A 72,089-nucleotide genomic window follows, 5' to 3' on the forward strand; every position below is an offset into this window, starting at 1 on the left:
CAAGTTTAAGATGCAGTGTCATCAAATTTGCATCACTTCAAGTGCAATGGAGTTGTGAATTGTCAGAGAAAAGTGAAATTTTTGAAGTGCTTGAGTTTGAGGTCAAAATAAGTCCAAACTTCACAAAACTTGGGGGATAGACTTGTATGGGCACAGGGAACAAGACTATGCAAAAACAAACAAAAAATTGAGTTCCTATTGCTCACTGCCTGGTCTATCGCGATAGACTGGTGAAGGTGGTGTTTGTCTAGCAACAAGCAAAAGACCCTTACACCACAAGCTTAACACATCAATACAAGGGTACTCACAAAAATTGAGTGCATTTGAACACCAATTTTGACCCCAAAATTTCAAAACTGGTGTTTGGAGTCTGGATTCAGAGACAAGGGCAAGAAGTTTTGACCAGATGTCCAAACAGTGCCAAAATTGGTCAATGCACTACACAAGGGGAGACTAAACTAACTGTGGGGAAAAATTTGGAAAAAAAGCTGAAAATGAAGAAAGAGCTCAGTCTATCGCGATAGACCAAGGAACTTTCTGTTGGGGAACTTTTCTTTCAAATTTTCCCTAGGGAGAGCTTTATCAGGGCCTAAATAGCAGACACACCAAAATTCAAGGCATTTAGATCACTAAAGGTCAATCTGAGGGTCAGATAGAGAATCAAGCTCTGACTGAAATACTAAAAGGGGACCAAAACCCAACCCAAGTGTCCAAACTTCACAAAACTTGAGGGATAGGCTATAGAGGGTAACTGGAACCCAAGGGTAAAGTCACAATTTTGAACCGACTTGTGCTGAGCAAATTGTCAGTCTATCGCGATAGACTAAGGAAGTAGTGAGTCAGACATTTTTTGCATTTTGTGACTATACTACTAGAACATACTCTCTATATAGATCCCAGCCATCATTTCATCATTGAAATTGGACCACCAGAAGACTGACTAAGTGGTTGTTGTATATACTTGAAAGATTTTTTGGTAATTCAGGGAAAACACTTGTGAACAGACTAACCATCCTTGTGTAGATCCCAGAAGGAGGTCATCACAAAGCTATACAAGAAGAAGGAGTCCAGGTAAGCTTTAAGTTTGCAACAAAACTTTCATTCTTATGTATTTGAGGTCAGGAGCCTTTGTTAAGTCGGGAGCTAAAAGTGTCAAAAGTCAAGTTAGCACCACGTCCACAGAAGAGAGTGTAACTCAGACGAGACTAGACCCATCGGCACCAATCATTGAAGAGGGAAGTGATACTGACACTTCGTCAGAAAAGTCCTTCTTCATGATGGGGAGTCAACAGCCAGTAGGTTTCAACGGTGAAGGACCAATGCCAGGGGGGAGCACCTCCCTACATCCTTTAAACGAAACCAAGTTCACTATAATCTTCTTGGAAGGAACTAACTCGAGGGGAGCCCTAGTCTATTCTGACTATTAGGGACGCAAGCGTATCTGTATTGAAGAAAGACCGGCTCAGAGACTAGAGATAATTCGAGTCTATGATGATGGAGACAGATTCAGAGACGAAAAGGGAAACCACTATCTGATAGTAAGTAACCCTGAGGATTACAACAGATATGAGGATAACGTGGCCAAAGGGAAAATGGTTTCAGAAACCCAAGAACCGCCTCCTAACATTGATCGACCTGGAGCGCTTTTTATGTATGATAAGAAAGCAACCAGAGTCCCAACCTATAATGAGAATGTAGGGATTTACAAGCATGAAAGCGAAGGAATAGTCTCTTACTTTCAATGCAAGGAACCCTACCCGAATGAATTAAGCAAAGACAAGGTTCTTTACTTATTTTCTTATGAAACTGCTATGGGGAAGGATATTGTTTTTGTTGACAGATACGGGCAAGAATACAAACGTATTCTCCCAGAAGAGGTTGAAAAGGCAATAGTTCCGAGAGCATCGACCTATGGCCCCGACGAGGTACCAAGAGCCACCTACTCCCCTAGCAAGTCGACTAATCCCTTTTCAGAAGAGTATGATGCTACCTCGCATTCTACCTGACCACCGACGACCAACTACCAGGACCAACCAGCTACTCAGCCATCACTACAGGCATGGCTTCGACAGAGTGCTACATTAGAACAAGACCGAACCCGAGAGGGTTATCAAACCACACGAGGGTTAAGGGATTTACAAGAACCACCACTCTATGCACAGTATTAAGGAGAGAGTAAGCCAACGACTCAGGGATCAACTGAGCTTGGAAGAACACCCCGAGAACGAGTTCGGAGAGATGAACCATCTCTCCCGAGAGCTGTTAGAAATTATGGATTAGGAGCACCATTGGGAGAAGAACCTGGCCACTACAAAAGACAAGAGGAGGTATATCGACTAGGACGGGGAGATCCCATGATGAGATTTGGAGACCATCATAGAATTAGACCTTCTCAAGTGCAAAAATGGGTAAACAAGAAACATACGGGAAGCAAAGATCCAAGAGATCATGTAGCAGCCTTTGTGCGTGTAATTAGAGCTGAAGAGGTGCTAGACTTTCCTACCCAATTTGCAGGATTCGGTTTAACCTTAGAGGATGATGGGGCTACATGGTTTGACTCGGTGGAGCGAAGAGACTTTGAGTCTATGGAGGAAGTGTTTGACGAGTTTATCGAGGAATTCTCACAAAGGGGGATAGCTCATAATACCGTCTCGCAAATCCATAAATTCAAACAGAAAGATGGAGAGTCCGTGTGAAAGGCCGTCCTCCGATTTAAAAGATATGTTAAGTTCTATCCTGTGGAAGAACTGCCAACTCAGTCAAGACTTATGCTTATATTTATACAAGGACTAAGGAATGCAGATCTTCAAAACGACTTACATATGAAAAGGAGCACTACGTTGAATGATTTGACCAAGGAAGCGCTATACCTTGTGGACAATTGTGCGGTCTACAAAGAGGGTGAGTTCAAGGATCTTGACGATGATTCTTTCTCACAACAAAGCGTGAACAAGTCTGCTAAGACAACACTAAAGGGGGAAGTAGCGGTAAGCCAAGAGCAGCTTGTAGAGGAAGTGCTTAAAAAGATTAACTTGTATTCCAAACCACAAGCTAAACAACCAAAATGGTGTGCGATTGAACAAAAATGGACAAACCATGGAACGGAGGAGTGTTATTATAACAAGGGATATGTGAGAGAACGACCATATGCTCCACAAGCTCAGGCGACATCTCCTCAAGTCCAACCGATGCCTAGATATCAGACTGGCAACCTACCAGGACCTGTAGGTGCAGAAAAACCACAACCAGTGCTAGGACAACAACCACCCCTACCAGGATTACGACCAGTCGGCATAAGATACGCACCCACAGTAACTGAGTCGGATGAGAAGGCTTTGGTACCTATGCATGCATACTACGACAAGCCTAATGGATATGCGGCAAACTCTGTCTATTATCCATAGGACAAACCCTCTACACCAGAACCATGGAGCATGATAGGAAATACAGGACCACCAACTGCTGCACAGGCAGCGGGAGAAGGACGATATAGCCTGGATGAAAGAACATTGTTGTTCATAGCCAACGGAGGCATGAGCGGGCAAATAATTGCGCACCAACAAAGAGGAGCTCCAGGAGCACCTCAACAGCCTAAAGGACCATGCTACAAGTGTGGAGGAGACCATTGGCTGAGGGATTTCCCTCATGACGAAATCATTAGGGTCAACACATATTGCACGGAGTGTGGAATTACTCACTTGATCCCTGATTGCCCTAAAAACCCGAGCAAAGGAGCAAAAACTACCTTGAATATGCTGGGAGCGGTACCGTCCAATGGAGGGTCAGAAAACGAAACTCCGATTCCTGTTAAGGTCTTGACGAGAGCCCAAGCAAGGAAAAATGACAATCAGCCCAAGAGTAACGATGAAAATCAAGAAGAAATCAAGACTGAAAAGTCTAGTGTCAGTCGTGATAATCCTTGGAAAGAACGAAGAGCGAAAATGAAAGCTAGACGTGAGCGAAAACAAAACGATGTAGAACCTGAGCTAACGATAGCTCAAGAACAACTTAAACAGCAAAGAGAGTCCGACTCTCTAAAATCAACGGAAGGACCAAAGAGTGCAAGCTCAGGAGGGTCGGTATTTGTAGATAAGATCCATGAACCCTTAGATGCAATCTTGCAAGCATATGAAGCAAGATTGAAGAACATACAGACCCTAGAGCAAAGGTGGATGACATATCCATATCCAGAGATAGAAAAATAGAGATTAGAGATGTGCAAACAGCTAATTGAAACTGCACAAGCTTTACTGGAGCCTCCACCTATGGAAGCGGGAGATAGAGTAATCAAACCACCAAACCATGAAACACCTCACAAAACCGAACAAAGGATACCCGACAAGATAGAAAACACTAAATCCTTGCCGGATGTAGAGGATGCAAAAGATGTACCTAATAGCACTGATGAATCACTGAAAGATTTTCCACCTTATTCGCCTATTGTGAAGGAAAATTGGCATGAAGAGCTATGGGAAACGGTGCGAAAAGCTCAAGAAAAATATGAGACAAAAACAGTCGAGTCAGCGCCTTTCTCGGAGCTGAACTTGAATAAGACTCCATGGGATTTGGACGTTAAATCATTTCAAGGGGATAATGGTTCAGTTGCATCCGAAGATAGCAGACCGCAATCTCTCAGAACTTTGCCATCATATATGGGGGACTATGAGGCAAGATCAGAAATTCGAAGAGTACCTTCTCAGAGAATAGGCGGTTCAAATCAATTGGACACTAAAATCCTAACAGACTTGTTGACCACTCCGGTCAAGTGTACAATCACATTGGCAGAATTGTTAAAAATTAGGCCAAGCATGTGGATGGAAGTGGGCAAATGTCTTGAAAAATTTGGCATAAGGACGCCTCTTAAGTTCGTCGAAACCGAGCTTAATGACACAGAACCGAAGAAAGTCAACACTAGACCAGTGCCACTCAACAAGGTAGGAGAGTATTGTGAGGGTGAAGACGGCAACACGACCCTACCAGTTGAGTATAATGGCATAGAAACTAAGGCAATACTTGATAGTGGAGCTGGCATTTCCATTGTGACCAAATTGCTATGGGAAAAATGGGGAAAACCAGCAATACGAACAACTAGAATGAAATTGCAACTGGCGGATGGGCACATAGAAAGGCCTATAGGATTGCTTGAGGCAATTGTGGTATCTTCCTATGGCATAGAGTACGAACATACCTTTGTCATAGTAGATTTCAGCAAGAAGAACAACTATGAAATTATCCTTGGTAGGCCGTTCATGAGGCAACTCAAAATGGTGCAGGACTGGGGGTATGATTATTTGTATCTAAGACATGCTGAAACTACTACACACGTAAACATGAAAAATCATAGCTACCATGATGTCACGAGAACCCCTATGGAAGAATTTGACTCAACCACCATTAGTGTATCAGAAGTCCCAACGTGGCTTTGTAAGAAAAAAGATATATGGATGTGTGGGGCATCTCAATGTAGTGAATTTGACCACGATGAAAGGACACTAGAGAGGGTCTTGGAAGACGATGCCTATATACGAGAACCTTTTCCTGAAGAGAAGCTCGAACCGCTAGAATGGTCTCAAATTTTAGCTACATTGGATGTATGCGTCAATGAAGTCACTCCCACCAAATTTTGTGATGAGAATGGCTACGATATCATACCATACTACATGTTGAGCAAAATTGTGGAGGAGGATGAGGACGAGGTAGATACTGAGAATACGAGGATCCATAAAACAGAAACGAAACTTGAGATTAAGATAGTGGGCTATGTGGACATCCCCTCTAAAGAAATCAAGCAGGAAGGAGAAGAATTTTATGATTCTTCTTATCAAAGTGAAAACAAGGATAACGCGGATGACAAGAAGTCGAAAAATACAGAGGGAGACGACAATCAAGATCAAGACAATGACGTCTTCTACAATTTCCCAAACCAAAATGAGAGACGTCAAAAAAGATACAAGCGTAAACGACACCACATCAGTACACCGACCAGGTTGAGACCCATGCCGGAGTTTGAGGGTAAGACACATTTCCTTATGAACATTCATGCTGTTGATTGTGCTAAGGATAAAGTGTCAGGAAGATTTCTTAAGGTTGCTAAAGACTCAGGATTTAAGTCCAGACTGTTGAAACCTAAGAAAACCAGCAAACCAAAAAAAAGAGTTCCAACAGAAAAACTGAATGTCTATGGTAGTCCAATTATGACGAAAATTGAACGAAAAACGAGATACAATGAGTGGAAACAAAAAATTAAAAATGTATGGACAACTAAAATGGAAAGTAGCGATGGAACGAACGCTAGTGATGGGAGTAAAAAGATAGATGTACCTCCTCACTATTGTAAGTACACCATTCAGGAAAGAAGATTGGTGGTTCAGCAACCAATGAGGGAGCCTAAATCAAACGAGTCCTACAACAGGCCAGAGAACACCAAGAAAATAGACTTAGCAGAGCCAGGAGAAAATCCTCGACTTGCTTACATTGCCACAGATCTAGGTCGAGAAGAGGAGGACTTACTGATCAAAACACTTAAGGAATGTCGAGATGTATTTGCCTGGTCGTATAGAGATTTGAAGGGAGTGGATCCTAACATTTGTGAACATTCAATCCCTCTGAAGTCTGATGCAAAGCCAAGCAAACAACATCCATACACGTACAATGAGACATTCGCCAAAAGGATAAAAGAGGAGATAGACAAACTTATGGAGGCTGAATTTATTTATGAGATAGAACACACGGACTGGGTGTCCCCGATAGTGGTGGTACCTAAGAAAAACGGGAAATTACGAGTGTGTGTAAATCTCAAGAAGGTAAACGCAGCAACTATAAGAGACAACTACCCTCTACCTATCACTAAACACGTCCTGGAACGAGTGGCTGGCAAGCAAGCCTATAGCTTTATGGACGGATTCTCTGGTTATAACCAATTGGGGGTCAAACTAGAAGATCAATACAAAACAGCATTTGCAACAGAATGGGGCATATATGCGTTTAGGGTAATGCCATTTGTCTTGACCAATGCTCCAGCCACATTTTAGAGATTAATGACACACTCTTTTAAAGAATACTTACGAAAATTCTTGGATATTTACATGGACGACTTGTGTGTCTATTCGCTATTGAGAGAAGACCATATAGATCATCTGAGAAAGGTATTCGAAAAATGCAGAACGTATAGGATTTGCCTCAACCCAGAAAAATGCGTATTCATGGTACGAAGGTAAAATCTTAGGCCACATAGTGTCAGCTAATGGAATTACCACTGATGAAGACAAGGTGAAGGTGATCATAGAATTGCCAAGACCAAACACTGTACGAGAGGTACAATCATTTATGGGACATTGTGGATACTATCGACGTTTTATCTACATGTACGCTGTAATAGAAAAACCCTTGTATAGTCTAATCACGCTCTTCATTTGGACAAATGAATGTGAGGAGTCATTCCATAAATTAAAAGATGCATTGGTATCTGCACCAATTCTAAAAGCACCAGATTGGTCAAAGATCTTCCATGTACATGTAGATGCTTCGGCATTTGCAATAGGCTGTATACTAGCACAACCAGATGAGGGAAACACGGATTTTCCAATCAGTTATGCTAGTAGACAACTCAACAGTGCAGAAAAGAATTATACTACCACTGAAAGAGAAGGATTGGGTATGATATATGCCGTAAAGAAATTTCGGCATTTTTACTCGCGAACAAATTCACATTCTTTGTGGATCATCAGGCACTCTTATACTTAGTAAACAAACCTTGCAACACGGGACGAATTGTAAGATGGTTCATTGTGTTGCTGGAGTTTGATTTTACGGTAGTGGTTAAGAAAGGAAAAACTCATCAAAGAGCAGACCACCTTTCTCGATTACTACATGGCGAAAAAGCTACCGGAGTAGATGATGATCTCCCAGACGCATACCTGTTTAATATAGAGATGGTACCGAAATGGTCAAAGCAAATTATTCCGTTGCTGACATATGGAATGAATCTTGACGACAAACACACGGTGGAAGACGTTAGACAAGCATGAAATTACACAATGCTTGCGGGAAGAATGTACCATCATGGAAACGATGGGATTCTAAGATTGTGTATAGGCCCAGAAGAGTACGAAGCGTATCTAGAGGAGGCCCACACACAAACAGGGGGATTCCATTGAGGAAATCAAATGATGTATGCACAATTAAGAAGACTTGGAGTGTATTGGCCAGGAATGGCAGGCGATGTAGCCAATTACATTAAGAAATGCGACTTTTGCACATCCAATACCACTGTGGATTATGCCACATTATACCAAGTGACAGTAGCACCCTCATGGAGTCATGCTATTGTGGATTATTTGACTAATAAGGAGCTGCCAGGAGATTGGTCTAAATCCAGACAAAAGGCTTTACAAATCGAAGCGAATAGGTATACCATCATTAGTGACCAATTGTATAAAAGAGGAACTAATGACCAACTGAGGTTAGTTCCTCATGAAAATGACTACTTTCCATTATTGGAACAGGCTCATGCAGGCATAGCAGGTGGTCATTTTTCAGCAGAGAGAACCGTAAAAATCATTATGGTTGCAGGGATTTGGTGGCCGACCATGATTCAAGACGCAGCAGAATTCGTGAAAAGGTGTGATGAATGTCAACGCACTAAGGTACCAGTTAAAAGAGACGAAATTCCTTTAAGACCAATGATGAGTGCTCGAGCATTCGCTAAATGGGGATTGGACTTTGTTGGTCCTATCACTCCACCAGCGTATCGTTCACAAGCACAATATATCATAGTGGCCACGGACTACATGACCAAATGGGTGGAAGGAAAAGCCACAACGAAAGCAGACGCTAGAACCACGGCATAATTCTTATATGAATATATGTTTACACGTTATGGCCTTCCAATCGAGCTGGTAAGTGATAGAGGGACACACTTTGTAAATGAAGTTATCCAACATCTCTTAAATGAGTTTATGGTAATTCATCACAAATCTGCACCCTATCATCCACAAGCCAATGGCCAAGCGGAAGAGACCAACAAAGTATTGTGCATGGTTCTCACGAAACTGGTTAGTGAAACAAGAACATATTCGGATCAGATGCTCTATTTGGCATTGTGGGCTTATCGAGTTGCATATAAAACAACACTCAATGCTACACCATTTAATATGGTATATGGGTTAAATGCAATATTGCCTATTGACTTTTTGATCCCCACAGTAAGGGTAGAAAAACAGTTGGACTGGACGGCATGAACTTTCAGAGCGGTTAGAGGACCTTGAAAAATTAGATGAGTTACGACTCAACACTGTAGCGGCCATCTATGCAAAAAAAAGACAACAGAAAGAGTTTTTTGACAAACATGTCAAGAACAAGGACTTTAAAACAGGCGACTATGTCTTAGTATACACCCTTAAATAGCATGCCAAAAAGATAAAGAAAAGGGGCATGGGACCTTATTTGATCCAAGAAATATCGTCCAGCGGAGCAGTAAAACTGTCGACACTAGATGGAAAAGAAATGCCGAACTGGATTAGTGGGTGTCGTTTAAAAAAATATCATCTCCCTTTAACACCGGAAATGTTGTTTCAACTGCATTATGGAAAAACATATAGACAGGAACAACAACGAATTCAAGACCAGGCACAACAAGAAGCAAAGGAACAGATTGCTAAACGAAAGCAGTTTCTCAGGACAATAAACATGGTCACCCCAATGATGACTGACGAATATCCTCTTTCAACATCCCAAACAATCGAAGCGGATATACAAAGCGATGAATTAGAAAAGACCATGACAGACCTTGGGGCTCAGGACGATAGCATCATCAACGACTTGGAAGATACATGGTGTAGTCCTTACATAAAAGCTTATGCACGCACAAAACAAGTTGAAATCTATGCATTGCTTGACACTGGAGCAAAAATGAATGTCATCAGCTTTGAGCTCTTTCAGAAACTTGGACCAATGAAGACGATTCCAGAGACACACAGGTTGAAAGTAGCGTCGAGTGATGAGGTGACCACGATGTGGTCTATTATAATACCAATCACAGTGCACGTACACCTGTACACTACAAAATTCCATGTACTGCCACCAAGTAGGTCAGCAACTCCGTGTATCTTAGCAGTGTCATGGATGAAAGCTAACAGGGTATTCATTGATTTGGATACGAATGAGGCACTGTTCAGAAAGGAAAACTTTTCAGAACCCTTCTTATCATATAACCAATTCATATCAAGGAGGAAACAAAAGTCAATACAACCGCAAAAATATGTCCAACAACAAACAAAGTTTACAAGTCCAGCAACGTCTTATCAAAAATCAGCAACCATGCAGGGAACCAGGCAAGTTTGGGTACGGCGTACAGAGCTAACTGAGGCACAATTACATCAAAAGCGGCAATAGAAAGTGTGGATAAGGCGCGACAGCCTAATTCCTATAAAAGAGGAGTTTGAAGAACAGACACAACACCGAAAGCCAGCAAATCTACAGAGAAACATAGTCAATCTGTCAAATACGCAACGGACTATATTGGTATGGAGGCCAAAAGTGCCAATTCAAAACGAGCCAACAACAAAAGAAGGGCGGACAAAGATGACAATCGTGCAGCTATCTACAACCGTCAAGGTCAAGCAACATCATACAAACAGCACGAGGAAACAAAGAGAATCAACAACGAAAACTACAAGGATGTATCAGACACAAATCATCAAGGCAGCAAGAGAGAATGTTCCACCAGATACGACAATAGCGATTTCAAAGGAACCACATAAGCCAATTCAAAACCAGTGGAAAACAATCAAACAGCGGACGGCGGAGTTACAACTACTACTTGCAAAGAAAATCTTCCAGCCAATTCAAGATACCACAGGAAACCTCGACGACAAATGCCAATAAGCGAATCGCTTATACCTTTCTCTTGCACTGCATACATTCTTTCTACATGCATTGACCGTACATGCATATAGGGCAATATTACAAGGCCTGCATTAGCACGAGTTCAAACCCATGCACAACACATACACTTGACGATACCCTGTCGTCCGGGAGGACTCCGACTAGGAGGGGGGGAGGCATTCCAAATGCGGACTCATCATGTCATATATTAGAGGGCAATGTTTGCGAGCAATTTTTCAACCATTTTCTGCGTTTTATTGTGTGATTTTTGGAAAAAGAATATTCCCTCATAATTAATCAGAATCGGGGACCAAATCATCATTCATGAGCCCCTAGGGATGTGTATAGACTATAAAGAGAGTCAAATCTGGCCAAAAACTGTCTAAAAACAGCAAAAAGTAGGCCAAGGTTGACGATAGTGAGCGAGATTGTACATAGACGAGAGAAAAGTGAGCTACAAAATGTTTTGCTTCTCATTGGTATTTTTCTAGGTTAGAATTGCTATTTTCGGGTTATTTTGGGATTTATTTGCTTTATTTTAGCCATTTTCTAGCAAAAATTATAGAAAAAAATCCGCAATCCAGATGGAAACACAAAAGAAGAGATGCCTGATCAGAGCAAGGTAAAGAAGACACAGAAAAAATAAGGACTGCAAAGGTGATAGAGCAAAATGACCACCGTCATGAAGGGACCTCCAAAAGGAGAAATCTACAAAAATGGTAAAATTGGAACAACCGAAGTCCAAATCAGGAAATTTGCGAGCCTAAACCGCATCTCGCAAAAATTTATGGCCACAGGCAAAAGATGGAAAAATTTGGTGTCGGAGTCTCGATTACATATAGAGAGACTAGGCTAGAAATCCCTCATTTGAGTCATTTTCCATAGTGAGAGAGAGAGAGAGCTCCCTACAGCAGTTGAGAATTCCAGGAGCTCATCCATCGCGTACGGTCGCCAGATCGACATCAGATATGAGAGGTATGCTCGTCAACACTGACTCTAAGTGTTGTTTACTTCAGTTAGTTGCAAAACCTAGCCGGCATCACAATCACAACCTGTGCACACATATGGTAGAATGGTTGTTAGGGAGACCTAGAGGCCACCAAATGGGACCAAAAGTGAAATGCACAATGCTAATAGCTTAGGGATCGAGCCTATGACCTCCGTAAGCATGAAGGAAGCCGCTCAGAAAACCCTAATTTAGCAGGACCTGCAAATGGGCGACAAAACCAAGGTGATCGGAAATGAGCCAAAATTCATAGACACCAAGCCAATAACCTCGACAAACCGACTGAAGGGTAAGATTATGAAAAAGTTCGTCAAAACGGAGCCTAAAGTCCCTATCTGACAAAAACCGAACAAAGTGTCACGATACTCTAACAGGCTGACCAAGTGACAAAATTACACCAAATTCAACAAGGAACATCCAAAGGAGGTCAACTACGAGATGGAATGTGTCCACTCAGGAAAAAAAGTTCTTCCACTAGGGCAAATGCTGGCAACATTCCAGAAAGACGTCCAAATGGTCATTCTTGGTGTTTCAAACACCAAAACAACAACCGACTGCTTGGATGGAAGGTCAAAAGGAAGTAGAAGACAGTCGGAATCATGCAAAGACCAAAAGGAACCGCGACTATCACCTAAGTGGTCTACTTCGACTTCAAGATCAGCTAAGTGCTACAAACAGGGAGTACATTCGGCTAAATTGATTAAAACTTGATGTGTGTGTCTAGGAGGGCCTATTAACACCATGAATGTCAACTAACATCAAAAAACTGGTAAAAATGACAAAGTGCCCAGTCTATCGCGATAGACTTGAACTTGCACTTAGATAAGGGAAAATTTGACTTTGGCTTCATGAGGGGTGCTAACAAGGAATGTTAACCAGCAATATCAAGTCAAAGTACTAGAAAAATCTATTTTGGCCAAAAAGTTCAGTCTATCGCGATAGACTTGCTGCAACAATTTTTGGGGGGAAGGACTTTTCAAATTTTTATAAGCTAGACTTGGGGAAGCAAATGAAGGCAGTACACCAAATTTGGTGCCAAGATGGACTCATATAGCAAGCTGAGAAAGACATGCAGACAACTCAGAGTCAGAACAGAAATTCTCAAGGGAAGACAGGTAAAATTTACATGTAAGGGGTCAAGAAACCTTGCATCAACTGGGAGAAGGCAGACAAATGGTCACAAAGCCTAAAAATGACAAACTGGCACTAGGTCCCAGTCTATCGCGATAGACCAAGCAGAGGGATACTGGACCATCTTATCAAAAATCCGAATTAGCAGTTGTCTTCAACATGATGCAAGATGACCACCCACTAAGTTTGAGCCCAAAACAACACAAAATGAAGGAGATAGACCAACATCTCTCTGAAGGGAATCTCGAAAATTGGGAGTTGATCCAAAAAGGGGTCACTTGACATTCATTTGAGGTGAAAAGGGGATCATACCATGTGCAAGGTATGGGAAACCAAGTGGTGGAGTCACAACTGCAAAAAAGGACCCAGATCAAAAAAAATGCCAGTCTATCGCGATAGACTAAGAAAAAGTAGCAAAGGGACAGATTTTGAGCTTTGGCTTATGGAGTGACCTTACATGCCATGAGAGAATACACCACACAAAGTTTCAAGGCATTTGGACTTGTTCTCCTTCACCAACAACATCAATTTAAAGCCGCCAAAGTCGCACAATGGAAGAACTTGTCTATCTACTAACATTTTATCTTAACTAATCTTGGGATTAAGAAGGCTCATCTAGATGCATGATTAAGTGGTAATCAATTTGGGAGAGTAGTACTATGTTTGTGCATTAACTGTTAATTGTGATGACAGGATCTATGGATGCTTCTCAGGGAAAAAGAAAAGGCAAGAACCTGGCAACGAAAGGTGCAGCACCCTATGCACTTCTACCCAATTCTTTAAAGCCAGCGGCCACATGGATACCTGCAAATGTGCAACAAGCAGCGGCCTTTCAGATATATCAAGTTTCATATGTGGATGACAAAAGAAACTTAGTGGATACGGTGATGATTCCCAAGGAGGTAGAGAATTACTTGAAAAGATCACCACAAAGATCATGGCTCAAAAAAATTGGCTTGTGGAACTTTGTGTCACTACCACCAGTAGGGATAGATTTCAAGAGGGTACAGTATCTAATAGACACTATCCAAGAAGATGGAACTTGCAGAGTGGTAGGCATGGATAATGAAGTGATGGAGATCCAGATCACCAAAGAGATCATCAAAGAGGCATTGAAACTGTCAGATCAAGGAGCAAACATGAGAGAAAGAAGGAAAAATCTCACAGTTTACTTGCAAAATTCCAAACTACCTTCTTTCGAACTCATAGCAAACCCAGAAGTAAGAGAGCTGACACAGATCTACAGTCAGTGTTTGTTGAGCTACAGCAAAAGGCCGCCAAGATACACTACACCGCACGGGAGCATCTCAACCACATTGACATGGGCTATGGGAATGACCCGTGAGTTCTACATAGATCACGCGTCATATCTGTTTGAAGAAATGACAAAGCTAAGGCAGGACAGACCCAATTACATTGCAGAAGGAGAAGTCCTAACCAGAGTAATATACCATGCCATAGGCGCGGCAGATCAGTTGCCACCTGCCCCTCATCAGAACGACCGGCTGGTATTAAGGGAAAATAGCGAAGACGGATCACAAAGGAAAGTACCGGCATCTATTAATACCATTGGAGGACGCAAGTTGGAAAGAGTGACAAGAAGTAGACAAGAAAAGATGGCTGAAGAAAAAAGAACTGAAGAGGAAGATGCCCGACTAAAGAAGCGAAAAGCGGAAATGGAAAACAACATCAGGTTGCAGAAGATAGCAAAGATGGAAAGGATGCTAGAAGGGTTTGCTCTAGAAAGATCTCTACGAGGCGATGTAGGCACCACTTGGAAACTGTCTAGTAGCACATTCACACTGAGAACGAAGAATAGAAACAACCCAGCTTTTGAGCTGGACTGGTTCGAGAAATACATCCAAGAAAGAAATGTGAGGGATGAGCCAGAACTGCTACTAGAAGAGGAGGATCTCCAAACTTTGAGAGATCAGCTGAGGCCGACTTCACGTGATCAGGAGACACCGCCGCCATCTCCAAGGGCAGATACAAGTGAGAGGCAATCTAGCCCACCTGCTGAATCTACTTCGCATTCAGAAAGCTCACATCGAGATGACAGAGTTCACACTCCGCCCAATGAACAGGAAGAAGAAGAAGGAACAGATAGACGCCAAAACACTGGAACCATATCACAAAGTGATAAAGGCAAGCAAAAGGTGGTGGATCAGTCTAAAGATAAAGCTTCCTCCTCTCAAGAAATTGAGTTGGAAGCTACTATAGATGAAGATTTGCAGTCAATGGCGACAATACTAAACCGAACAAGACTGCACAGTCAATGGTTAGCTGATCAGAACCGGTCCAACAAAATGAAGCTACAAAAAACTGATGAGGAAGTTCAGAGACTACAAGAGCAAAGGGAAGACACTCTAAAGCTGATCAGCATTAGAGATACTGAAATATTGGGGCTCAAAGGCACAGTAAATCTTCTCAAGGACAATTTACAGGAATCCGAAGACTTCAATACCATATGTGAAGATACAATAAACCTGTTCCTTGAAGATGTTAGTGAAAGAGACGAACACATCCAACAGTTGGAAAAGGAAAAGCAAGATGCGCTAGAGGCCATCACCAGTTTGCAAGTCGTCATCGATGACTTACAAATTGAAGTCAAAGATTTAAGAGCAGTAACAGATATCCAATCAAGAGAAATCGAACGTGCTAAAAAGCAAAAAATGTCGCTACCAACAACACCAGTAGTCCATCCAGAAGAAGTGGCTGCACTAAAGAGGGAGCTGGAGTTAGAAAGAAAACAGCGTTTAATGATTGCTGAAAGTGCGCTTAGAGCAGAAGGTGAACTACAAAGACAAATTTCAGATTTGCAAAGTGAACAACAACAAGGACCAGCTCCTGACAGTGAAATGGAAAGCATTGTTTCCAAATCACTTAGGGAAGAAAATGAAAACCTACATATCAGGATAAAACAGTTAGAGGAGTCGCCCGCTAAAAAAGACATGGAATTTCAAGCTCTACAAATCAATAGTAGAACAAGGACCGCACAAATCGCAAGTCTACAAAGTGCAGGGCAGCACCAAGGGTAGGGACGAGTGCACATGGAGCCAGTAACAACGAATTTGGCTGGACTCGCCGAAGTTTATGGGGGTCAAGATGAGTACGACGAAGATTCAGATGAACAGGAGGCACATACGCAGACTGATCAAACCGGCTCCAAAGACCAAGAGACAGAAGAAGATTCAGTCACGAAGATGGAAGAGTAGAGGCTAGCCGAGCAGATGGAAAAGCAAACAGAAATGATATGGTACAAGGCTATGCAACTCAAAAAGGAGTTTCTACAAGGGCTTTCCAAATCGGGCAGAACAGCAACAGAGCTACGGCAAGAATGGAATGCGCCTATGTTACCTTATGCTCTGCTGAAGTATGAGACTCTAACACATCAACGGCAGCTCGAAAAAGAAGAACAAGTGCCAGTATTTGAAGGAGAAGTACAAGATAGGGAACGGCAAAACAGAATAGTGGACAGCCAGCCAAAGTGGAGGCGTCAATGGCTATTGGACCATCCTCATAACTTGATCCACTTAGTCAACGCACCGCCTGAGCTGAGGAATGACATAACATTTTGCCCAACTCCCCGAACATACACCTACAGCCAACATAAAGCACTACAGAGCAGAAATCCGACATGGATGAATTATCCAGTAATGCCAGGGCCAGTAGAGGGAGAGAGAATATCCGGTTCTTACATGGTGAAAACCCTGCACGGCGCCATAGCACAATTCGGAGGCTCTCATGACTCGTACGACAAAGGATTAATTCAAATGTTTTTCAAAAAATGGTTCTAAGGTGACTTTTATACTTTAGTCACCTTAGCTCAAAAAATGTACATGGGGTTCTCTTGCTCATGATTACAAAAGTGGAAATAATTTTGAGTCCTAACTAACTGACTAATATTTACATAATCCAGACGAATGGATCAAACTGATAAGACGTCTTTGACATAAAAAAATGGAATTTGATATGCTTTACAAATGGGCTCATTACAACAGTTGGACCAATGGGGCTCCAACAGCTAATAAGAGTGATTATGTGAGGAGATGTATATCTTTCTCGTAAGAATACTCCTTCCTCTCAATCTATTCTCATACCCCGCTAGCTCTCACCATCTTTGAAGGTGTGTGAGGTCTTGGGTCTGAGACCATGAGGGAATTGATGTTGTGTTTAATCAGTGTTGTGCTTAGTGCTTGAAGTTTCCATCTTCATAGCACTAGCTAGTATTGAAGGAACACAAAGAATTGTATTGTAAAATGTCTCTCTTGATGGGAGAAACCATAATACAAAGCCTTTTGGAGGGGGGACCGGCTCCATGCAAATCCGGTCCTCAACTGTTGTCAATTGCTTAATTTCTCTCTTTTGAAGTATTGTTCATGCTATCTAACTAGGTGTTATGCTTTTTGTTGTTCTCTCTACCCAAGCACTCTTGTTGTTCTCATAAGGAATCTATTCTAATGAAATGCTCACTATGTTCATGCTATTTTCCGCTACACACAAGTTACTAGACCATTAAATGTTACATTGGTATCAGAGCACAAGGTTTCTCTTTTCTTGCTCAAGAAGGGAGGCCCTCAAGCTAGCTATAAATGGTTGGTATTATTAATTGCATGTGAGTAAGTAGAATACGGATTTTTCAATCTTGTAGTGCGCCTGCCTTTGTGCAGTTAATGGGGCATCACTGTCGAGAGCTATGGTCTTAATAGTTTAGTCCTACGGGGCTTGCCTATGGCTTAACCACTATTGAGCTATTAGAAGCTTGACAGGAGCCGGTGTTGTTTTGGTGTTGAACGACCCTCTCTTCTATTCCTTGCAATTAATGGTATTCGAGCCACGGGTACAATAGCTTGAGTGCTTTTTCTAAAGGGGTAAAGAGGAGTAGCAACTAGGGCTTGAAGTGCCAAAGTACACCTAAAAAAGTTTACACCTAAAAGTTGTTAGAATGGCTGAAAATAGTAAAGAGAGTGAAATTAATGTTGATAACTTTGATTTTGCTAATGATCAGGCTACTAATGATGCCCCGATGCTTGTTAACTATCTTGTTTCTAGGCTTCCTCAAATTCTTCACCTTCTGAAGAAATTGATGATGCAATCTTTGAGCCATCAAAAAGAAGAGGTCAAAGGAACTATGCCGTGTGGAAGAGGTCATCCAAGCTCAAGAAATTCAAAGAGGGAGGGAAGAGCATCTCTTTCCTTACCTACAATGGCACCTTTGGTGCAACGGACAAAGTCTTGGCCTTTATCCAACAGTTTGATGTGGTGTTTGGAGATGAGGGCTTCACAGAGTCCTGTAAGCTACGCCATGTAGCTATGCACTTTCAAAAGTCCGCCAAACAATGGTGGTCTATCCTACGGGCCAACGGTGAAGCTCCACGAACATGAAAAGTTGTAAGAGCTTCCATTATGAAGCAGTTTTTGGCCACCGATGCCAAAGACAAAGTACTCACTGAATGGCAAAGCTGAAGCTCTCCCCCTATGAATCCATTCACAAATATGTAGACACTTTTTGGGACCTACAACTCAAATCCACTGTCTTCAAAAAGTTGGATTTTGGAGAGAAAAAGCAACAATTTTGTGCAGGCTTAACTGAAGAAATGGCGGAGTATGTCAACTCCCAGTGGCTTCTCAAATCAATTTCCAAACGGGGGCTAAAAGAAATTCTCAGCCCGCAGAAAACAAGGGTTCCAATGAGCCTAAGGGGAAGGACAATGTCCAAGAGTCTCCTAAGGGCAATTCCAACAAAGCTAAAGATAAGGGAGTTTATAAAGGCAAAAATAAACTCTCTCCTGAAGAGCTTGAGCGTTATCGCAAGGATAACCGTTGTTTCAAGTGCGGCGAGCAAGGGCATGTGTATTGCGCTTGTCCCCAAAAGAATAGGCGCCATGAGCCTCCTAGAGCTACCTTGGTTGAAATCCAAGAGGAGGAAACTCACCACAAACACTACAAGAGGCTCTTCATATTAGCAACGCTCACACAGCGACGCTCAAAAAAAAAAATCCCGGCGTCGCTACGAGCGTCGCTATAAGCGTCGCTATGAGCGTCGCAAATTTCTTTGTAAATTTGCGACGCTCATAGCGACGCTTAAAGCGGCGCTCATAGCGACGCCGGCTGGGGTAAAAAAATAACCGAGCGCGCCCAAAAACTCAGATCTCAGATCTGAGTTTTTCGGCGCCCTCAAGCAAGGAGCAGGTAACGCTCTCCCTCTCTCTCTCTCTCTCTCTCTCTCTCTCTCTCTCTCTCTCTCTTTTTCTTCTCCACACACACACACACACACACACACACACGAGGAGAGGAAGGAGAGCCAGGTATGCTCCTTCCCTCTCCTCATTCTCATGTTCCCTTCCCCTCTTTCTCTCTCCCTCTCTCTCTCTCACACACACACATACACACACACACATAGTGTTTTTGAGAGAGAGAGAGAGAGAGAGAGAGAGAGAGAGAGAGTACAAACAAAAACAAAAACGCACACACACATACATAAACAAAGAATGCACACACACATTGAGAGAGAAAAAGAGAGAGAGAGCATGCATAAACAAAAAACGCACGCATTGAGAGAGGAAAACAGAGAGAGAACATGCATAAACAAAAAACGCACACATTCAGAGAGGAAAAGAGAGAGAAAACATGCATACGATCCAAAAAAACGCACACACATTGAGAGAGAAAGAGAGAGAAACTAATTTAACGTCGTAGGAAACTAATTAAAATTAAAAGACCTAAAGATCTAGCCGACGAGGAGTTGAACTCAAGACCTATTATTCAAGAGGGAAATGGCATAATCAATCTATCATACTTGGCATGGGTGATAGAAAGGTTATACCATCTATCTCTTTTTATTGGCACACACATCCACACACGCGCACACACACAAGAAGAAGAGAGTTATAACGTCGTAGGAAACTATCTTAAAAGACGTTAAAGATTAGGTTATATGTAGACTTACATTAAATTAGATTTAGGTTTATTTTAAACTAGATTTACGTTTATTTAAGCTAGATTTAGATTTACGTTATATTAGATTAGATTTAGGTCTCCATAGACTGCGATGCCTGCATGAAGCGGGTGAAGAAAGCCCTCAATGGAATATAGGGTATTGCTGCCTTCACTCATGGTGGGCTCCGTCGATCCAAAAGTACTGGTGAAATGTCTTCAGAAGATAGGGAAGAAGGTGGATCTTCAGGGCGGCAAGAGTCACTACATCCCCGACACAATGACCATCTAGACAACCTCCAGTCATTAGACTTACGTTAAATTAGATTTAGCTTTATTTTTAGTTAGATTTACGTTTATTTAGATTTACGCTTATTTACGTTAGATCAAGTCCACGCAAGAATTACTTACGGTTTAGGGTTTAGAGTTAGACGAACAGTGAAAAGATCTACTGTGAAAAGATGTTAAGATGAAGTGAAGTGCTACAGCTAGAGAAGAGGCAAAGGGGTTTTGTCCACTACATGCAGTATCATGTAGACGTGGGTGTATAGATTTCTTGTACCCACAAATATAGGTATTGACCAATAAAGACGAGATTATAACCCGGTGGTTCTGATCTCCGTGCACCTCTAGACCGAGGTGTGCGGGGATTGGACATGACTAGAGAATGTGAGGTTGAGAGAGAGAGAGAGAGAGAGAGAGAGAGAGAGAGAGAGAGATAAGACGAAGAATGCCAATAGAATATTAAATTTGTTGTCCAGGTTATAAGTTTTTTATCCTCATTATGAGTAGCGACGAGGATGTGGGACCGTCCAGCCGAAACACCTATCTCTCAACGAGGGTCTTATGTCCTTGTAATCAATGCAAGCATGCTGTGCGACGGACAAGACGTGTTTCTTTGCAGCACGTTCACGAATTTGGCGAGTTCGATCCATCTATTATAGATCGAGTTGTTGCCAATTATAACTCGTCAGACTCTGACGCTGGCCAACAAGCAGCAATCTTGCAACCCAATAGACGTGTTCGCAGGCGCTTTGGTCAAGCAGCATATGTGAGGCCACAAGATGTAGCCTCTGACAGCTTGGGGGATGATCATGCAGAGCACATTACCAACGAGGCAATGTTTGAGCCCGAGATTGATGAAATGATCGAGACGATCATGGATTCAGAAAGGCTTATCTATGATGATATGAAAAGTGAAGCCGATACGCCATTGTATAATGGAGCACGTATGTCTAGATTGAAAGCACTCCTGGTTCTTCTCAACATGCAGGCAAAGTTTGGATGGAGTGACACTAGCGTCACAGCGCTTTTCAGGTGATCTATTACAATTAGTTTACTTTAATAGAACTCTAAATGTACAATGATCTGATAGATTTTTACACGACTGTATCATATTTTTATGTTGTGTAGATTGCTGAAAGAGCACATACTACCAGCTGACAATGTGATGCCAGATTCCCGAGATGAAGCAAGAAAGATTTTGCGAAACTTGGGGATGGATTACAATTCTATCCACGCTTGTCCTAATGACTGCATTCTTTTCAGAGGGGAATACACAGACATGGAGAAGTGTCCGAAATGTGATTCCGAAAGATATCGAGTAGATCTCCACGGGACAAAAATTCCACAAAAGGTTTTGCGACATTTTCCTCTGCTTCCTCGCATCAAGCATTTCTTCGAATGTAAGTCCATGGCCGCCCTAGCATCATGGCATGAGGAGAATAAATCTTCGGATGGTGTGCTACGAATTCCTGCAGATTGCGCAGCCTGGAAACATATAGATGGAACATGGTCGGATTTTGCCAGGGAAGCTCGAAATTTGTGCTTAGGCCTGGCTATGGATGGCGTAAATCCATTTGGTCAAAGATCAACATCTTACAGTGTATGGCCCGTTGTCATCGTCAACTACAACATTCCCCCGTGGTTGACTACGAAGAAGGGGCACCTATGGCTAAGCTTGATTGTGCCAGGGCGATATAAAGTGGGGAATATGGATGTGTATCTTTGTCCACTATTGGAAGAGCTACAACAATTGTGGATTGGCATAGAGGTGGTGGATATGAGCCGACACACAGGACGATGGAATGCTTTGATCAGAGGCATTCTAATGTGGACCATGCATGACTATCCCGGTCTAACAGAATGCTCAGGTGATCTATTGACACTCCTCACTCAGACACTGTAAATATTGTTTTTTCCCATAGTTGATCTATTATCATGTGTATACATGCAGGGCTTCAAACAAGCGGATATAGAGCATGTGTCACATGTGGACCTAGACTGAATGCACGTAGGGCACCCTCACTGAAGAAGCAAATCTACGAAGGTCATCAAGCGTATCTTCCAGAGAATCATGTGTTACGTGACGGCTTTTTGGGAAGAGAGCCACCAAGGATGTCTGCACAATCATGGTTAGAGCAGAAGGAGATGTGCGATGACGGATTGCCTCCAGGGATGAAGAGACTATCTCTATGGTACGAGTTACCATACTGGCCCCGACTCATGATCAATCACTTGCTCGATCCAATGCACATATTCAAGAATGTGGGTAATCTACTATGGGACCATTTGACCGGCAAGAAAGATACTTTGGGAGCCAGAGTTGACCTTAGAAATGTGGATCGTATGGAGCAATATTGGCCGCAAACAGCGTCTGATGGATCGATAAAACTCCCTAAAGCACCATGGATTTTCACAGGAGCCCAAGAACGCAAAGTAAAAGAGGCCATTCGATCTTTGCGGACCCCCACTGGCGTAATGCACTCGCTCCGAACGTGTTTTACTAAAGAAGGAAAGCTTACCGGTTTGAAGTCACACGATTGGCATAAAATGTGTCAGGTACGTTCATAGTGGTATTTAATATCATTGCATAAAATGTGGACTTTAATATCATTGTTGCACATACTATACAGTTTATTTTACCGGTTGCCATTGAGGGATGTTTGTCTCTCGACATCCGTAACACAACCTACAAACTTGCAAAGCTGGTGCAATGGATCTCACAAAAGGAGATCAACGTAGACTCCATACCATTATCCAAACTAAATGCTGCGGAGCTTGTGTGCATGTTTGAGAAACATTTTCCTACTACCATGCTAACCATTCAGGTGCATCTTCTTGTTCACATAGTTGATGAGGTGGAAATAGTTGGCACAGTTCATTCCAGATGGATGTTCTTCTTAGAGCGTTTCATGAAAACGCTTAAGGGATATGTGCGTCAAAAGGCACGTTCGGAGGGTAGCATGGCAGAAGGTTGGTTGGTATCAGAGTCCCTAGTGTACATTGGAGAGTGGCTAGAAAGATTTGATAAATCCCGGGACACGCTATGGCAAACCATAGATGATGAGCGCATATCTGGGATTGTCATGTGCAATCTCGGTGTTGAGAAGAAGATGACGGAAGATCTAGAGGCTAAAATCAACCGATTTTGCATGCTTCACAATCCAGTGATGCAAAAGTGGATTTCACAATATGAGGATGCAAAGCAAGAGAGACAAAGGGCACGAATCGAGTGGAGACGGGGAAGACGACCACCGATGCACTATCCAGCGGTTCTGGAGAGCCTACCAACCTTCATGAGCTTAAGATGGTTGCACAACCAATTGAAAAGCGCACAACAATGCGGTGACGAAGTGACTGAAGAAGAGTGGGAGTACTCTCGGGGTTGCGCGACCAAGGTAAGTTTGCAATGTACGACTAGCAAGTGACTTTATTTATAAACGTTTGAACGGCCACTCATAATCTTTGTTCGTTGTAGTATAAGTCATACACAGCAGCATGGTGTAAAGGTCGACATTTTAGGGTGGAACGAATCGACAAAAAGCGTTTTACTCAAGATTGTGGAATCATGGCAAAATTTGAACAGTCTAGTCGACGACGTTCCTCTGATGAAGATCCTGTGGTGGCGGAACTCACTTACTTCGGCACGCTGCAAGAGATTTTGAGGATCGATTACAGAGGATTTTTTGTCAACTTGTTCGACGTGCAATGGTTCAAGATAATCATGGAGGGTCGCAACGCTACTGTGCGTAGAGGAGAGTCTGGTTTTCTTGAGGTGGATTCTACTAAGAAATGGACTGACCTAAGAGACACTTTCGTACTACCCGAGCATTGTGAACAAGTAAGTATATAAATAGTTAACATCCCCCTTTTACAAGTTATGTGCTTGAAAGCTCTCATGTAAGTTATGTGGCTCTGGCAGGTAATATTTCATCCTACAAAGTCTACATCAAACTGGTGGTACGTCATAGAGGTAGCCCCTCGTAGTGCAAGGACGTATGAAGGCTACCATGTGCCAATCACAACGACATCAATGGAGGAGATCAGAGAAGATGCTCAATCAGAAGCCGCTGCGGTGGTGCCAGACGAGCATCAAGATGCTACTACTCTATATGGGGTGCATGCAGAGGAGCTACAAAATGAAACAGAGGATATGTGTTTAAACGGAGAGCTCTATATAGATATAGGAAGTTATGTTGAGTTATGCGAGGATGAGAGAGAGATCTCTTAAAGCCACAAATATTGTATTTGAACAATTTTGCTCCGTGTTGTAAAAGCTCTGGCTCTCTAAGTACCTTCCATGGTGTATAACGCTCTTTTCTACTCGCGCTCACATCTTTTGATTGAAAATTCTGAGTTTTTGACTTGCCTCTTCTATCACTCGATTCATTGCGTCATTGTATTTATATGCGTCATTACGTCATTGTATTTAATGGTCTTTGCGTCATTGTCTACTCTATTCATTCAATATTAAGTTTAAATATTCGTGTGTTTAATGCAGGTATGGATGATGAGGAGTTTCTTTCTTCTTTGTCACCGTAGCAGAGACAGTGGTACGTGGAGTGTCATCGCTCTGGCGCATCATCGCGCGTTCCTACACCATCCGCATCTCCCTCTCTTTCGGAGCATTCGGCGCGCTCCGAAGCTTCGGCGTCGACGAGACGAGCTTCACACTCATCTAGACACCGGCGCTCTAGTGGTGGCGGTGGCGGTTGTTGTGGGGATTCCGCCACCGATGCCTCCACACCGCCTCGTGTTCGACGAGGCTCTTTACCCTCCCCTTCTTTGCCCGCCCCCACACCAGCCACAACATCGCCATCTACGCCAGGTTTTGCACGGCTGACTGTTCCTAGAAGCTACACACCTCTACCTACTCCGTCAGGAGCCACCCCACTCGACACTCCTCGCTTCGGGGCCCAGACGCCGGTGGAGACACCTGACGTCCGTACCCCCATTGACACGCCGCTAGAGACCCCTGCCGGGACACCCAGGTTCACGCGTCACCGGCCAAAGGGCTTGCCTTACTCCGTCGACATCAGCGGCGTCATCATCATGGATGATGACGGCAAGAAGGTGATCTCGCGCATGCGTGGTCTTTGCTCTCAGCTGTTTAGACTCTACATACTAAACAAATGGAGTGAAGTACCAAGTGATTTAAAAAACAGAGTCATCAGCATACTTCATGATGAGTTTCCCGTTCCAACACGGGATCAGCGCTTCAATGAAGACCTGATGAAGATTCGAATGCGCGAATACTGCAAACACAAGCGTTCCGAAGTGCAAAAAGCAATCAAGAATGGGTGGAACATGCCAGATTGGCTGGCCAAAGAAGATTGGAAGAATGCGAAGAAAGCAGCGCGCGAGAATCCCGACAAGTGGAAGCAACAAAAGGATGTAGCCAGAGCGCGAGTAGAGGCAGGGAGCTCGCACCACTTGGGGAGCGGTGGATGGGCATCATTTGAGGCCGATTTTGTAAGTCTTTTCACATTGCTCTTTATGCATGTTCGATAGTTTAGGGTTTATGAGTTTTTTAGTTCTAACATAATGAAATCTTTGTATGTTTTGACAGTGGTCGATGACAGGACGTGATCCCACACCGTACGAGCGCGAGTACGCAGGTAGGAAGGGCTTAAATGCCCTGATGGACATTCTCAGTTCTCGCGGCGACATGGTTAGTATTAGGGTTTACTCTTTTTTATTTTTTGTATTGTTTTATAAATGTCGTTATATGTTTATACTTACTGAAAGCTGTCTTATTGTCTTTTTTTGCAGAATCCGACAGATACGCCGCTTGGACACAATGAGACGTCTGACTAGACGACGTCAGTTTAGCCGTAGCTAGATAGCATTAGTTTAGGGTTTCTCATAGCTTATGTATCATGAGACGGATTTTATACGTCTTTTTGAACCATGTATATTATTACATTTGTCACCGCAGTTCCTTTTGCCAATCAATTCTTTATGCCTATGATGTTGTACAATTGTCATTATTACATTTGCCAATCAATTCATTTTGCCTATGATGTGTACAATTGTCAATTTTGCAAACAATGCGTCTTGTGGGTGACTATTTTGGGTCTATTATCTACCTTTGCACTTTTTTTAAAAAGTGAATCAAGTACAATATGGTTGATGGGTGGCAGGGCATTCAATGCCCTGCCACCAAAAAAAAATTCTCTCGGACGTCGCTATAAGCGTCGCTATTTATGGCTCTGTAGCGTCGCTATGAGCGTCGCTATAGTCTTCTGTGTAAACGTCGCTATAGGCGTCGCTATATAGCGACGCTCTCGTAGCGACGCTCGTAGCGACGGTTTTAGCGACGCCGGGGGTTATAAAAACCCAATGTATTTCCGTCGCTAACAGCGTCACAAGAGCACACAACCTCTTGTAGTGAAAAGATCTTCTCTATGTCATGCTTGGGGAAAGGTAAGAGAACATGATGCTTTTATTCTCTTTGATTGGAGATTGGAGATGTCCTACCCCCACAGACGGTGCTTTCAAGGGGCAAGAAGCTTCAGTCACTCCCTTAATTGGGAAATTGAAGCTCCATGTCCAAAGCTATGTGGACAAAGAGGACTGCTTTATCTCTCCTCTCAAGCATGAGGATGTAATCCTAGGGGCACCATGGTTTGATTGCATGGCTGCCAATGTTAAATTCCCTGAAAGGAGAATGTCCTTTAGGTTCATGGAAAAAGATATGTACATAGATGCCAAGAAAATGGGTAACACTATACCCACTGTACATACACAAGCTTTCAATAAGTCAATAAAGAGCACAATTTCCATGTACATGATTTTCGTTAAAGACTCTCAAAATGAACCTAATGTTTAAGCAAAAGAAAATATACACAACCAAAAGGAATTAGAGCTATCCAATTTTCTCAAGGGGTTTAAGATGTCTTTATTGACGACATCCCTTGTGAGCTACCTCCTAAACGAGGCAATGATGACTATGCAATTGAATCTCTTCCAGGAATTTCACCACCTAACAAACCTCCTTATAGAGTTTCTCAAGCTCAACAAGAGGAGATTATGCGGCAAGTGCATGAGTTAGTTGAGAAGGGCATGGTTAGGCCTAGCTCATCTCCATTTTGCTCTCCTGTGCTACTAGTGCAAAAGAAAGATTGCACATATTGTATGTGTGTCGACTATAGAGCACTAAATAGGATCACTATCAAGTATAGGTTTCCTGTTCCACGTGTAGAAGACCTATTTGGTAAGCTACAAGGGTCCACCTACTTCAGTAGGATTGACCTAAAAAGTGGCTATCATCAAATAAGGATAGTTGATCAAGACATTGTAAAGACCACATTTCGCACTACGTTTGGTCTTTATGAATACATTGTCATGCCTTTTGGCTTGTCCAATGCACTAGCCACATTCAACCGCTTGATGGAGAAGCTATTCAGCCCTCATCAAACCTTTACTAGAGTGTTCTTTGATGATATCATCATCTACTGTAATTCATTAGACGAACACAAGCAACACCTCCAGGTAATATTTCAAGTTCTAAGAGAGAATAAACTTTATGTTAATCAAAAGAAAAGTGAATTTTTCTTACAAGAGTTTCAATATTTAGGTCACATTATCTCTCAAGATGGCATCCAAATGGATCCATCAAAGTTAGAGGTCATAAAAGGATGGCCTAAACCAAGGAATCTTCATGAACTAAGAAGCTTTATAGGTATGTGTGCATATTACAGATGCTTCATAGAAAAGTTCTCCCTAATACCAAGACCATTACATGGCCTAACAAAGAAAAACATTAGGTACACATGGTCTGCCAAGGAGAACAATGCTTTCAAAAAGCTTAAAGAAAAGCTTATCTCTCAACCTGTGCTTACACTACCGGATCTCTCAAATCCATTTGAGGTCCAATGTGATGCTTGTGGCAATTGCCTTGGAGCTGTTTTGCTCCAAGAAGGGCACGCCATAGGCTATGCAAGTCGAAGGATCGACCCTATTGAGCAAGCTCTAGGCATATATGAAAAGGAACTCCTCGTAGTTCTACATGCCTTAGACTCATGGAAGCACTATTTATTGGGGACTCCTTTCATTCTACGAATGGATCACCAAAGTCTTAAATAATTCATGACACAAACCAAGCTCTCCAACAAACAAATGAGGTGGGCAAATTTCCTTTCGCAATTTCATTTTCATATTGCTCACATTGCTGGCAAGCATAATCAAGTAGCCGATGCACTCTCAAGACGGCCGAGAGTGAATGCGGTTTCCATAGCAACTCACAATGATCTATCTTCTATAATGGATGTGATTTCAGCCCTTGCACTAGGGAAGAAAGAGGAACCATTTACTTTACAAGATGGTTATCTTCTCTATGGCAATAGACTTTGCGTTACTAACTCACTTCGTGAGAAAGTAATGTATGAATCTCAGCTCCTCCTTATGCGGGGCATAGAGGGATTCAGTCTACCTTAAAGGGGATTGAAACATATTTATATTGGCCTACCATGAAAGCAAACATACAAGATATGTTTCTAAATGTGTGGTATGCCAAAAGACGATGTTTGATAGAGGGAAGAAACCTGGATTGCTTCAACCTTTACCAATCCCTAATTCACCATGGGAGAGCATATCCATGGATTTTATCTTTGGATTGCCTAATTCTATCCATGGGAATACGAGAATATGGATGATAGTGGACAGGTTTAGTAAAGAAGCTCATTTTATACCTGTCAAAAAGACTATCAAAGCCCATCAAATGGCAACCCTCTTCATTTCACAAATCTTCAAATACCATGGCTTGCCAATGTCCATAGTGTTGAATAGAGATTCTAGAATGACCAATAATTTCTGGAAGGGTCTCTTTGAGAATTTAAGAACAAGGCTAAATTTCTCTTTGGCCTATCACCCGCAAACAAATGGCCAAAGTGAAATAGCTAACCTAACAATTCTTGATCTACTAAAATCCTATGTAACGAAAGTAGATCAAAGATCCCAATGGGAGAAGTACTTACCCTTAGTGGAGTATGCTTACAATAACATTGTACATACTTCCACGGGAAAAGCAACTTTTGAGGTAATTGAGGGAAGATCAAAAAGTCCCTTGCTATTTAAGGTACATGGGAAGATCTTCGCTGCAGATGAGTATAGCAGAGACCTACAAGAATCTTTCCAAAAGATTAAGGATGCTATCTCTATCTCACAGCAAAGGCAAAAGGCTGCTGCTGACAAGCACAAAAGAGCCCAAGCCTTTTTTTAAAATGATTGGGTCTTACTCAAATTTCCCAAGGCTCGATTAAGGCACAAGACGGGTAAGAATACTACGGGATACCAAAAGTACTATGCTAAAGTTAGCAAAAAGGTACTATGGTCCCTTCCAGATTCTTAGGCCAATCAATGACATGGCCTATCAACTCAAGTTTCCCAGCCATTGGCTTATACATAATGCTTTCCATGTGAGCCTACTAAAGCCTTACAAAGGAGAGCCACCTCAAGAACCAACTATTGAAGACCCATCGGAGATCGAGGACCAAGAAGAGGTGTTGCAGTCCGAGTCCATTCTCCGACATGAAAACAAGGTACTAAGAGGTGGTAAGACTATCCAACAATATCTTCTTAAGTTCAAGAATTATCCTTTTGAAGATGCTAGATGGATGCAAGGCATACAATTAAAGGATAACCTAAACCGTGTCAATGCTTCCCTATAGTAAGCAAATGTACAAATGTTTAAAATGAACAAATTTTTTGTCTTATAAGACTCTCTTTTTCTTTATTGTGCACAAAAATGAAATAGCATGCATACTTAGATCAAGTTTGCGGAGACGACGTCTCCCGAACACCAAGTAGAGCTTGTCACTCTACTATGGAAGACTGATAGGACTAATGTGTGGACATGCTTGCGGAAGCTTAGGCTCTCAAGCACCAAATGGACTAGTCATCCATTCTCGAGCGATGTCATAGGGTAACATAGGGATCCTCTACCCGCTAGGAAAAGGACTAAAGAATATGCTTTATCTTCTCTACCCCATAGTTGAGGACAACTATGATTTCAAGAGAGAGCTACTGTCATAATAACTAATATCTAATTCTCTTAAATGATTTTCTCATGTTAAACTGATCATTTAATATGGGAAAGTGCCAGGGGAGAAAAAGCTAGAGTATTGGTTAAGCTGGCAGACCGGCCACAGTAGGGATCCAAAGGAGGGAAAATAGGGATCCAAAGGGGGGGCCATCTGCAAAAGAGAAATGTGCAACAATGGGCTTAAAAGGCCCTAAGGTTCAGCCCATTAAGACTTCCAAAATGCTAAGGTTCCAAAATTCAAAGGTTGTGTCCAAAGGTCAAACATTAGGGAAATTGGATGCTTTGTGTGTGTCCCAAAAGTCTTCATGCATCCCTACATAGGAGGGGGCGAGCCCTAGTTGTAGGAGATGAGAGAGAAACTCACACACACACACACACAGGCTCCCTTTACACAAAGGGAATGAGGGACACATGTCAGCTCCCTAGCCCAGATGCCCACAAGGTGTACTTAAATCCTATTGGATGACCTTGGAGGTGGACCAATGAGAATTAGGCAAAAGTAATCTAGTTTAACCAATCTAAAAACACTTAATAAAAGAACCAAGAAGAATTAAGCTCTCTAGAAGACTATTGGACAGTCTCCCAAGGGGTCCAATGAGCATTCAGCAGCCCAATGGCTTGCTTGGTTCCTATTGGCCAAGAGGCAAAGGGGTCCAATGAGAGTTTAGTTGCATTTATTAATTACCTAAAGCTCTCACAAAAGGGGAAAGGGGGACACGTGCCAAAAGGCTATCACTTATGCTGCTTAATTGCCATTGGTTGAGGCTAGGGAGGTCCAATAGGATGTGAGCATGAGCAAATAGCAAGAGGGGTCAACCAAGAGAGAGAGGGGGCTGATTTTTCAAAGGCATTATTGACTTACACACTCACATAATCTATGTGTGAAGCAAGAAGACTCTCTCTCTCTCCTTCTCAAGCTTTAATGGAAAGCTTACCACCTACTCCAAGCTTGTGTGAAGGGAGACCTACACCAACAACTCTTGGCTTTGTGATGCAAATCCAACCAAGAGCCAAGCTTCAATGCATCCTCATCTCCTCTACCATGCTAATTACTAAGCTAAGCTATGCTAATAAGAGTGATTATGTGAGGAGATGTATATCTTTCTCGTAAGAATACTCCTTCTTCCTCTCAATATATTCGCATACCCCGCTAGCTCTCACTATCTTCGAAGGTGTGTGAGGTCTGGGGTCTGAAACCGTGAGGGAATTGATGTTGTGTTTAATAAGTGTTGTGCCCAGTGCTTGAAGTTTCCATCTTCATAGCACCAACTAGTATTGAAGGAACACAAAGAATTGTATTGTAAAATGTCTCTCTTGATTGGAGAAACCATAATACAAAGACTTTTGGAGGGGGAACTGGCTCCATGCAAATACGGTCCTCAAGTGTTGTCAATTGCTTAATTTCTCTCTCTTTTGAAGTATTGTTCATGCTATCTAACTAGGTGTTATGCTTTTTGTTGCTCTCTCCACCCAAGCACTCTTGTTATTCTCATTAGGAATCTATTCTAATGAAATGCTCACTATGTTCATGGTATTTTCCGCTACGCACAAGTTACTAGACCATTAAATGTTACACTATAACCCTATACAAAATTTTGACATGATGACAAGTGACAAGCATGACAGACTAAAACAACCTTTGACATAAAATAGATCATAATGTTTTCAAAGAAAATCAGCAAACCTATGACGTTGAACATGTAAAACCAATTTTGAACTTTGCAGATTGTTGATGGACCAAGTTCTTGAAAGCAATCTTCTTTGTTCTTGTGGTTGTCGATGTGTTTGAGCATGTCGTAAACTGTGCTTGGCACTTTGAACATGCCTATGCACCGCATGTATTGCAATTGCAATCTATCACCTTCTTGGTCTTCAGTACCGAATAGGTCTTCGTCTTCAACCGTCTTTGCATACACGTATTAAGCTATTGCAGAAACAGGCTTTATAAGCGGAAGGGTTTGATAAGATTCGGCCACAATTTACTATTTTCGAGCTTGAAAAAAACATGCCTTCAAATTTACGAGCCAATATAGTACTGAGCCGAGCACGGACGAGGTGTCTTGCACCTTGTCGAGGGTGTGAATACCCGCTGGCTTAGGGGGCTCAAGACCAAATAGGGTGGCCACTAGAATAAAATGTGAAATAAACAAAATAAAACGAGCTTTATATTGCAGAGATGGCGCAAAAACGACAGCACAATGCACAGAGATGCTCAGGGCGGGTTGTAGAGGGTGTATTAGCAAACCTACAAGTGTTGAAAAACAATCAACATGCCAACACGCCATATTGATGGTGTTTGTGCTCGGTTTGCTGCAGGTCGGCGTGCTGCTTCCTCCCTCTCTAAGTTGCAATTCCCACACCGTGTCGACTCAAGTCGAGGCCACCAAGTCTCTAATACCAAATGATAGGAGCGAGGCAATGGGGGGTGCAGACGGTGAGGTGCCATGGCTAGGAGAAGAGCAGAACGAGTGAGATGGAGAAAGAGAATTCAACATAGAGAAAAACAAACAACACACACTATGATTATTATTGTTATTCTTTGTAATCTTACAATATATAGCCCAAAAAACAATCTTCCATGCAAAACTCAACTCCAACTGAACCTGCCTACATGCTATAAGGAGTGTTCCCACGAGCTAAACACCAGACACATTGGACATTCCCACAATTAGGCTTGCATACCCAACACTAATGCTTCTCATGAGGCTAATACCGAACACCAACTCAAATACACCCCTAGTCTACGGGCATCCCGACATGCACAAAACCTCAACAGTTCCATGCTACTCTCTCTCTCTCTCTCTCTCTCTCTCTCTCTCTCTCTCTCTCTCTCTCTCTCTCTCTCTCTCTCTCTCTCCCTTCCCTTTTGGATGATGGTCGATGGCGATGATCAAACCAAATTGTAGGGTTTACCTTTGTATTCAAGACTCCTCAACCTTGTGAGAAGAATGATGAATTGAAACCTCGTCTAGCTTGAGTGAAAGATGTTGTCAAATGAAAAGCATACGAGGATCTCTTCAAAGATGTTGTTTTGAGCCAAATTTGAGGAGATGGAGTATTTTTCATCTTACAAGGATTAACTTGGTTTTGCTTCTAAATTTTCCTTTCCTGTCAAGAATCCATCCCGCCGAAGATTTGAGAGATTTCCCTTTGTTGATGAGCAATGACACTTGCTTTTCTTTCTGAGCTTTGGCTTTTTACAAATTATGCCCACCGGCTTTAAATTCGCACCGTCTTGCAGTAGCTTCTGAGGTCCTTCTTGCATTTCTTGTGAATGAAAAAAGAATCTCATTGATGAAGACCTAGTCACTCCACCTTGATAGTCATGTTATACCTCATGGATCTCATAGCAAGCACATATCAAGGTGCTTCTGGGATGCTATAGTCAACATGATGGCCAAAATTGCATAGGAGATCATGATGGGGATCCGAGTTCTCGTGACTGACTCAAGCACATGTTAATAAATATTGCCTTGTCTTTTGATTCACATCCCTTATGTAAACCCTGATGGGGATTCAAGTTCTCATGATCGACTCAAGCACATGTTAGTAAATCTTGCCCTGACTTATTTAAATCCCATAAGAGATGATGATGGGGATCCGATTTTTGATGATCGACTCAAGCACGTGTTAGTAAATCTGACCTTGTCTTTCAATTCATGTCCCTTATGTAAACACTCGTTTTTCCCCAATCATGTAATCACCCTTAGCTATGTGTAGAAACTTGTGACACTTCCATATTTACCTCAACCAAACCTATACGATTTGGAATAAGAGTATGTTGCTTCGTTGGAGTCAAAAATCATCACATTGTAAACAAGAATGATTTTACATCTCTCAATATATGCTTATAGTTGGCTTTGTCAATTGAAATTAGGCTCAATGGTTCAATGTTGTGGGTTGAATGCTAAGCGTAAAGTGTTCAAAAAGTAATCATACTTTACTCTACGTAGAGGCCATTTGTATATAATAGTTATAATTGCTTGACTTAATTGAGTACGTGTTCATTGAGTAGCAGGCGAGGTGTTTGTATAAGCAATCTGAAGCTTATTGCTAATTATTTGGAAATACTACTTGGATAATCAAAACAATGCAAATCACAAGCATGTCTCACTTTACTTTTAGAAAAAAATTATTTTATAAAATGTATCGGCAAGTGTATTCTTTAATTAATTGCTTTAAGGAACTGGACTTTGCTCCCTAGCTTTGTAGAGTATGTTGATATTTCAAAGTAACATAATAGACACTAATCCTAATATTACTACATGCAATTCTATCTTTTGCGAGAACTCTATGCTCTCTTACTACACTCGTGACCTTTTCTGCTTTGTATGGTAATTGGCTAATAAATAGATAAGCAAAAACTTTGGTATTTGACTATGAAACTTCTTCAATTTTTGTTGAATGCCCCACCCTTACCCCTATTACCATAATTCACACTGTGTCTCACAAAATATTTCCTCCATTGAAGCACATTCTTGCTTTGTCTAAGCAAGTATCAATTGCTTGTACAATCATTTACTCTCTCTCTCTCTCTCTCTCTCTCTCTCTCTCTCTCTCTCTCTCTCTCTCTCTATATATATATATATATATATATATATATATATATATATATATATATATATATATATATTCTATTGCATCCAAGCTCTTACATAGATAAGATACTTCATGAAATGATCTTGATATATCTTTATTTTTAAAAATATATATATATTTAAGCTAGTTGTTCTGCTCACTCTTTGTCACTATTCCTTTTGTGGTTTTTAGATAGTTGTGTAAGGCTCGCGCTCACTAACAATTGACACCTAGGTATTACCATTTAGGCCTTAAAATCTCTAAATTGATGTTATTAAATATTATATGCATATGTACAGAACTTGGTTTGTGGCACTTACAAATGTGTGGAGATTTTCTTGTTTTGGAGATTAAAAATTTTCACAAAGTAGTCCAAAAAATGCAAGTACATAGATTCAACTGACATGGCTTGATTACCAATTTGGCTAATACCTCTCTTTAGAAAACCTCCAGGTACGAAATTTCTCAAGGCATTTTGATAGTATACATATAGCAAGATAATTACCTCTCATGAGTAAGCTCTCTCTCTATGTATTTTTTAACCAAGATACCATATAAATAATACACCACCCTACTACTTACGCTACCTCCCTTCTTATCTTAAGATCTCCAGACTTCCCACCACCTATTACAGCAACTTCGTATACTCTATCTACCTTCTTAGCTTAAGATTTCCAGATTCCCTAACACCTGTTCCAACAACTTCTTATACAGCAATCCCCTAGTTTAATATACTTGATTTAATCATGCTTATTATAATTAGTTTCTTTTAAGTGACTCTCTTTCCATATATTTCTAAGAGGCTACACACAAGTAATTTTACAAGAAGTGAGAACACTGTTACCATATACATGTGGTAGTGATGTGTGTGAACACACTAGGACCGTCGGGGCATTTTTTCCCTCTTTAGGAGGTTTTTTCCCCCGAGCATTGTATATACACCCATCACTCTAGGGCTATCTATCTTTCCATTGCACACTAAGTAACACAATCTCTATTATGTGCCTTGAGCTTCCTTTGTCTTCTCCAAGCTGTGTGTGTTTCTCTACAACCCTAATTCCAACAATTGGTATCAGAGCAAGTTGCGTCCTCCCGGGCTTAGTCACCAGCTGCTACATTACACGCCTGCTCACTTTTTCTGATTTCAGTGAGCTTTGGCGAGCGTTCGCAGGTCGAAAAATATTTCAAGAAAGCTCGCAAAGCTTAGTCTGCTCAGATTTCTAATTCGGACTCATTTCGGCCTCCGTGTCCATTACAGGTAGGTCTCCACAGGCTATTTCGTCATTATGTGCAGAATTTCTGTCAGTGCCATTTTCTGCATAACAGGTGCCTTATAGTCTTCTATGGTTTGTGCTATATAGCACGTGTTTTTCCCGCTTCGTTTCTCCTCTTTTTGGGCAGTTTTCACATCAGGTGTAGCATTTACCATGGCTGACAACAACACAGATGTGTTCAAGATGTTTGCTGCTGAGGACAGGTTGGATGGGGACAATTACCCTATGTGGGCTTACATGATGCAACATGTTCTTGTGTCAAAGGGCATGTAGAATATTGTGTAGGGCATTGATGTACGTCCTGAATCTGGGATGCAGGCAATGTTGAGGATGTTGTAGGTCTTGCTGCAAAAGATTGCTGCTATTAGAGTTATTTTGCCTACGGTAGAACAAGCTCGTTGGGATGTAAAGGATGCACATGCTCATGCATTGATTGCGTTGTCTGTGAAGCGCACCATTGTTCCTCACATCCGCTCAGCAAAATCTGCAAAACAGGCTTGGGATATTTTGGCCGGTCTTTATGCAAGCCACAATGAGTCTAAAATTGCTTTTCTACGTAAAGAGTTGGAGTCGAGGATTATGCATGAGGAAGATGATATGGACACTTTCCTTGCTAGTGTCAAGGTTATCAATGAGCAACTTATTTCTGCAGGTGAAGTCGTTTCAAACAGTTCCCTTGTGCAGATTGTTCTTGATGCCTTACCAGATTCTTACCAAACTTTTGCTACTACTTGGAGACTTATGACCCAAGGAAATCCAGAAGTTGTCAAGTTTGATGCATTATGCACATTACTGTTGCAAGAATCACTTTTTAGAAAAACTAGACTAGACAGCGTGCAGTTGAACAGGCTTTTATTGCTTCTCAAAGAAAGGGTGGTAACAGCAATGCAGCCACTTCTTATGGTTCTTCTGTGAGTGGCAAAACTTCTGTTTCCAATGCTTCTACTGGCAGCACTTCGTCTGGCAATTCTGGTGATAAGGGCAAAAAGAAGATGCGTTGCCATTATTGTAAAGCTAACGATCACTTGATCAAGTCGTTTCCTAAGTTGAAGGCCAAAGAGGCTAAGAAGAAAGAGGGTGGTTCCACTACAAATGCTGGTTCCACTACAAATGCAGCCATTGTTGAGTCTTCTGTGAAAGGAGGCTATAATGCTGATGTTGATGCAGAATGGGCTTTTAGTATAGAGTGCACTTACAATACTACTATCCATGATGCATGCTTGTTAGTTGCTGCAGATTCACATGTGTGGTATTTCGATAGTGGTGCTACAAAGCACATTGCCTCACATCGTGAATTGTTCGCCTCTCTCGAGTCTGTCCCTCATGGGAATTCAGTCACTTGTGCCAACAATGCCTCTTATCCGATTCAGGGAGTTGGAAATGTTGTGCTTGCTGGTGCAAATGGCAGTTCCTTCACACTTGTTGATGCACTTTATGTACATAGGATCAAGAAGAATCTATTGTCTGTATCCGCACTTCCTAGACTTGTACTTGTAATCAAATTTGTGGATGACAGATGTACACTTCATGATCTCAATTTTGGTGATGAAATTGTTGCATCTGGCCTTTTGTGTTGTGGGTTGTATAACCTCACTTTGTATGACAAGTGTGGACAAAATTTTGCAAATGCAGTTGCAGATTCAAGGGCTATTTCAGACACAAAACTTTGGCATGCACATTTTGGGCATCTGAATTCTGCCAGTTTGCTGTGTTTGCAAAAATCTGATATGGTTGCTTCTTTGCCACCTCTTGAAGCACCTGTCAAACATGTTTGTGAAGGCTGTATTTTGGGTAAGATGCAGCGTTCTAAGTTTCCAAAGGATGGTTCAGTTCGGGCCACATGCAGGTTGCAGCTTGTGCATAGTGATGTTTGTGGGCCCATGCAAACTCTGTCCTTGGGAAATTACCTTTACTTCATGACTTTCATTGATGATTACTCCAGGCATGCATGGGTATTTCCGCTTAAATCAAAGTCCGAAATTTTTATGTGCTTCAAACAATTTATGGCTATGGCTGAAAATGTATCAAAATGTACTATGGGCACCCTCCGTTCCGATCGAGGGGGGGAGTATATGTCTCATGAATTTAATGCATTTCTGGCTAGTCGTGGGATAAAACACCAATGTACAGTGCCTTATACACCTCAGCAAAATGGTGTTGCTGAGAGGAAAAACAGGTCACTTACGGAAATGGCACGATGTATGGTCAAAAGTCAAGCTTTGCCGCATTCTTTTTGGCTTTAGGCCATCATGTGTGCCACTTATGTACTAAACAGGTGTCCTACGAAAGCTTTGCAGTCTATTACTCCATATGAAGCATGGCATGATAGAAATCCTTCTATTGAGAACATGCGTGTTTTTGGTTGTGTGGCATATGCTTTGGTGCCTCAAGCACAGCGCAAAAAATTGGATGATAAGGCTGTCAAATGTATTTTTGTTGCTTATAGTGCTGAAAGAAAAGGTGACAGGTTGTATCATCCGCAAACAAAACGTATTCTGGTTTCATGGGATTTAGTGTTTGTTGAAGATTCTGTTCAACCCTTGCACTAGCGACAGTAATGTAAGCTCACAGGACATTTATGACACCTTGTTGCCTCTTTTCAGTGGTGGAAATACGAATGTAAGTTCCAATGAGGCTGATCTGTACCATTTTCTGAAAATGTTACAGATCAGCCTATTACTGATGCAGATGTACATGGTGTACTTGATGAGGAAAGGGTTGAAAATGAGACGGCTAGAGGTATGCCAAAATGGCTAGTGCACACTTTGCGTGACAGTAAATTGGATGCACCTTTGTCTAGTCGTACTCGTTCAGGCTCTCGCCATGCATCTTATGCATCAGATTGTTATGCTTTGGTTGTGTCTAGCTTACATGACATTGAGGAGCCTCTGTCTTTTGATGAAGCACAAAATTCAGAAAATTGGATGGCTGCCATGCAATCAGAATATGATGCACTTATAGAAGATGACACATGGACTTTATGTGATTTGCCTCCTGGCAAAAAGTCCATTGGTACGAAGTGGGTTTACAAGTTGAAACACAAGCCGGATGGTGAGATCCATCGCCATAAGGCTCGACTTGTTGCAAAGGGTTATGCACAGCAAAAAGGCATAGATTATGAAGGGACCTTTGCTCCCACTTGTCGTATGACTACTGTGCGTTTTCTATGTGCTTTTGCAACTCATTTTGGTTGGGTGTACATCAATCAGACATTGTTACTGCTTTCTTGAATGGTGACATATTTGAGGAAGTTTATGTAACGATGCCTCGCGGTTTTTTCATAAAAGGACAAGAGGACAAAGTGTGAAGATGTAATAAGGCTTTGTATGGGTTGAAGCAATCTCCTCGTGCTTGGTATGAGAAAGCTGACACACATATGGTCAAACGAGGCTTTCGTAGAAGTCCAACGGAAAGCACATTATATGTAAAGTGTGAGGGTGATGTACTTCTCATTGTGGTTCTTTATGTCGATGATTTGCTGATCACTGGACCAAATGAGAGACATATTGCAGAATTTAAGGCTGATTTGAATGCTACTTTCAAGATGAAAGATTTGGGGCTGTTGCATCATTACTTCGGTATATGGTTTAAGCAATGTGATGGTGGTATTGCCTTGTGTCAAAAAAGTTACATAGAGACATTGCTATGTAAGTTTGGACTTGAGGATTGCAAACCTATTGCCACTCCCATGGAAACATGTTTGAAGTTGAGTCTACATGATGCTAGCGATCCTGCTGATATCAGTCTTTATCAAACTGTTGTTGGCTATCTCATTTATGTATGCAACATGAGGCCAGATATTCAGTTTGCAGTCTCACAGGTCAGCAGATTTATGCATAGCCCAGGGTCTAAGCATTGGCAGGCTGTCAAGAGGATTTTTCGCTACCTTAGTTGCACTTTACATCTTGGCTTGTTTTATCCCAAGGGGGGATCATTGCCGCCAAACTTCCATGCTTTTACACCAATAAACTATAAATTCACTATTTTTAAAGCAATATTAAGTGCAAGCCTGTCGATTTAGGTAGCACAAATGCAGATTCACCAATTTAGGCAGCACAAAACTAAATGAAGATCCGTCGATTTACACAGCACTAGTATAAATTTCCCAATTTTGATAGCACGTCTCATTGGTATAGATTCACCGATTTAGGCAACACCGATCACAAAATTATGTTGCAATGGCTGGCCGCCACTGTCCCTAGTATGGTTTTGTTACCTAAGTATATAATGAAAGTGATTTAGATTTGGACTTATATTTTGGATTTGAAATTGGATTTGAATTAGATATAAGGTGATTTCCTATCGCGGCAGTGTTTATGGAATTGGACTTTGAATTTATAGCGATTGGTTACTAAATAATAAGTGTGACCAATGATATCGTAATACCTCAAGATATAACATATATTGCTTATTCTAGTGGTATAGGACACTAAAATATGCAATATGTGGATGACAACAGGCATAAGAAAATTGTTTAAGTCATGAATTTTTCTTTTAATACATGATATTTTTTGGCACACAATATTAACCATTGTTTTTTACAAGTATGATTTATAGGTAACTTCGCAATTGAGGACAGTTGATTCCTAACAGAGAGGTATGTAATGAAAATTCATAATTTATCTATTTATTGTAGGTAACAGGTGGCAAAAGCATTAACAGTTAATGAACTATGCGAAAGGATATTACATTGTATTATTCAAGTTCTCTTTATGAGCTATGAACATTATTATGTCTAGTTGGGTAGTTTGTATTCATTTTGAGCATTCAAGAAATCTATAATTAAATACAAGTAATACAAAAATGTTCACTCGTGCCCCACGGGGGGAGCTTGCACTCAATGTCAGTGTTATTCTTCTCTCCTCTCCTCTCTTCTATCTCATCATGCCGGTATAGCACTCCACTCTGAGAGGTGCACCTGGATGCGCCCTCCTACTCTCTCTTACTCTGTCTCTCTCAATTTGTGTGATTTGCCAGGTATGTAGATTTGTTGTTTTATGGCGCATAGTATGATATTTTTTAGTATTTCGTAGGGATACCACCCTTTCGACTGTAGTAGAATCCCATAGGGTTGTGGCTACTTAGCGAATGTGGACTATGTTCTCTCACAACATTAGATGAAATTTGGACTCACAAAGGGGCCCTTTAAGGAGTTTGACTTTACCTTTCTCTACCAAAACGGGCACATGGATAGATTTTTGCAAACAAACTCCAAAGTTGGCGGAGATTTGACAGTTCAAATGTCCACTTCAAGCTCTATCTGCTGATATATAGCAAGCCATGAGATTCCTCGTATTTTAGAAGATTCTTTTTTTGATTCACCTATGATGTGACAACTCTGTCGGAATCTAAGTGAATTTAAAAAAAAATCTTCTAAAATATGAGGAATCTCATGGCATGTTATATATCAGTAGATAGAGCTTGAAGAGAACATTCTAACTGTCAAACCTATGCCAACTTTGGAGTTTGTTTGTAAAAGTTTATCCATGCACCCGTTTTGCTAGAGAGAGGTAAATTCAAACTGCTTAAAGGGCCCATTTGTGAGTCCAAATTTCGCCTAATGTAAAGACTTCAATTTTAGCGCACGCACACACACACAGAAGCATGAGCATTGTCGGCTAGCTTGAAAAATTTATAAATGGTTTTCTTTTGGAACTCAGATTGTTGACAACCTCGAGCACAGTCACCCACATCATTGATTAAGCTCAATTTTGTGAGGAGTCTTCATAAGTCATGCTAGATCAAGCTTGTGGACAGTTAGTTTATCCAAGAATATGGTGCTTTATATATGTGCCTTCTTCTATTGGTCCGCTTTGAATGTGCCACTTTCTAACCGTCTTGGAGCCTAGACTTTCTAATGGCGCTATTTGATCAAGCTAAATGTCACTTTCTATCAGAAGGTCCACCCAACCGAGTTGCATGTAAGTTCCTAGATACTTGAGAAACCACTTGCAAATTGATACCATCACTCTGCGAAAAATGCTAAAAATCACCAACAGTCTGGATATATATCAAAAGGAGAGTTTGACTTCTAGCCTAATGTGATTTTTTGTTTCCTCGAGTCTAGAGTGAGCTGCTTAGCATGAGGAGAGCTATTGATTAAAACCCATCCGATGCCGAGGATCTTACATGATTTTCTATCCATTTATCTACTATTTCGTACATCCTCTTTTTGCTTCCCAAAGACGTGTCCTTCGTACTTGCCATTGCCATACTTGCTCTTCCTCCAGTAGCACCCTTGATCTGCCTTCAGCAATGCTTCGCAAACTGAGCCGCCCTATAGAGTCCATGTCTACAGTAGTGATGCACAATCCTTTGCCAACAACACGGTCAAGTCTTCCTCCTCCAAGAGCATGTTGTAGTGTCGAGGGCCCATATTATGAGGACAAGCAACTAGGCAAGCCAATGGCCTTTTAAATACGGCCAGCTATATAAGGCAACTTGCCCAAGCCATCATCCCTTGGGCCTTGCCTGGTCCTTGCTGGTCTCTACAAAAATAAATTCTAGGGGAAACTCTTATCACAAGGTGATCGTTCATAGCCTCATGTGTAGGTCACATGGCTCGGGAAACATTTTTTGTGGACCCGTCTTTGGAACCTTTTCGCACACATATCAGCAGGCTAACTCTAAATTTGAGAGGGATAATCACACTGAAAATCTCGTATTATAACTAAAAATTCCATAATTTGAACCGGCTTGAGAACCTTCTTGCCCAAATTTGAGCCGGTCATTTTTCATTTTGAAGAGGCTTTGGATAAAGCGAACCTATCTTTTCCCAAGCCCTACCAGGGCGGACGTCAAAAGGCCACAAGAATGGGAATGAGCGCAATAGCAAGTTCTTTTTTTGAATAAGCTCGAATTTTCAAATCCAAACTTTATAGTTGGTTGTATTAATTGGCCAGCAACCCAATCACATCCCGAGGTAGGCAGTCTGTTGAGGGGCCAAATTTTCAAATCAAGCTTTTCAGTTGGTAGAACCTTGATCTATAACCTTCTATTAAGACGCAGATTTCAGACAATGTTGCACACTCTAGACTTATACAAAAGAGGATGTAGACTAGATCAAAGCCTAGCCTCATCTGGTCGCTTTCCTTTTGTACACTTGCGACTTAGTGACACCCCATGCATATGCTGTCACGGTCAGTTGGTAGGGTAACCATGGCAAAACCTGTGATAAATCATGCCAAATGAGAACGTCAAAAGTCAAAGTCACTTTGACATAGCTAAAATGGCCCTTCTTGCATGAAGAGATTGGTCTCTCACCATACTTAGCATGCGGTATTCCACGAGCTTGTACGTGATCCTTTATCCACATGGTGGAGCTCCATATATTGCTAGCACAGTAAGCACTCATCCAGCAATTATCCAATCAATGGTGTTTCTCCGTAGAACACATCACGGGCCGGCACAAGAGGATAGCATGCTTTAGTGGCACTCAATCCTATCAAACTCAACCCGTGATGAAAACAAGAGCTTGAAAATGACGTCATGCATAGAGATGCATATGAAACATGCTTACTAAGTCAAGCTTTGATTGGAGAGTTCTTTCTATAGAGGACATGATCCAAAAATGAATTTTTTGATTATTAGCAATGGATTGTAACTATAGGCGATTATGTAAGAGAAACTGGTACTAGTTTGTGCTTAGAAGTAGTAACCCAACACATCTTGCCCTCAGGACATCCATTCTTTAATTAAAAAAAGAACATGCCACTTATGAACAAAGAGTATAATAAACATCATATTTACAAAACTAGTATATGGTAATTATGACTCTCCTTCTTATCTTATAAGAGACGTAATGCAAAACTTATTATACCCCTATTCTACACATAAAGTTATGTAAGGTTTTTTGAAAACACACTATGGCTAAATCTGTTGTGTAGTAAAACTCTCTTTTGTGTGGTTTTAATGTTAATTTAGGTCAATATACTCTGACAAGACTCTCCCTTTTCTTAAACCTCAAATAACCCTAAGAGAGAATAAAAATATTAGTTATTGTTGGTAGTGTATGATCACTGATAAGCTTGAGTTGATTTATGTGAAGAGGGTTAGGTTTAATATCAAAAACTAACTTTCAATTGACATCATATGAGAATTACGATATTGTGCTAGCAATATTTGGCATCTGATGCATTCATCAAACTCTGTCTGTATAAATTATGTCAATGGAGATTTAGGTTAGTGATAGGCTTTTTGACAAAATTTATGTTCTTCTCCTTCCAATATATCTATATCGCCTCTCTCTCTCCGATTCCCCTCCCCCCTTGAATGAGTTTTATATCCCTCCTACTTATAAGTTTAGAAGGATAACTTATTAAAGGCCTACCCTTAAATTTTATACTTATGAAGAACCCTCCTTCTCTACACATATCTAGTATGATAAGTGTTCCATGGTTGATCTCCATGGAGTCTGCTCTCCAAATTACCTACATTATCAACCCCAAGGATGATTAATCCTAAGCAAAATGGAAATGCAATCAAGGCGTCCATGCTTGATAAGGAGTCCAAGACTTTACAAAGTTAGCTCACTTCAAGGTCCAATTACAGAAGGACTTTCTCACCTATCGTGAGTTTTCACGTGTAATTGCTCATAAATCAGATTTGATGATGCAAGCTTTTCATTGCTCAACCGCATTGTGGATCTTACTTTACGAAAATATTTTTTTGTATTTTTGAAAGGCTCAAAGTGGAATATATATGCACAACACACGCACATAGTGTGCAAGAAATAAAGGAGAGTCCTTGAGCTTGATGTGTGTCTATGTGTGTGTGTTTCATGATGATGAGTGTGATAACCAGTTAGGGAGAGAGCATATCGCTAAGAGAGGCCATAGCAATAATAAATTCTAGTATTGTAATATATCATGTTGCAAGTCAAGATGACCATGTGCTCATCATGTTTAGTAGTGGTCCAATATGTGGAATACCATACTAACTTGATTCTTAGATAATAGCATATATATATATATATATATATGCATATATATACATATATATATACTTACGCACACACCCATAGATACATACACAAACCAAACACTTAAAATACGTGCTTGTGTGTGTGCATTGTACCCAATGCATGATGTGTAAGTGTGTGAGAAGGTAATGGAATGTGTGGCGAGTTCAATTATGTGATTGTGCCAACATGTGTGTGTATGTGTATGTAGGTGCAACTAAATGTATGTGGGATGTGTAGAGTCAAAAGTGTGTGTATGACATAGAGGTCGATGCAAGATATAAGCCGAAGGTGAGTGGGGTTGTCTAAGGATAAAGTGAGATGGGAACCATTGATTTTTTTTTTAAAATGTGAGGAAACTGCTTGTGCCACGAGAGTTGTTGACAACAGGATAAAATGGTACCTGGCATTACACCAAGAGACAAGTTATTAATTAGACCATAGGAGAGACGATCGAGATGTTGCAATATCATTTCTATATTTTTTTTAAAAAAATTGTTACATTGAACAATTAGAGATCAACAAAAAGAGGGTTGAAAGGAGCCTGTAAAAGCTTATTACAATAAAAGTTGGTCTATGGCGCAAGGTCAGGAGAAGTAGAGCTAGGGGAGGTCGAGAGGAGGTTTCTTGGTGTTAGTGGAGGGTGGGCGTCCGAGGAGGTGTTCGGTGAGGCTTATTAAAATGGATTTTAGGTTGTGGACGGAGGTTTGCACATCCAAAAGTCAAAGGCAAAGCTTTTGGAAACGGTTTTCCAGGCGGTCATAGTCTTGACGAAGATTTTGAGTCTTTTATTAATTAATGTCCCTTGCCTTAGGGCTACATAGAGGAATTGCATCCTATTCCTTCTTCTTCATCTCTTGCTTCTTATCGCTTATATGTACATGGTTCTACTAGTTTAAAATTTCCTTTAAAATTGTACTTAATTCCACTACCATTAAATTTCTCTTATTCTTCTCCTTCCATCACTTTTCATGCGATTTGTTACATGCATAATACTTGGTAAATTGTGAGGCTCTTATTAACTAAAATTAGGATCCTAATTAAACATCCTTCACAACACCTAATTACTATGTGGATCGCGGTGGTCTAGCTTAACCAAACTACATAATTATCAAACTGAGAAGAAAAAACAAACAATGAATTTGACCAATAAAATCATTGTCACAGAATTATAGCAATAAATTAGCTTAGCTTTGGGGTATGATTTCTATCATGATTCCCTTTGTGGGTGTGATGTCCATATTGGCAAGGACGTTCTACTAGCTCTAATACCATGCTACAAATGGAGGCATAGAAGGCACTACAAAATAGAAAAAATATTATACTACAAGCGATAAACCAACAAATCCACATACCTAGCGAATCCCATAAGCACACGATTGAGCTATACTCGAACAAAGAGAGACAGAGAGTGAGATAGAGCAAAGGAGCACATACAAGTCACCTCCTAGAATGGAGTGCTACAAAGGCACGATGAGAGACAAGAGAGGAGAGGAGAGAAGAAGTACACAGGCACTGGGTGCAATCTCCCCCCGTGCAAGAGTGAACATTTTTCTCTTGCACGTATTTATTTATAGATTTCTTAAATGCTCAAAGTGAGTACAGATTGCCCGACTGGACACAATAATGTTCATAGCTCATAAAGAGCACTTAAATAATAAAATGTACATAAAATGTTTATCCTTTTGCATAGTCCATAGCTTGGTCAACTTTTTCCACTTGTCAATTGCAGTTAATAACAAAATATCAATTTCCATTATCATTACAGTGCACATGACCCTTGTCCAAAAAGATAGATTATTGGCCAATAAATAAACATTTATTGGAGTATAGAAACACTCTTGAAATTGTTCTAAGCAAATATATCCATGCATATGTTGAGGAATCATCAATGAAAAACCCAAATTACAAATGCTTTTGTCAAAATATGGAGTATGCATATGACCACCAAAAACACAACTAACAAGGTGCAGCTTGTGTGTGGCCCACTCAAAACTATCCTTTGGAACATTAGAGCCATGTGTTTTGCTCCAAATGTAGCCTTCACACACATGCCTAATGGCCCCTCAAGAGGGGCAATAAAGCAATTTGTGATCATTTGACCAAAACATGGATGCCAAACTATCACCTCTTTAACAACTTTTGAAATAGGCACACTACATCGTATGTCTTTTGTACTTTTTCATGTGCATTGAGCTCATGCTGCCCATGAGATAAAGTGTGAGATGCCACAAAATTATTAACCAAACTCAAATTATGAATACTTGATCTATCGACAAATTTACTACAAGATCAAGTCCACAAATGTGGAGATAAACAACAAATTCTTCTTTATCATTAAGGAATATATGCATCAATAAATTTAAAACAGTTGTGCCACTTGTAGCAGTAAATACAATTTTACAAACACCCTTGAGTGGACATGAGGCATTGTTGATGCACATGACAACATCCCCATTAGGGAAAGCCTCAACATAATTTTCATATCACGATGAGACATGATGTGGTTTGTAGTAGTATCTTTGATGTGAATTTTTAGTTACTACCATGCATACAACTATTAGGTTCTTCAAGCCCAGTACTGTCCATGGGAAATGCCTCCTAAAGGCATGCAAATCACTTCTAGTTTGCATGGCCAAAGTTATATATGTTGTAAGGTTTTTAGAAAGAACGTATCAATCAAAAAATAGCGTTTTTTTTCTCTGGCTTACTATACCGAACGCTCTCTCTCTCTCGCTCTTGCTCTCGTCCTGCACCTCGCCTTGCTTGCCATGAGCTCTGCAGAGCGTCAACCACCATAGCCGGCATAAGCCTATGCCTCAACACTGGTATCAGAGCACCGTGCCGCTTGTACTTGATTGTGGCAACCACTTGCGACTCCCGGTGATTGCCAAGAGCGCCTACTACAGCAGACGTACCTATAGCCAGAGCTTTACAAAGGCACCTCCAAGCCTCCAAATTCCGCCTCCTTAGCAACTGCCGATCGTCCTCCTTCTGTTGCACTGGTTCATGGTATTACATAAGAACTCGTTTTTTTTTGTTTGTTTTCTTCCATTTTTCAAACTTACCTTACCCCTTCAAGAGGTCATACACGCGAGCTTATTACCTTTGATGCTCGTCAATACTCATGATTGATTAGCAAGCAATCTTGGAAGTTGTTTTTATTTTTGAGCCCCACTTCCACTTTGGTGGCGTATTGGCAAGCTTTTACTAAGAATTTACAAGCCCAAATTCAAAGGGCGTTAAATCAATTGATACTTTTAGAACGACTTGGTTTTTGTTTACTACCGGTGGTGTGGACAATCCAATTGCATTCGACAGTGGTCTTCAACATCAAAATCTTCTACCAATTTATCATGGCATCAAAGATTGATAAATTTAATGGAACCGGCTTCCACACCTGGCAAATTAAAGTAAAGGGCTATTTGATGCGAAAAAATTTGTGGAACGTTGTCAAGCCACTATCAGCCGACGAATCAGGTACATCCGCTGCAGTTACCAGAGCATTATCTACCGAGCAACAGAGGAAATACGAACAAGCTTTTGGTATCATTCTAACTTCCTTAGAAGACGACTTTATTCATTGTTTGGATGATGTTGATTCTTCAAGTGCTGCATGGATAGAGTTAGAGAAGCTTTTTGGTGCCAAAGCTAAGTATTCCAAAATGAGTTTAAAAATAGAATTGTATTCTCTTGACATGCGTGAAGATGAAAACACTTTAGCTAATAGACTGAAGAGTATTAAAACTCAACTTGTTTATGTCAAAGCCCCAATACCAGAACAAGATCTCATAGCCATTTTGTTAAAAAGTTTGACTGACAAATTTCATCAGATTGTTACTGTTTTAAAGGAGAAAGATCCATTGCCCTCCTTGGATGGTATCATCATTTCATTGCAGGAAGAAGAATGCAGGGTACTTAGTACCAATTCTACTATTTTTCCCAGTGCATTATATACAGTCTCCAATGTGTTGGGGTATAAAGCCCAATGTGGTCGCCCAGGTAAGTGGGCGGGCCGCCAGGTATGTACACATATTCTTTTGTAAAAACCTAATAAGAACTCACTATGCTCTACACATTACAGTAGAGCGAGTTCACCATATCGTCGTGCTCTTCTTCTCGCACTCTCTCTCGCGTCGCACTTCCGCTCGTACTCCTTCAACTGGTATCAGAGCTCAGATCGAGGCTCGGGGCAGCACTGCAGGAGGCTAGAGTCACCAACTCAGATTGGAGTGCAATTCGACAGGCGAAGACACGGCCCCAAATCTCGTGGGTAAGACCAAAGGGCTTGGTGTTGTCAGAATTTCATTCTGAGGTCATCTCGGCCACCATTCGACATCGACAGAGGTCTGTGCAGGCCATTTTGGACTACGTGGTCTCGACGGGTGCAGATCCGACTCTGCAAATTTGGGGTTTTCAGCCTACGACTGCAGGTGCTGAGGATATTGACACTCCCAGAGTGTTGATTTATGGCTGTCTACACATCGAAGGACGGCTCACAGTTCTTGGAGGCGTGTCACATACGACACGGGCGCATCTACACACAGACTGTAGGCGACATCCACTAGTTCATCAGGTGGCTTGTGTTTGCTGCTTGATATTCCAGATTTCATCCTGACATTGCAGGTACTTCCACATGGGATGTATTGTCAGAGATGATGTATGTCTGTTGAGGGTTTGCTGGCTGTGAGTCACGCAGCAAACAACCGTCGCAGCGGTTACAGCGTACAGTGGGAAATTTGTGGATGTATGACTTTGTGGGAAGTCTATGTACTGTCAGATTTACTGCAGCCTTTGTTGAGGGTCGAGTGAGGTTTTTTTGAGCTGGGGGATTCTCGAATGTTGAGATCCTTTCGGTGATACAGGTCTTGGAGCGATCCCTCAAGCACCCTTAGATAGGCAGGTAGGATGTATTGACTGTGAGTTAGACAGTTGGGATTGCATCTTTACTTTACTGTTGTTGAGGCATTGTCGCAGTCTATGCTTACATGACAGTGACTGGACAGTGAGAGACAGTACAGGTGCAGGACAGGTTTACCCGCAGCTTACAGTGTTAGAGAGATAGTGTTTTTTTGAGCTGTTTTTTGGTCTGTTTTTTGAGTACACGAGAGCCATTTACAAAGGAGACTCTGCCAAAATTTATGCAGAATCTGAAGCTTTCTTGGTTCATTTGACAGGTTGATATTGGTTCAAAGGTTAGTTTACAGGGGAAACTCTGCCGAATTTTTCCCAGGAAAGTAAACTACTGTGAAGCGTAGCTATGGCTGGATCACAGGACACTGCTCTTTACAATATCAAGAAGCTGGATGGAACCAATTCCCCATTGTGGAAGCAGAAGATTTGGCACGTGTTGGTACAAAATAAGCAGATAAAACCTATAAAGCTCAAGGGGATAAAAACAGAAGATATGGACGAAGATGAATGGAGTGAAATGGATGAATTGGCACTTTCTACCATTATGCTGACTTTGGCAGAAAGCGTTTACTTCAATGTAGCAGACGAGATGTCGGCTTATCAAGCATGGTTAAAGCTGAGTGATCTTTATGAGAAGCAGATTGCAACTTCACAGGTATACTGGCTTAAGAAGCTTGTTGACTTGAAGATGAAAGAAGGGACACCTATGTCCAATCATCTGAATGAATTCAACACAATCTACAATCAGTTGTCAACTCAAGGTGTCAAGTTTGATGAACCTATTAGAGCTATGTTCCTGTTGATCACATTGTCGGAAAGTTGGGACACTTTTCGCACAGCTTTGAGTAATTCTGCACCTCCAGATGGTTTGAACATAGCAGGTGTAGAAGGAAGTCTGCTTACGGAAGAAACCAATAGAAAGACAATGGAAAAAGGCAAAGGAATAGCCTTAGTTGTCAAGGGAAGGACCAAAGAAAAGTACAAAGGTGGAAAGAGGAATCAGTCTCATAGCAAGTCCCGCAGTGCTAAAGGCAAGAGTGACATAGAATGCTACCATTGTGGCAAGAAGGGTCACATGAAAAGAGACTGCAGAGAATGGAAAGCAGAAAAAGGCAAAGAGAAAGCTGAAGACCATGGTGAGAAGAACAAGTCCTCAGTGAAGATTCAAGAAATAAATGTGACAAACACTGTTGCAGAGGATGACAGTCTAGTGTCAGGAGACATCTACTATTTGAAGAATACAATGGACTCAGCTCTTCTTACAGCATCTGATGGAAATTCACTAAGTGATTGAATTATAGACTCAGGGGCATCACTTCATGTGTCTCCAAACAAGGAGTGGTTTACCTCTTATGTGACCACTAAAGATCATGTTCGGCTAGGCAATGGGCAGACATGTGAGATCTTAGGTGTTGGAGATGTTCAATTGAATTTTCAGAATGGCTCTTCTTTCACGCTGAAGAATGTGAGACATGTTCCCGCAATTACAAAGAGCTTGATCAGCACAGGTTTACTTGATGATGCTGGCTACGTCACCATTTTTGGACATAACATGTGCAAGATATCCAAGGGTTTTACAACAGTAGCACATGGAGTAAAGTCTGGAGGACTTTACATGATTTATGTATCAAATGTCTCTAAAAATGTAATCAATGTAACCGAGCAGTCGAACGTTTCTTTGTGGCATAGCCAGTTAGGAAATATGTCCAAGAAGGGAATGGAAATCTTGTCTCGTTCTGGTTATTTGCCTGGCTTTTCATTTAATGATTTTGAATTCTGTGAACATTGTCTGTATGGTAAGCAAACACAGCAGCCACATAAGCATAGAAGCAGTAGAAGAGATACACAGTTGGCACTTGTTTATAGTGATTTGTGTGGACCTATGCCTAACCTATCTCTAGGGGGATCTTCTTACTTTATGACATTTATAGATGATTACTCGAGGAAAGTATGGGTTTACTTTCTCAAGCACAAGGATGAAGTGTTTAGTGTTTTCAAAACATTTGTGACACTTGTGGAGAATCAGAGTGGCAAGAAGCTTAAATGCTTACGCATTGACAATGGTGGAGAGTATGTTTCAAAGGCCTTTCAGGACTTTTGTGAGTCAAAAAGTGTAAAACGTGAACTTACTGCTCCTTACAATCCTCCTCAAAATGGTGTTGCTGAGAGGATGAATAGGACCATACAAGAGAAGGTCAGAAGTATGTTGTCTAATGCACAACTGCCAAATGGGTTTTAGGATGAAGCTGTATCAACAGTTGTTCATCTTGTCAATAGATCTCCTAGCAAGGTTTTGCAGAAGGATTCAGTGCCAGAGATGGTATGGTCAGGCAAAATGCCCTCATACAAGCATCTCAGAGTCTTTGGCTGTGAGGCATATACTCACGTTCCAAAGGAATTTAGGAACTTGAGCCAAAGAGTAGAAAGTGCATCTTTCTAGGCTATGGTAATTTTGGTGAGATGGGGTACAGACTTTGGGATCCCGAATCCAGAAAGGTTGTCCGCAGCAATGATGTTCACTTTAATGAATCCAAATATCATTCTAAACCAGAGAGGGTTGAGGAGATTAGAAGAGTTGTCTTCCAAGAAGATGGACCTGCACGTGCAAGACAAAATGTCAGGGCTCAAGAGGAGCAAGGACAGGATAGAGTGGAACCACAGGTTGTGGCTAAGCCTGAGCCACCTATTGTGCGTAGATCTGGACGTGTCAGGCGACCTCCTGATAGGTTTGTTTCATCTATGAACTATGTCATGTTGACTGATGCCAATGAGCCTTCATGTTACAAGGAAGCAGTGCAAATGAAGGACTCCGGGAATTGGCAATTGGCCATGCAGTCAGAGATGACAGCTCTGCATAAAAACCAGACATGGAAGCTAGTTAAATTACCACGGGGCAAAAAGTCTCTACCCTGTAAATGGGTTTATAGGTATAAGATCACCGCTCATGATAGTCAGCCAAAGTACAAAGCAAGGCTTGTTGCAAACGGCTTTAAGCAAGAACAAGGCATTGACTTTGATGAAGTCTTCTCTCCGGTGGTCAAGATGACTACATTGAGATGCTTTCTTGCATTGGTTGCCATATTAGATTTGGTGTTGCACCAAATGGATGTCAAGACAGCGTTCTTCCATGGTGATTTAGATGTGAAAATTTACATGCAGCAGCCGGAAGGGTTTGTTCAGAAAGGCAAGGAAGATTGGGTATGCCAGTTGTTAAAGAGTCTTTATGGCTTAAAAAAATCACCGAGGGCATGGTACCATAAATTCCACAAGTTTATGCTTTCTCAAGGCTACAAACGTAGTGAGTGCGATCACTGTCAATATACAAAGAAGGCTAAGGATGGTAGTTGGCTGATCCTTATTTTGTATGTGGATGACATGTTGATTGCTGGCAAGCACTTTGAAGAAATTTCAGCTTTGAAGTCAAAGATGGCAAAATCGTTTGACATGAAAGACATGGGTGAGGCAAGTCATATACTTGGTATGCGCATTGAGAGAGACAGATCAAAGAAGTTGATTTGGTTATCTCAAACAGAGTATATCGACAAGGTTTTGCAACGTTTCAATATGGAGAAGGGAAAGGCATTGAATGTTCCATTGCCACCATATGTGAAACTTAGCAAACAAGATTGTCCTGTGTCTGAGGAAGAACAGGCTGAAATGGATAAGATTCCATATGCGTCTGTAGTGGGTAGTTTGATGTATGCAATGATTGCTACTCGCCCAGACATTGCATTTGCAGTGGGAGTAGTAAGTCGATACATGTCAAACCCAGGCAAGAAACATCGGGAGGCAGTGAAACGAATATTGAGATACCTGAAAGCTACAAAGAGTATGCGTATATGCTATGGGAGTCAGGAGCTAAGTGTAAAGGGTTTTACAGACTCAGATTATGCAGGTGACTTAGACAACCGAAGGTCTACGTCAGGGTATGTCTTTACATTGGCTGGTGGAGCAGTATCATGGCGTTCTAGATTACAAGATTGTGTTACTCAGTCTACTACAGAGGCTGAATATGTTGCAGCATTAGAGGCATGCAAAGAATCAATTTGGCTTAATTGACTAGTAACAGATTTGGAAATCAAAGAAGAGATGCCTAGGTTATATTGTGATAGTCAAAGTGCTATACAATTGGCTCGCAATCCACTTTATCACTCAAAGACAAAGCATGTGGATGTGAAGTATCATTTCATCAGGGAAATGCTCGAGGATAAGCAACTTCAGCTTGTCAAAGTTCACACCACAGAAAATCCTGTTGATTTACTTACAAAAGGACTTCCCGCAGAGAGCTTTGCGCATTTTCGCAAGCAGTTAGGTGTAGGGTAGTACATCACTTCTCTACATCTCTTGTATATTAGCTTGTATAGTAGCTTCTCTCACACTTAAAGTACCACATTGGACTTTAAGTGGGAGGTTGTTGGGGTATAAATCCCAATGTGGTCGCCCAGGTAAGTGGGCGGGCCGCCAGGTATGTACACATATTCTTTTGTAAAAACCTAATAAGAACTCATTATGCTCTACACATTACAGTAGAGCGAGTTCACCATATCGTCGTGCTCTTCTTCTCGCACTCTCTCTCGCGTCGCACTTCCGCTCGTACTCCTTCACAATGCAGTATCCCCCATCAGTTCTTCTGATACTTCCAACGCATATGCAATCACTAAATGTGCTGCTACCTCAGCTTCATCTCGACCATTCAGTGGAACCAGATCTTGTGCCATTTGTGGGCGCAACAATCATCAGACAAAGACTGTCTCAAGAAGAATCCTTGTGTTCAATGTGGTAAAACAAACTATGCATCAAACAGATGTTTTCAAAAAGGTAAAAATCAAATTCATATGATTGAGGGAGACACCGAGCCTGCAATATATTCTGTTGATAATGATGTTCTTTAGTTAAGCTTTTTCCATGTTTTTTAGTCAAAATTTTACGGGCTCTAGACACTGCCACACATGAGTGGTAAGACCTCTCAAATTATCAGCTTTTTGTTCTCAAGTCCCATTTTTGTTATCACTTCTCATGAGGTTACTGGGTACACCTTAAACCCAAGGTTTGGCAGTGAACCATTTTGGTAGCTTTTTTTTTTTTTTAACCTTCACCCTATCTGTTCAAGGGGGGGCTCTACTATCATAGCACCACGTTATGGATACACTGAAAATCCTTGGTTGTGAGAGAACCTAAAACTCACGGTTGTCGAGTATACCAAAAACTCGAGGTATCTTGAGAGGGTCTGTTTAGTTCGGGCTTGAGGGGGGGATTGTTAGGTTCTTCAAGCCCAATACTGTCCATGGGAAATGCCTCCTCAAGGCATGCAAATCACTTCTAGTTTGCATGGCCAAAGTTATATATGTTGTAAGGTTTTTAGAAAGAACACATCAATCAAAAAATAGTGTTTTTTTTCTCTGGCTTACTGTACCAAACGCTCTCTCTCTCTCTCTCTCTCTCTCTCTCTCTCTCTCTCTCATCCCGCACCTCGCCTTGCTCGCCATGAGCTCTGCAGAGTGTCAACCACCATAGCCGGCATAAGCCTATGCCTCAACAACAACAAGAACAAAATGTCCACTTTGATAAATGTGTACTATGTGCCCATTTTGTCTCTTGCACAACATTATCAAAATTTGCACTAAAAGCAACATCTACAATGGATGCATCTTCCTCTCTTTTGACCATCTTTTTTACTACATTGCTTCTGTGATCAATTGATCACAATGCATTTCATCTTTTCCTTAGCTTTGTCCAGATTTCTCAACATACGGTTGTTTATAGAAGGTATAGTTGTAGGCCTACTAGCTGAAGAACGAACATCCATAGTGGCAACAATATAGCTCATCCTTTGAGATTCTACAAAGGCTTGATCAATAGCATGGTGCCTAGACACATTTTTCTTAAAGTGAGTCACTGGAAAAAGCATAGAGACTAATGCATCAACCTTGAAAACTTTGGGTTTGCCAAATAAAGGCAAAAAGTCTATTATGAATTTGGCAACGTGTTAAGAACAATTTACACAAGATCACTCCTACTACTATGGATGATCTTACCAACACTAAAAATCTCCCAATTGATATCTTGAATCTTTGCAAATAGAGGATTCATCTCATTCTTTGCTTGCATAATCTTCGATTAATTCTTCGTGCTATGAGCAAGTTTTGCATCATAATGACATGCAAACAAAATTAGTTAGAATATCCCGAGCCTACTTTGCTACTTTTTGTAAGTGAATACATAGATAAATAAAATTTTTGTACATCAAAGACATGACCTTGCATATCTTTGCTTTACAAAAGAGCTTGATCAATGGTCGACAACAAAACTAGCAAAAATTTCAACATTCGGAACATAAGGCATAGGTCCATCAAGGCCCCACATTTGACACACCCTTTGAAACTAAAACATGTTTCTCCATGTATGCCCCATAAGTGGGCAGCTGTCTCCATCCAATTTGTCCTTATTACATAAGGCACAGGTCCATCAAGGCCCCACATAACACTTGACACACCCTTTGCAATTGAGACATGTTGCACCATGTATGCCCATAAGTGGGTAGTTGTCTCTATCCAAGTTGTCCTTATTACCAGTTCTCAATGCAAAATTTGAGTTACAACCATAAAATACAGTTTAAGTTCTATTTTGAGGCAACAATGCTTGAGCGGCCAACGGGCATGCCCCATCATGTCAATCGCACTAGGGACCATCCCCTCAGTTCCACCAATGGATGCTCCCCACACTAACCATCCCACTAGTGGTGCCTCTCCCCTATGAGATCTCCCAAAGAATATGTCACCTTGAAAATGCTCACCAAAAGATCACCTCAAAATGAGGAAGCGAAGCTAGGATATGCTAGCAATGTTGCCCAATGCATCAAAGCTTGTTTGGATGCCCATTTTTAGAGTGAGGGTTGCAAAAATGCACGCACAAGAAGGAGAAGTTGAAGGACATGCAAGAGAAAGTATTATTGCTTAGTGTGTAAGGACATACACCAAATAGCCCTAAAATCATGGGTGTATATGCATAGGGGAAAATTTTTTGATAAGGGGAAAAGTTGCTTCAGGGAACCATGAGGTACATGGGTGAAGAGTGCCATAGACTTTACTTTTTTGCTAGCTTGTTGGGGGGGGGGGGGGGGGGGGGGGTTCACACCCAAAAATGTAAGTATAGCACGGGACTTCAAAACAAGGGGTTTTATATTGGGCATAATTTTAAGAATTGAAAGAATTATTTACAAAAGGGGAGGTTTGCACATGATATAGGTGATTTCTTGCAAGGAAACTCACCAAGGCTAGCTGTGACCATTATGTCTCAAGGACCATACTTTCTAGCTAGCCATTCTCATTTGGCTAGGCCAATCAACTTGCTATCCTATGGATGACATGCTTAGCCAAGTAGCATCATGCAATTGCTATTGCAACCGATCATTGCGTTCAAGATTCCACCCTCTAGCCTTTCAATCTTCCTTTGTCCTTTTTGTCCCAATTGTTCTTTCTCTCTCTCTCTCTCTCCAACCTCACCATGCTCCAACAATGTTAAACTGTACATAAGAATTCTTTTGGCATCTCTAAACTTTCCCAAATGTTAACACATTACTATTTTGAAAATGTTGCCTTGAGTTAAGGGTTTGACAAGGTATACCATCAAGGTATCTTGGGATTATTCATATGATAGTAGAAATTCTCTACTATCTTCTTCTCTCTCTCTCTCTCTCTCTCTCTCTCTCTCTCTCTCTCTCTCTCTCTATAGCCATTGTGCCACCTACATGTGGTAGATTGGAGATCTTTAAGGTCTTTTGGGATTTTCCTAAATCATCTTCTTGTGTGTGTGTGTGGGGTTAGCATAAACATGGGTAGAAGATAGTTGAGCCTTGTAATGGTTGATTATGTTGTCGATGTCTTAATAAATTAATGGTTAACTGTTTGTGAGACTAATATTTGTGTAAATTGGCATTTCATAATTTGAATATGAGGTTGCAATCTGGTCACAATCTCCTTTGCTTACATCTCTTACACCTTTTTACACTTCTATATTAACATTCATCTACATGTGTGTATGTGTGTAGCAACTAGATATCGCAATATTGTGGGAAGGAGCGAAGGGGGAAGGAGAAGGAGTAGACATAGTGTGTTTGGTGGAGCACTTGAGAGAATTGCCACTCTCACCTCCTTATTGGCATTATAACAAAAGAATGAATATGGGCGGCTGGCCATTGCCTTTAGGCGGCCACTTGGCCTAAAACCTTACAATGGCCAACGTGGCCCAAGTGACTAAAGAATGTAGGGGCTATTATTTACAATTGTACAAACGTGAATCATGACCATAGCTTCACCCTATGCCCATCATCTCTATGCAATGTGCAAACCGCTTTGAGGCTAGGCTCTTGGTTAGAGTATCCGCTGGGTTTTCATCCGTGTGAACTTTGACTAACTCAATGCGTTTGCTAGCCAAAATATCATGTACCACATGATACCTGACCTTTATGTGTTTTGACTTGGAGTGAAACACAGGGTTCTTTGCTAACACAATCGCATTGTGATTGTGGCAATGTAGTACTAGAGTCTGATGTTTACCAGGTCTCCCACTAGACAAGATACCAACACAACTTCTTTACTAGAACTGGAAGCTACAACATACTCTACCTCATTGGTGGAAGACGAAGTGAAATTTTGGAGACATGATCTTCAAGAAACTACCACCTTAGCGAACAAGAAACCATAGCCAGATGTGTATCGCTTAGTGTCACACAACCCACATAATCCGAATGAGTGTATCCAACTATGGATACATCACTGTTCCCAAAGCGTAAGCACTTGCTAGCTGATCCCTTGATGTATCTCAAGATGTGTTTCATTGCTTCCCAATGCTTTCTTCCTGGATTTGCCATAAACCTGCTGACCACTCCCACTAATTATGCAATGTATGGCCGCGTGCTAACGGAGGCGAACATGAGACTGCCAACTACCAAAGAGTACGACACCTTTTCTATCTTTGACTTTCCAGCATCCAATTTGGGACAATCATGCTTGCTAAGTTTTTTGTAGGCATCCATTGAAGTACTCAATTCTATTCCCCCTTGCATATTAAAACGTTGCAAGACCTTGTGAATATACTCTTTCTATGAGAGTTCAAGTATATCACGTTTGCGATCTCTCTTGATACGCATACCAAGAAAGTGATGTGCATTGCCCAAATCTTTCATAGAAAATTGCTTGCTTAAGGCATCCTTCAGAAGTGCAATCTCATCTTTTGACTTCCCGGCTTTGAGCATATCATCCACGTACAAAATCAGAATGATGAGGGAACCATCGTTCAACCTCCTTGTGTACAAGCAATGATCCTCTTGGCTCCGTACCTAACCCTGGGATTGAATGTACTTATCAAATTTGATGTACCATTGCCTTGAGCCTTGCTTTAATCCATGCAAAGATTTCTTGAGTCTACACACCAGTTTTGTCCGTGTTGGCTTCTCAGGTTTTATCTCAAAACCTTCTGGTTGTTTCATGTAGACATCCTCTTCAAGATCCCCATGAAGAAACGATGTCTTCACATCCATTTGGACGAATTCCATGTCCTTGATGGCTTCTAGACCAAGCACAAGACGCAATGTAGTCATCTTGACCACGAGAGAAAAGATTTTATCAAAATCGATGCCTTTCATTTGCTTGAACCCTTTAGCAACCAATCTAGTCTTATACTGAGGCTTGGGATCATCGATGGTATACTTCTTCTTGTACACCCACTTGAATGTCAATGCCTGTTTAGCTGCTAGTAACTCTGTCAATTACCAAGTTTCATTTGCTAAGATTGAGTTATACTCAAATTGCATAGCCTCTCTCCACTTCATTCTATCGTCCATTTGAATGGCCTCTTTGTAGCAAGTGGGTTCACCACAGTCAGTGACTAGCAAGTAGTTCAATCCTGGCTCAAAACGCTCAGATGCATGAGATGTACAAGTAGATCTCTAGAGTGCCTGACTCCTGGATTCCGCTCTCTCTGGAGCAACATGTATGTGTGTACTAGTGGAAGGTGCATCACTAGCACGTCCAACATTGTGTGTAACTGGTGGTGAGGTAACATCCTCAAACCGTACTCTGCAATACTCAATGTCTTTCACTGGCTTTCTATGCATCTTAGACTCGTTGAATATCACCTGTGAGCTACGTATAACCTTCTTAGATTCTGGGTGCCAGAGACGATATCCAATCTCTCTGTCTATACCATATCCAATGAATATGCACTTGTACCCAAATACACGTAACCTATCATAATTGGGCTCTTTGCCCGTCCACATCTCCTGTGGAACCTCGTACTTGAGTGGTGTACTAGGTAATTGATTGATCAAATAAGCAGCCATCGTAACAGCTTCTCCCCAAAATTCTTGAGGTAAGTTGACTATAGACAACACAGAAGTGATCCATTTTTGAATGGTTCTATTCATCCTCTAAGTCACACCATTTTGGGCGGGTGTGTAAGGCATGGTAAACTATCTTCTAATTCCTCGTTTACTGCAAAAGGCCTTGAAATCGGAGAAGATGTACTTGCCTCCGTTGTCACTACACAAAGCTTTAAGATTTTTACCTGATTGGTTCTCTTCCAATGCTAAGAACTTCTGAAAGACACTAAATACATCCCTCTTTTGCTTCAAGAGATAAACCCACGCCTTTCTAGTAGAGTCATCTGTGAATGCCAAGAAGTATAATGCTCCCCCTAGAGACTTGACTAGCATAGGTCCACACAAGTAACAATGAACGAGATCTAGACGACTCTCTAACTCCTTGTACAAAGGCACTGATGTCAACCTAGCATGTTCGCCATAGATGCAATGCTCACATAAAGAGAAATTAAAGTAATTTAACACAGGGATATAACACTGCAAAACTTTCATTCCCTTCTGACTCATATAACCTAGTCGGCTATGCCACAACTCTGTAGACGGTAGCTCGGCTACACAGATAGAATTCTCTTTCACGGAAGAGACATAAAGTGAGTACAATGAGCAAGAATTATGGCCTTTAAGCATGACCGGATTTCCCTTCTTGATAATCCAAGAACCGTGAGCAAATATGATAGTGTAATCCAAATCATCCAGCTATCCCCAACATACATCAAACTCTTTGTCAATTTGGGCACATGTCTGACATTGTGTAGCATAAAATCAGTGTCATTACACATAGAAACCTTGATGCTACCCACATCGCATATATCAAGCTATAAGAATTCACTACAACACTAAATGAAGATATCGACGCGTATATATCGACGGCCATGCTTTTCCATGCGTACATCGACGACATTAGCGGGCGTCGCTATACACGTCGCAGTGTGCGTCGATATACGCGTGGAAAGGCTTTTATTTGCGACGCGTATAGCGACGCAAAAAAAAAAATTTGGGGGAAAAAAGCGAAACCCACGCGCAGGGGCCATTTTCGCCTGCTCGGGTCTTGGCCGAAACCTGCTGCGCAGGTATTATGTCCATCTCCACCCTCCCCAACCTCTCTCTCTCTCTCTCTCTCTCTCTCTACCTCTACATCGTGTGTGTGTGTGTGTGTGTAGGAAAGAGAGAGAGAGCGAGAGAGAGAGTGGTGTGTGTGTGTGTGTGTGTGTGTGTGTGTGTGTTTGTGTAGAGGAAAGAGAGAGAGAGAGAGAGAGAGAGAGAGAGAGAGAGAGAGAGAGAGAGAGAGAGAGAGGTGTGTGTATGTGTGTGTGTGTGTGTAGGAAATAGAGAGAGAGAGAGAGAGAGAGCGGTGTGTGTGTGTGTAGGAAAGAGAGAGAGAGAGAGAGAGGTGTGTGTGTGTAGGAAAGAGAGAGAGAGAGAGAGAGAGAGAGAGAGAGAGAGAGAGAAATGTGTGTGTGTGTGTGTGTAGGTAAACAAAGAGAGAGAGAGAGAGAGAGAGAGAGAATTAATGTATGCTTAGGAAATTAAAATTAAAGAAAAAAAATTAAAGAGAGAAATGAAATGAAATGTTATATTAACGTCTTTGAAAGGCCAAAGTGACCTATGAGACATGAGACAAGAAAGTTACAATGTGATGGATCTGATACAAAGTCAGAGTAAGAAGATGACAAAATAAAATATTATGGAATCCTAAACTGCTAGGTGTGGACTAAACGGCTAAACGAGCTAGTTGGGATAGGTAGATCTCCTCCATGGTCAGTACTCTGACCGGGCATTGTGCATGTCGAGCCAAAGTGACCTAGCTAGATCCTCTGATGCAGCCTTTGTCGATGTTGTGTAGTCCTCCGCAGTCGTGGGCGTCTAGATCTCCCTAGATCAGTCGCTCGTTCGATCATTAGAGAGATAGGGAAGTAGAGAGAGAGAGAGAGAGAGAGAGAGAGAGAGAGAAAGAGAGAGAGAGAAAGAGAGTTGTATATATATATATATATATATATATATATATATATATAGAGAGAGAGAGAGAGAGAGAGAGAGAGAGAGAGAGATAGGGAAGTGGAGCTCCAGGAGTTATGGCAGAGAAATAGGAAAATAGAGAAATAGAGAGAGATAGGAAAATAGGGAAATAGAGAGAGAAAGAGAGATAGCGAGAGCGAGATGGAGAGAGAGAGAGAGAGAGAGACAGAGAGAGAGAAAGAGAGATAGCGAAAGCGAGATCGAAAGAGAAAGAACGAGAGATAGGGTACGTAGATACAGAAGAAACTATGGAACTAAAAGAGGCAAAGGGGTTTTGCCTGCTACATGCATTGCCATGTACACCTGGGAGTGCACGTATGTGTCTACCCATATAGGATTTGGCCAATAAAGACGAGATTTTGACCAGGTGGTCCTGATCTCCGTACACCTCTGGACCGAGGTGTACGGAGATTGGGCAAGACTAGAGAATGCGAGGTAGTTTACATTGTGAGGAGTATATATATATATTAAAACAACATTCATAATCATTATAGATGGCAACGTCATCAACTAACATGGAGGAAAAGATTGCATGCTCGCGCACGCTCTGCAAGTATCAAATCCTGCGCAAGCGTAGGATATGTAATGAGCATGTGCACAAGTACGGAGAGTTTGCTAGAGAAACCGTACAGAAAGGCCTTTGAAACATACTCTCCACCATTGTCAGTGCGTAAGCATTTAAGCTTCTTGCCACTCTGATTCTCCACAAGTGTCACAAACGTTTTGAAAACACTAAACGCTTCATCCTTGTGCTTGAGAAATTAAACCCATACTTTCCTCGAGTAATCATCTATAAATGTCATAAAGTAAGAAGCTCCCCCTAGAGATAGGTTAGGCATAGGTCCACACAAATCACTATGAACAAGTGCCAACTGTGTATCTCTTCTACTGTTTCTATGCTTATGTGGCTGTTGTGTTTGCTTACCATACAGACAATGTTCACAGAATTCAAAATCATTAAATGAAAAGCCAGGAAAATAACCAGAACGAGACAAGATTTCCATTCCCTTCTTGGACATATGTCCTAACCGGCTATGCCACAAAGAAACGTTCGGCTGCTCGGTTACATTGATTACATTTTTAGAGACATTTGATACATAAATCATGTAAAGTCCTCCAGACTTTACTCCATGTGCTACTATCATAGAACCCTTGGATATCTTCCACATGTTGTGTCCAAAAGTGGTGACGTAGCCAGCATCATCAAGTAAACCTGTGCTGATCAAGCTCTTTGTAATTGCGGGAACATGTCTCACATTCTTCAGCGTGAAAGAAGAGCCATTCTGAAAATTCAATTGAACATCTCCAACACCTAAGATCTCACATGTCTACCCATTGCCTAGCCGAACATGATCTTTAGTGGTCACATAAGAGGTAAACCACTCCTTGTTTGGAGACACATGAAGTGATGCCCCTGAGTCTATAATTCAATCACTTAGTGAATTTCCATCAGATGCTGTAAGAAGAGCTGAGTCCATTGTATTCTTCAAATAGTAGATGTCTCCTGACACTAGACTGTCATCCTCTTCAACAGTGTTTGTCACATTTATTTCTTGAATCTTCACTGAGGACTTGTTCTTCTCACCATGGTCTTCAGCTTTCTCTTTGCCTTTTTCTGCTTTCCATTCTCTGCAGTCTCTTTTCATGTGACCCTTCTTGCCACAATGGTAGCATTCTATGTCACTCTTGCCTTTAGCACTGCGGGACTTGCTATGAGACTGATTCCTCTTTCCACCTTTGTACTTTTCTTTGGTCCTTCCCCTGACAACTAAGGCTATTCCTTTGCCTTTTTCCATTGTCTTTCTATTGGTTTCTTCCGTAAGCAGACTTCCTTCTACACCTGCTATGTTCAAACCATCTGGAGGTGCAGAATTACTCAAAGCTGTGCGAAAAGTGTCCCAACTTTCCGACAATGTGATCAACAGGAACATAGCTCTAATAGGTTCATCAAACTTGACACCTTGAGTTGACAACTGATTGTAGATTGTGTTGAATTCATTCAGATGATTGGACATAGGTGTCCCTTCTTTCATCTTCAAGTCAACAAGCTTCTTAAGCCAGTATACCTGTGAAGTTGCAATCTACTTCTCATAAAGATCACTCAGCTTTAACCATGCTTGATAAGCCGACATCTCGTCTGCTACATTGAAGTAAACGCTTTCTGCCAAAGTCAGCATAATGGTAGAAAGTGCCAATTCATCCATTTCACTCCATTCATCTTCGTCCATATCTTCTGTTTTTATCCCCTTGAGCTTTATAGGTTTTATCTGCTTATTTTGTACCAACACGTGCCAAATCTTCTGCTTCCACAATGGGGAATTGGTTCCATCCAGCTTCTTGATATTGTAAAGAGCAGTGTCCTGTGATCCAGCCATAGCTACGCTTCACAGTAGTTTACTTTCCTGGGAAAAATTCGGCAAAGTTTCCCCTGTAAACTAACCTTTGAACCAATATCAACCTGTCAAATGAACCAAGAAAGCTTCAGATTCTGCATAAATTTTGGCAAAGTCTCCTTTGTAAATGGCTCTCGTGTACTCAAAAAACAGACCAAAAAACAGCTCAAAAAAACACTATCTCTCTAACACTGTAAGCTGCGGGTAAACCTGTCCTGCACCTGTACTGTCTCTCACTGTCCAGTCACTGTCATGTAAGCATAGACTGCGACAATGCCTCAACGGCAGTAAAGCAAAGATGCAATCCCAACTGTCTAACTCACAGTCAATACATCCTAGCTGCCTATCTAAGGGTGCTCGAGGGATCGCTCCAAGACCTGTATCACCGAAAGGATCTCAACATTCGAGAATCCCCCAGCTCAATAAAACCTCACTCGACCTTCAACAAAGGCTGCAGTAAATCTGACAATACATAGACTTCCTACAAAGTCATACATCCACAAATTTCCCATTGTATGCTATAACCGCTGCGGCGGTTGTTTGATGCGTGACTCACAGCCAGCAAACCCTCAACAGACATACATCATCCCTGACAATACATCCCATGTGGAAGTACCTGCAATGTCAGGATGAAATCTGGAATATCAAGCAGCAAACACAAGCTACCTGATGAACTAGTGGATGTCGACTACAGTCTGTGTGTAGATGCGCCCGTGTCGTATGTGACACGCCTCCAAGAACTGTGAGCCATCCTTCGATGTGTAGACAGCCACAAATCAACACTCTGGGAGTGTCGATATCCTCAGCACCTGCAGTCGTAGGCCGAAAAACCCAAATTTGCAGAGTCGGATCTGCACCCGCTGAGACCACGTCGAAAATGGCCTGCGCAGACCTTTGGTGAAGCCGAACGGTGGCCGAGATGACCTCAGAATGAAATTCTGACCACACCAATTCCTTCGGACATTCCCACGAGATTTGGGGCTGTGTCTTTGCCTGTCGAATTTCACTCCAATCTGAGCTGGTGACTCTAGCCTCCTGCAATGCTGCCCCGAGCCTCGATCTGAGCTCTGATACCAGTTGAAGGAGAACGAGCGGACGTGCGACGCGAGAGAGAGTGCGAGAAGAAGAGCACGACGATATGGTGAACTCGCTCTACTGTAATGTGTAGAGCATAGTGAGTTCTTATTAGGTTTTAACAAAAGACTATGTGTACATACCTGGCGGCCCGCCGACTTACCTGGGCAACCACATTGGGCTTTATACCCCAATAGCACCTACATCTGAGAGAGAGAGAGAGAGAGAGAGAAAAAAAAAGATTATGCGTGAAGGTCCGACCAATATAGAGCCACGGATGGAAGCAGAAAAGGGCTTACAGACAGAAGACGACGGCATGGAGGAGACGCTGGATGTGTTATGGAATTGATATCTTATTATTTATTGCAGCTGTGACAGGTGGAAAAGGCTTGACCGAGCTAAGCTATTGCAAAAGGATATCATATTTTATGTACATTTTATTATTCAAGTGCTCTTTATGAGCTTTGGTCAACTATGTCCGGTCGGCCAGTTTGTAACCAATTTGACCATTTAAGAAATCTATAAACGAAATACGTGCAAGAGGGAAATGGTCACTCTTGCACGGGGGGAGATTGCACCCAGTGCCTGCGTTAGTCTTCTCTTCTCTTCTCTTATCTCTCGCCGTGCCGGCGTAGCACTCCGCTTTAGGAGGTGCGCCTGTAGGCTTCTTTCCTCTCACTACCGCTCTATTTCTCTCTTTGTTCGAGTATGGCGTTGCATACGCGCTATGGATTGTGCCAGGTATGCCGATTTGTGCTTTTCATGGATTGCAACATGTTATTTACGAATTTTGCAAGGCAATTGCGCTTACCGTCTGTAGCAGTGGTATCAGAGCGTAGGCTACGCTCCAAGACTGAAGATTTTTTTACAAGTAGCAGCTAAGTGTTTTGTTTCCTTATGCTTGTAGATTTTGTTAATGGCTTCAGTTTATAATAATTAGTGTCAATTGTATCTGATAGATAATGATCTTTCGAAATTGAAGAGAATCCTTTCTTTATTGTTATAATATAGCACTTATATAACTATGTTAATTAAACATATTAATAGAATAAATTAAATTTAATGTACGATGATACTCGAGGAGGAGAAAGGAGGAGAAAGGAACAGTAGTGAGATAGATTCCGGAAGGGGCAATGAGACGAAGAGGGGAGACGAGGCTTGTTAATGCTTCATAGTCTGAAAGAGAAAAATCAAAAAATCAATTCCGAGGGATATGAGCAAACTATCTAGCTAAAATCATGCAAAACGACCCTTTCATTAGCTATGTTTTCAGCTCTGTGATGAACCACAGTATTGTTTTATTTTATGCACACAAGGACATCATTCTGCAAGGCCACTGATCATCGTGCAGACCTGATCATCTCCACGAACACAAACAACATGGGTTGTGGGGAACCCAGGAACGCAAGGGTAGCCACTGCATCACCAACAGTCCACCCAGTAGCAATAGTCGCAAGGACGACAAGGCCGGCCTGCCATGCACCCATGCTCTCGTTCTCTATCTCTCTCTCTCTTTGGTCAACTAGCGACCAATCTCTCTCTCTCTCTCTCTCTCCTCGGCTAGTTGCCCTACAGCATGCGGTTGTGTGGAGTTAACGAGCAGCAACCCTCTTTTTCATCACCTCACAGCCACACACAGCGCAATTGAATTCTCTCTCTCTCTCTCTTCCCTCGCTCCACTAGCCGCCATGTAGCATCTGCAGCTGAACCGATATCTCTCTCTCAACTCTCTCTCAACTGCCTACATGCAGTGGCTCTCGCTCTCTGTCTCTCTCGGTACAACCTTCAGCCCCTTCACTTTTATCGCCACTCTCAGCCTCCAGAGAAAACGGCACTTTCCCTTTCTCTGATTCTGTTCAGCCGCCATCCTTCTCTCTCTCCCAGTCTTTCACCCGTTCTTGTGGCATGCATGTCATCGACCATCCCTTTTGAGGGCATCTCTATCCATCCCTTTTTCAGCTAATCTTTCTCCCTCTCCCTTTAGTTGGCAGCCACCCCTTTGGTGGTATACGACCCACCAACCCACTCTCTCTCTTGCAATCGCCGCCCACTCCCAGTTTCCCCAAGGTATTCCTAACCCCACCTTTCCCCCCCCCCCCCTCTAGCGCAGGTGCAGAAAACGACCCCCTTTTCTCTCTCTCAGACCGTGTTTTCTCTCTCTCTTTCTCTCCCTCCACTTCCTTGCGTCCTCCAATAGCATCAACAACCTCCGTCTCCTCTTTGGATGGGTGGGAGGCAGTCCGCAATTGCTTCGTTTATTGAGGGCAAGAGTTGAGAACCGTCTGCGCTATCACTATCTGCGTTGTCACTCGTTTACCCCCCCCCTGCAAGAGGCATAGCAGTTGATGACAACCCCATCCACTTTGTACTGGCCGATAGCCCCTCTAGTCTCTGCAGATTTTGAAGGCCGCCCCCCGGTCCCCCCCCCCCCCCAACGCGGGAGTCGTCTGCATACGTATGTGCAAGCAATACAACTGTCTTCGTTTTTTGCCCACTCGCGTCTCAATGGCTATTCGCAGGCATCAATCAACGAAACTTGGAGCCCATCTCTCTACAGTCCCACTAACACTCAAATTTATCCTTTCTTTTAGCACCTCAATGATGCTCAAGCTCTGCCAGACGATTGATCGAGCTCCAATTGGCTTTGCATTCCACCGCTCAGGCTACCATGCAGGCATCAGTATTGTTCGACGTCTATTTTTAGACGTACCGTTGTTCTTGGCTGGTGAACCAAGCTTGATCGACCTAAGCTAAACATAGTTATTTGTTTAATTTTTATTTTATTTTTTTAAAATCTTTCTCTCCTTATCAAAGACCGATTCACCCGCGCATGTAATCCAACCGACAAATTTTTAGATTTGCCTCTAAATTTGATGAACTATGGCCAACTTGGTAGCAATCTCCTCTCCCCTCATGAGGTAGTTATCCTGATCTAAGGTATGAAGGTGGGGAAGGTGACGATATATGATGCCAATCTGCAATTCTTGAAGAGCTTGTGAACACTAACATCAAGGTTTCTCTGATGCTACCAAACGACCCTATAATTCATGTTGGCTTGAACAAGTTGACACTAGCTCATAACTTTGTCCTCACCAACACTTTTCGAAAGCACACGCTCAGAAACGTAAAATTGATCACCCCTCTGACAAGGGATTTATTCGCAGAGTCTCTGTTTCCTCCCTCGAGAGCCTCTTTTCCCACTAATTTAATAGAGCATGCGTTGAAGCTCATGTTAAGCTTCTTGGATGATACAAGATTCTTATTTTTCATAGATGTTATCTTTCTTTGAGTGGGAAAATAAAAAATAAAAATGCAGTTAGCATCTCCCTGTACTTCGCTCTTTTTGCATCAAATGTAACAATCTATAAGATACCATTCCTCAGGCTTCTTGTGCTTTCAGCGGTTATTACAACAAATTTCATAAATTTCAACGATTGTGTGTTTTTGGTGGGACTACCAAATTCACCACAAAAGATCCAAGTTATGGTTCTCGCAATTATGCACCGACTATTGTACAGAGTGCATTCGCTCAAGGCTTGAGAATTGTCGTGACACAATACTTTAGATTTTATTTTAGCATCCGTTGCATTGCTTTCAATAAGATCATCATGGATGAGGGCAATGTTACAAGCTTGGTGCAAGCGTGCTACCTTTGTCAAGCATACGAGCACATAATGGGCTTGTTGTAATCCTCATCATCTTCACTTATGTAACCTACTTTATGATCATCTTGACTTTTGCTTGTTTTTAAAATGTCTCACTGGCATGCGCATCATGATATTGAACCTTTGGAGTGGATGCCAGGCAACTCAAAATGTCCAATTTTTCCCAAAAACTGAGGTTTTAAGTGAACGTGAATGGGACATGAAAATGCTGGGTCAAACTTTTGGCATTTATTTCTGTAAATGCTACAGCGATGGGGGTATTATCATGGCAACGTTGTTAACTCATGCATGAATGATAACATCTACTTATTGTTTTGCTTCAGATTTGTAATGTGTAATGCAACATTTTTTACCATTATCTACTTGTTTGTGTTCATGTCTCCCTATTTACAACACCAACTCCGCATCACTTTTATCATTAACAACTTTTAAAATATTATGCATTAGTGTACAGTCCAACTATTTTTAAATCTAACAATTTTTATTTTATTTGTTTTGTAGCGCTTTGTCTTTGAAGTACATTTTTTGCAGATAGAACATTCATCCTGTGCCGACTCGTCGATTTATGCAGCACACAATACACAACAGATTCAAAAGTTTACATAATATCAGTATAGATTCGCCGGTTTAGGCAGCACAAGTGCCGATTCGCCGATTTAGGCAGCACGTCGGGTGTAGATTCGCCGGTTTAGGCAACACCGATCACAAAATCATGATGCAGTGACTGGCCACCACTGCAACTAGTATGATTTTGTTACCCAGGTACATAATGAAAGTGATTTGGATTTGGACTTATATTGTGGAATGGGAATTGGATTGGGATTTGGTATCTAGTGATTATTACGACAGTGTTTATGTGATGAGACTTGACATTATGAGATTAATGATGAGTGTGACCAATGATATCCTGATTCATCAGGGTATGACATATACCGCTTATTCTAGTGGTATAGGACACTAGAATAGGTAGTATGTAAATGACGGCAGGCATAAGCTAATGTTGTTTAGTTTCATAAACTTTTCTTTTATTATGTGATACTTTTGACACAACATACTAATCACTGTTTTTAACAAGTATTGTTTGTAGATTTTATCTTCGCAACTGAGGACAGTTGCTTTCCAACGGAGAGGTATGTTATGGAATTGATATCTTATTATTTATTGCAGCTGTGACAGGTGGAAAAGGCTTGACCGAGCTAAGCTATTGCAAAAGGATATCATATTTTATGTACATTTTATCATTCAAGTACTCTTTATGAGCTTTGGTCAACTATGTCCGGCCGGCCAGTTTGTAACCAATTTGCCATTTAAGAAATCTTTAAATGAAATACGTGCAAGAGGGAAATGGTCACTCTTGCACGGGGGGAGATTTCACCCAGTGCCTGCGTTAGTCTTCTCTTCTCTTCTCTTATCTCTCACCGTGCCGGCGTAGCACTCCGCTTTAGGAGGTGCGCATGTAGGCTTCTTTCCTCTCACTACCGCTCTATGTCTCTCTTTGTTCAAGTACGGCGTTGCATACGCGCTATGGATTGTGCCAGGTATGCCGATTTGTGCTTTTCATGGATTGCAACGTGTTATTTACGAATTTTGCAGGGCAACTGCGCTTACCGTCTATAGCAGGATGCCTTCTTCCAGACAAGCGAGGAGAACACGAACGAAGCAGCACCAGAAGCTGTGCGCCTATCTCCTGAAGACATGTTGAGGAAGTTGGCACGTCAACCAATCTATGAAGGCGCCAAAATATATGTGCTTCGTACTTGTCTGGCGTTTTTGAATCTCCAGTCAGTGTACAAGTGGTCAGATGCAAGCGTCACTGCTTTGTTTAGGTACGTAATTTACAAAAGAGATTTTCCGATTGCAACGGTGATGTGCTCGGAGAGATTTTTAATTTAATGTGGCTTAAACAGGTTGCGGGAGCAACTTCTCCCGTCTGGCAATGAAATGCTCCCCTCCAGGCCAGACGCAAAGCAACTTCTGACCTCAGTTGGCTTGGACTACAACAAGATTCATGCATGTCCAAATGATTGCATTCTTTTTCGCAATGAATTCGCAGATTGTCTGTCGTGTCCTAAGTGTGGAGCAATGCGCTACAAACAAGATGCAGTTGGCGAGACAGTGCCAGCTAAAGTGTTGCGGCATTTCCCTATTATTCCTAGGATAAAAAACATGTTTCGTTGTGGTTCCATTGCAAAGTTGATGTGGTGGCATTCTACGAATAGATCCACTGACGCAACATTTAGGGTGCCCGCTGATTCGAAGGCTTGGAGGCACATTGAAGATACCTAGCCACATTTTAAGAGTGAACCACGCAATTTGCGTTTGGGCATGGCAATGGATGGAGTCAATCCATTTGGCTTGAGAAGCTCGTCATGGAGCACTTGGCCTGTGTGCCTTATCAATGACAACCTCCCGCCGTGGCTTGCTATCAAGAAGGGTCATTTGATTTTAAGCTTGATTGTACCTGGTAAGTTCAAGGCAAAAAACATGGATGTTTATCTAGCTCCACTAGTTGACGAGCTCCAGGAGTTATGGCATGGGATCGACATAGCAGATG

The sequence above is a fragment of the Adiantum capillus-veneris genome, chromosome 8 (assembly GCF_014529385.1).
Source record: "Adiantum capillus-veneris isolate H3 chromosome 8, ASM1452938v2, whole genome shotgun sequence".
Taxonomy (NCBI): domain Eukaryota; kingdom Viridiplantae; phylum Streptophyta; class Polypodiopsida; order Polypodiales; family Pteridaceae; genus Adiantum; species Adiantum capillus-veneris.